The sequence below is a fragment of the Ambystoma mexicanum genome, chromosome 10 (genome assembly GCF_040938575.1).
Source record: "Ambystoma mexicanum isolate Mex_15411 chromosome 10, UKY_AmexF1_1, whole genome shotgun sequence".
Taxonomy (NCBI): Eukaryota; Metazoa; Chordata; class Amphibia; order Caudata; family Ambystomatidae; genus Ambystoma; species Ambystoma mexicanum.
This window is the reverse complement of record NC_090932.1, coordinates 1,371,429,481-1,371,501,569: the sequence shown is the minus strand read 5'-3', so window position 1 is coordinate 1,371,501,569 and position 72,089 is coordinate 1,371,429,481. Positions and strand designations below refer to the sequence as shown.

General features: G+C 48.5%; 1 non-coding gene across 1 annotated transcript; it reads left to right on the top strand.

Moving 5' to 3' along the window:
• Positions 1-54,333: 54,333 nt before the first annotated feature.
• Positions 54,334-54,505, top strand: LOC138496234 (U1 spliceosomal RNA). Its single transcript, XR_011277771.1, has one exon. It is a non-coding gene; the product is annotated as a U1 spliceosomal RNA (small nuclear RNA).
• Positions 54,506-72,089: the final 17,584 nt, after the last annotated feature.

Genomic DNA, 72,089 nt, shown 5'->3' with positions numbered 1-72,089 from the left:
GGGACTGGGGTCATGTCCATTGGAATAGCTTCTGTATTCATGCCATCTGTGCCCTGCAGCTCCCATCGGCCCCTCTTGGGATGAGCCTGGCTGCTCAGTCACTCTGCCAACTTGTGTGGTACATGCTTCTGCTGATGGTTGGTTTGTTTACTGGCAAGAGTACAGGGCTGGTGCAATCCCCCTCAGGATGCTGTTTTGGATGTTGCCTTGCGCTGGTGGCAAGCGATGGGGGACTACTGTTGTTTTGTGTCATGTGTTCTTGATTTTCATTTTGATGTATTGTACCTTCACATGCCTGTGCTGCATCAGTACGGCTATGGTGACATGCCGTACATGGATGCCCACTCACGGGGCGCTTTGAGCCCCTGCATGCATTTCTACGTTGGCATGCATGGGTGAATTGTAGATTTCACTGGTTGCATAGTGTGAGTACATTGCGCCTGCCAGGAGTTGTGCAATGTGGCCAGGGAGTGGAGTACAGGCACTCAGTGGGCCATTTACGGTTGGTTCACGATGCCGTATTTCTCGCCATGGCGGAATGGTACTTTACGACGTGCTTGATGGCGTTCAGTACATGTCCGCTAGGGTCAGAATTCGCGTACCGTTGCGCCATGGCGGTGATTCCGGTTTTGCAAGGCGCGCGTGCGCGTACTTGGTGCAGTTAGCGTTGCCGTTCACTGCGGTGTCGCTAATGGCATCGTACTTTACGGTGACGGGTCATAATCGCAACGAGCGGTGTTCGATGGCGGTATTGCATTTCCGCCATCATTTTTCCATTTCCGCAAGGGTCGTAATGAGGCCCTATGTATCAAGGGAAGTGCTGGGGCGACACTCCCCTACAGCACCTATGTCAGACTCTTCCGCTCTATAAGGGCAGGATTTGTAAATATGGCACGGAATGGACTAAAAGCACAGAGGGTAAATTGACTAAGCCAAGGCCACAATGTGGAAGTTTCTCCAAGGATGTGCAGCAATCACTACTGATACACTTACAGGGTACTTTTAAGGGGAAGAGGCTAGCAAACCGCATGTCAATATTCGAGTTGTGGAGGATGTTTCAGGAGGGCGAGGGGACGCAGCGAGGCGTCAGTGGATGCTGAGCCAGCAGGAGGCACAGGGGCCCACACCCACACCCTCCTCTCCCCCGCCCTCTCCTGCAAGCGAAAACTCAGAGGACACAGACGATGAGTAGGGGATATATGGACTATGGGAGCCAAAAGCAGCAGAGGGATATTCAAACCCAATTTTTAAACCACCACCATATAGCAAGGAGCAGGGAAAGAAAGGAATGGGCAAACGATCAGCGAAAAGGGAGCGAGCAGTGAGGTGCAGAAGGGCATGAAGAAGGGGCTAGAAGGCATAGCCACAAACTAGTGGGTTATGGACAGATTCTCCTAAAGCTAGAAGGGAAGACCACAGGAGAGGCAAAGGGAGCAACCAAAGAAAACGAAGGCCTTAAGGGAAGCAGCGAAGCAAAGCACTGGGTCGAAATAATGGAGGAAGTAGAAAGGCGAGGGAAAGAAAAGAGAGACTAGAAAGGAAGCGCAGAGAAAGGAAGAGGGAGGAAGAGAAAGAGCAGGAGCAGCGAGAAAGCAGGAGGAAGGAGCAAGAAGAGCTTGAGATACAAAGGGAAGCAGATGAGAAGGAAAAACGAATGTTAGTGGACAGAGAACGGAAGAAGTGGCAGATAGAGCGAATTATGAGATAGCGCAATAGGAAGGAGGAGGAGTGCGTGATCAGAGGTATAAGGGCACAATGGACAGCAGGCATACGTGACAATCAATGGGGAGGAGGTAGGGGAGCAGAGCCAGACAGTACAACCCTGCCGAGAAGGACCACGGCAGTACCAGACAAAATGAGCACGGGATCCTATGGAGATAAGGGTGGCATAGACTTGATCAACTCCAGAAGGAAGGCCGGGGAAGACACAACCACGAGGAGACTCAGCTCTGTGGACTATTTTTACAGCAATATGGAAACAGAGTCAGAAGATGACGCAGGGGGAAGTGGGAATAGAAAAGAGGGCAACTGAAATATAAGTCTCCGGGGGACTGCGCGGAAATTAGCGTGACATGGGAAGGGGGACGAAACACAGGATGACTGAGAATGATAGGGGTGATCAGATGCTTTGCATCAGAGCCGCATCACAAAACCCTGACCAGCTGATGGCCGAATGGGATCCAACACACTCAAGATGGCGGCTGCTTTAAACTAGCATCTGTATGTGGTTGAAAAGGTCCAGCTCATTTTTCTATATATACGTTCTTACGCGCGTGCAGCGTTTGCTCTCTGAACACAGAACCTCAATGTGAATCACTGAGGTAAGATACTTCAAACACAATCCCTTGGCTGCTCTCGTAACTGACATTGCAGCTGCCAATTACGCTTCATGTCAAGTTGGCCTACAACTATTGTGGAAATCGATATAATATTGTGACCCCAATCGCATTGTTTAAATGTATGTTGGCCTACGCCAAGCTGTCTAAAGAATACTATGTACATAGGTTCCGCGGCAAGGTCTTGACCTTAATGTATCGTGTAAGCCGCCATCTTGGATCTAGCCGCCATTTTAGGTACTCTTGCAGTGTGGAAGTCACCCTGAAACACAAAATGGAGGCCGAATGACATTTCGAGTAAGACTTCGGCGATGGTGACCTCCGCACACGTGAATGAATAAAATGTCCGCAGGCTACTTGTTAGGGTCATGAACTAAGACCCTGTCCTCTCTTTAACCTATGTGTAAATATGTAACCGTATCAGCGGAACTGATCTAATATATGGAAATTGTGTGTTCGACCTGGCTACGAACCCTAGCCATGGTTCCAGAAATGGTTAACTTGCAAGAGGGCTGGCCAATGCAGTACAAAATGTATAAAAACACAAGCATCCCGATGATCGGTCTCTCCCACTTTCAGTGCGAACCTAACGTTGAAGGTTCGCGTGTTAGTCAGAGGGCCGAATAGCTATTCGCGTGTCAATTGACTTTGGTAACTTTGTAACTTTGAAATAAAGCGCTTTGTATGTCCTTTGTAACCTGTGTTGGTGTGTTTCCTTTTGGGCTTCCCGGCCTCATATCAATTTCTCTGTTTCCACAGTTGGCGCCCGAATAGGGACCCTCAAGATTGATGCCGGATCATCGAAGGTTGACGCAGACTATCGAATCGGGATCGGACGGTGTGATTCTGCGGGCCCGACCGATCGAGACGCAATACCTCGGCAGCGCTGCACGATCCGATCCTTGGGCGATAGTCGTGCGGTCTGACACGGCATCTTGACGAGGGTCCAATTCCGAGGCGGGCAGATTTGCCGAAACCACCGAACGCAGGTAAAATTCGTTAGTTGAAGTCCTTTGTAAACCGTACGGTCCTCCTTAGGTTTAGTCAGGTGTAGTCGTGACCCGGCTCTTAATTTAACCCTGACAATTTGAATTTGGCGTATTGTATCTGCAGACACAATTATTGGACCAGGTAACACCAATTCTTTGAGAAATGCCTGGGAAATTGTCTAGCTGCTTTAGGGTTCTGTTCCGCAGCGATCGACAATCTTTGGAATTTAGCCGTCCGGCACCACAGGAGGGGTCGCCGGCGTGTACTATGTACTGTAAGTATGGCATTGGTAGTATTGTATTTAATGACATTTGGCACAGACAGACCAGAAATGCCTCTGAATTTCAGTGGCCAATCAATGGTAGCTTTGAGATCCCCCGTATTGAATACTTAGAGTCGATCTTGCTCAAGAAGAAGGCTAGGCCAGCAGCCTTTGATGTGTTACAAAATTGGAAAAAGGAAGCATTACAGCAGCTTAAAAGTAGGGATAAATATGCACGACGTCATAAAACGAATGCCGAGAAGGCATTGTTGTATGACAAGGAAAAACGATTAGAAGAAACCCAGAAAATGGATAGAGCTTTCTCGCTCGGGGTCCAGAAAATTTACCCCTCTAAAGATTTCCATGTTTCCGAGGAGTTTATTGAGAAAATATTAAACGAACGGAGGACTGATTCTTCAGCGCCACCTCCGTATGCTCCTGTTGTGGCCACTTTGCCCATTCCTGCTATTGCTCCTATTGCTATTCCTACTCCTCCTGCGCAGCCTACTGCTCCTAGCTCTTTGGTTGTCGCTCCTCTGTCTACATTACCTCTTTCCCCTGCACCCTTGCTAGGTTCACTTACACCTCCGATTCCGGGGAGTCCCGTGTTCACTAAATCAGATCCCGGTGCAGGGTCGAAAATTGTGACTCGTAGTACTGTTCCTGCGGGCAGGAAACAGGAACTATTTGCTTGGGCTAAACATTGCATGGAAAAAGGTGATCAAACTGATGTACTTTCGACATTATCTAATTTGCATATTTTTCCGAGAAAAACGTTTTTTTTGAAGGACTGGGGATTCATTTAGGTGTAATGTGGGGTAGATTGCAGACTTCGGATCTCCCACAAGGGGTGAGAGATCTGAACGCTTTGGCATTGTCGAGGGATACAGAGCAGAAGGTATATGGACATGTTGATAGGTTGTTTGAGTTTAGAAGGGACTTTGAAAGGTCACAAAACGAGGATGATGAAGACGATAGGATATATGTGCAGAAACGGTTCCTTTCGTGCCAAAGATCAGCACCTGAGGAAGTACGGATTTGTACCAGAGATGCGATTCGGTGGATCTCGGATTCATCGATATCGCCAGATGAGGTATATGACACATATAGTCAATACACGGTAGAGATGCAAAGGAAGGTAATCCAAGTGATGGTACAGCATTTACAGGAGGAATGTATAAGGAAGAAGGTTGGTTGCCCCACAGAGTTATTAGGTATTTGTAAAAGAGCTTTTTCGCCCGACACTTCTACAGCTGCTTTAGCGCTCGATTTGGCCTTATTACTTAGTAAGCGGTCGGAGGTCCCTATATCTCAGTTGCCTATGAGAGAGGTCCCTCCGACCCTTGTCCCAAAAGTAGAAATCCCCGCCAACGCGGCGGCTGGTACTACCGCGGTGGATATCCCTGCACATTACGTATCACCGTTCGTTCACGTCCCGTTTTCTCGACAGGAAGTGAACACGATTAGACAATCAGTTCCTGATATCAGGAAGAACCCGACAGGATTTTATAAAGAAATAGAATCCATTTTGCAATCTTCTGTGTTCACCTTAAGTGACATGGATTTATTGTTTCCAGTGCTTTTGCCTGTTGATGTATGGAAACAGGTACGAACAATAGATGATGTGCCGGGGTTAGGGGATACATGGGTAAAACTGGTTAGAATAGATGGGGAACGACCTGCTGGTGAGAAACCACCCCAGGTAATACTCACTTTACCCGATAGAATAGTCACCAAATTAAAAACTATAGTTCCAGAAAAAAGGATTATTTGGGACAAGCTTACGGCCTGCGTCCAAGGGAAAACTGAAGGTACTACTGAATTCTTTAATAGATTCGAACAGGTGTTCTCCGACTTCAGTGGACAGGATTTAGGTACAGAGTCGGGGAAGAGGTTGTTTGTGGACAAATTTGTGCGTGGATTGTTGCCCGACATCCAGTCACAAATTATGTCCTCAGAGAGCGCTTGGCAGGCAAAATCTCAGTCAGAGGTCTTGCATATGGCTCAGTATTACGAGAATCGGGTTAATAATGAAAAAGAGAAAATCGAAAAAAGAAGGGGTGACCTAAAGACTAAGGTATTGTTGCAGCAAATTGTCAGAATCCCCAGAGGAGGTACGACACAAACTAGAGGTCAGTACATTCCAAGAGGAAATACTCCTCCAAATTCTATAAATATTAATCAGTGTGCTTATTGCCGCCAGGAAGGTCACTGGCGAGCACAGTGCCCTGCCCTCCGTCAGAGGTCAGGAGGCACATTCGGAGGAATGGGTAGGCGACCACGGGGCCGCCCTGGAGCAGGGGGCCCTGATAGGGGTCAGCTTCTACAAGATCCCCAGCAACCTTTTTCACGGGAAAATCAGACTCCGAGTATGGACTCGAGAAATATATTTGATCACCCTTCCGCCGCTTATCTTTCTGAGGAACTTCCCTTTGATGAAGTCTTGCCTTATTAGGATTGCCCGAAGCAGTGTTTGGAACCTTTACCTATTCCCGTTATTCAGAAGGGCCCCTATGTTGAATTATTGGTGGGGAATAGGAAACATCAGTTCTTGATCGACACTGGAGCACAAAAGTGCTCCATCGACCATTCGAGGGTTCCAAACATCCCACTGTCAGGGCAAACAAACGTCTCTATAGGGTTCTCTGGTATACCAACTGTTTGTCCGGTTTCTGCGCCGGTATCCGTTTCTTTGGGTCCTTTTACAGACCAGTGCCCTTTTCTTCTTACTTCAAATTGTGGAGAAAATTTGTTGGGGTTGAATTTGTTGAAGAAACTGAATGCGGTGATTCATTGTTCCCCTGACGGAATAAGATTAACAGTTTCATCACAGCAACCCTTTAACTCCCAATACTTGACCCGAACTCTACCTCCTGAATTTGACCTTGTCCCAGAATCTTTGTGGGCAATGGACGACAATGATGTCGGGATATTGCGCATCGACCCTGTTAAGATAATATTGAAACATGGGGTTAAGCTACCGCGCATTCCCCAATATAAAATCTCTATTGAGGGTGAGCGCGCTCTGAAATGCATTGTCTCCGATTTTGTACATCGTGGAGTGATCAAAGAGATTACAGGTAGCTTATGTAATAGTCCGATCTTGCCGGTATATAAGAAAGGCGACAATGCAATTCCGTACCGGTTTATAATAGATCTTTGTGCTATTAACCAGGTGGTAGCCCCACAATTTCCAATCGTGCCTGATGTAACAACGATCTTAACAATGATCCCTGCTACAGCTACACACTTTAGTGTCGTAGATCTGAAAAACGCCTTCTTTAGTATTCCGATACATGAGGAGAGCAGGTATTTGTTTGCATTTACCTTGGGGGGACGCTCGTTTACATTCACAAGGGCACCTCAAGGGTATACTGAAAGTCCTAGTATTTATAGTAGAGCCTTAAAAGAGCAGCTCGACACCCTTGAATTGCCACCTACTTGCACGCTGCTTCAATATGTAGACGATCTGCTCCTGGCTGCAGACTCTGAGAAAGCTTGTAAAGAAGGCACTATATTGTTGCTTGTTCATTTAGCTGAAAATGGTCACAAAGCTTCACTTAAGAAATTTCAATATTGTTGCCAGGAGGTTGCCTATTTAGGCTACCTCCTGTCAAAGGAGGGGAGAAGATTGACACCTGAACGAATAAAACACATTTCTGGCATGTCTGTCCCAAAAACACAGAAGGAAGTCAGAGCCCTGATAGGGATGGCGTCCTACTGTAGATTGTGGATCCCGAACTTTGCCCTAGTGGTAAAACCGATGTTGGCTTTGACGAAGAAGGGCATTTCTCTGCCACTGCCATGGGAATCGGAACATCAACGATCATTTGAGCTTCTCAAAGCCGCGCTGTGTTCAGCACCGGTTCTGGGTACACCAAATTACGATAAGGCCTTTGTGTTGTTTGTGCATGAATGTAATGGATGTGCTTTGTCTGTGTTAGCGCAGGAACATGGAGGGAAGAATAGGCCGTGCGGCTATTATTCCTCCGCCCTCGATCCTGTTGCATGCGCTTTGCCGCGATGTCTGCGCGCTGTTGCTGCTGCCGCTGCGTCTGTAAAACAGAGTGAGGGGATGGTCCTAGGCCACGATTTAATTTTGATGGTGCCTCACTCTGTCGATATTCTATTGAATAAAACTCAAACACAACACCTTACTTCTGCCCGGTTGACCAGTTACGAATTAGTTCTATTTGCTCCTTATATCCAAATTAAAAGGTGTTGTGTTCTCAATCCGGCTGAACTTTTGCCTCTCTCGCAAACTACTGCTTGCGGCGATGACGGATCACATGACTGTTTGTATGCCACCGAACAAGAAACAAAGGGCAGAATAGATCTCTCAGATGCTCCTTTGGAGAATGCGGAAGGGGAGCTGTTTTGTGATGGCTCCTGTTTTAAACTTCCGAATGGCACATCTACAGCTGCTTATGCAGTTACTATTTTGAACAAGATCGTAGAAACTAAAAGGATTCCGCATAACTCCACGCAGGCCGCAGAGATTATAGCGTTGACCCGCACTTGTGAGCTCTCCCAAGGGCATAGAGTTAACATTTATACGGATAGTCAGTATGCCTTTGGGGTGGCTCACAACTTCGGAAAACTGTGGTCGGAAAGAGGGTTTCTGACCCCACACGGGACCAAGATTCAGCATGGCCCCTTAATAGTACAACTACTTTTAGCGCTCTCACTCCCTGAACAACTAGCGATCATGAAATGTGCAGCACATCGCAAGGTCATAGACGATGTGGGCAGAGGAAATGCCTTTGCAGATTCGATAGCTAGACAAACAGCCACAGACCTTAGCACAGACATGTATACCTCGAGGGAAGTGAGAGATGGTTGTATAATAGATGAAGGCATTGGGTCTGTGCGAGATATTCAGACTGATGCCTCTGTTGAAGAATCTAGGAAATGGGCTGAAGGCATGGGGAAATTGGATGACGAAGGGTGTTGGGTGGACGCATCGGACGGGAAATGGTTGCTTCCTGATTCTTATGTATTAGCAATGGTCACGATGGCACACGGTCCAACACATGTGTGTGCCCAGCAAATTGCGAAGATATTACAGCAGGTTTGGGTGAATGATAAAATTTTGGAAACTGCAAAAAGACATGTTCAGAATTGTATGATTTGCCTACAGCACAATGTGGGTAAAGGGACAGTGACTCCAAGGGGAAGTTTCGGGCCCCCCTCTGTCCCCTTTGAAACCATTCACCTTGATTTTATTGAAATGGAGCGATGTAATAACTTGAAATATGTTCTTGTCATCATTTGTGCTTTTAGCAAATGGGTCGAGGCTTTCCCCGTCAAAGATGCTACCGCCATGACCACCGCAAAGATCTTGGTAAAAGACTATTTTCCTCGATTTGGGCTCCCGAGGATAATTTGGTCGGACAATGGCCCCCACTTCATCGCAGCCGTAATGTTGCAGATATGTGTTGCCTTAGGGATAGAGAAATGTTTTCATTCAGCTAGGCACCCTCAAAGTGCGGGGTTGGTAGAAAGACACAACGGTATTTTGAAAAACAAACTTGCAAAAACATGTGCCGACACTAAATTAAAATGGCCAGATGCTTTACCTATTGTGTTGTTAGCTATGCGCACCACACCCCAGACTAGGACTGGGCTCTCTCCATTCGAGGTAGTAATGGGAAGGCCTGCTAATATTTGGGGTCTCCCTAAACCTAAAGCCCTGAGGGATGTGGAGAATGTATTGCTCATAGATTATTGTAATCAATTGACTAAAAATCTGTATTTCATTTACCACCAGGTGAATGCCGCCTTACCTGTACGGTTTACGGGCCCAGGACACGATATATTGCCCGGCAGCTGGGTCCTGGTGAAGGCCTACGAAAGGTCTTCCTGTCTCGCGCCTCGCTGGCGGGGACCCTACCAGGTTTTATTGGTCACCAGGACGGCAGTACGGGTGGCAGGAAAGAAGAACTGGGTACATGCAACGCATGTGAAGAAGATACCTCACCCGACGCCACACGTTACAGAAGAAACAGAACCCCTCGCTGATGCTACGATCTCTGATCTCGGAGTAGCAGGCAGCGCTGTGAGTGCGTCGGAGAAGTTCTCCGAGCCTGAGGAGCTCGGGGAGCCGTCCATTTTGTCTCCGCACTCCCTTGATCAACCACTTCCGGAAAATCTTGTTTCGAGCTCTGCGACTTCCGTCGCCACTGATACGACGCTCCCCTCAGGGAGCGATGATACTTTGCTTCTGGATTCAACAAACTTGGGTACCATCCGGTACAACCTTCGACCACGCAAATAAAATCGCCGCACGAGTATCGTGCATCTGGAAGAAAAAGGAGTGATTGAAATACTATCGTCTTCCCTTTTTTGGAACAAAGAAAAGGGGGGTTCTGTTGGCCAGGGTTGGGAAGGACTAAGAAGTCGGGCGGCCGAAGTGCCGCCAGCAACGAACATTGGGGCCATCGATCGGGATAACCATGATGCCTGCCGCCTTCACCGCTGCTCCTCGTATTGAACTATTAGATAAGGAGGTGACCAATTCGAACAATGGACAATGTGCCTGGGCCCTGAAAACGTACTGTTGTGTTCTTGTTTTTATTATTGTTAGTTTTGCAACTGCTGCCGTGGGACTTTGGTATTTTGAAGAAATTTATCCTTTGAAGCCTCTGTTACCGACCAAAATCGTACCAACTGTTTTGACTCCCTCTGTACACCTTCACACTCTGTCCCCTAGGGACTCTCGGCATAGACAGAAATACTATAATAACACTCTGATGATAGTGATGAATGCTACGCATGCTATTTTTAATAGGAGTAATTGTTGGATCTGCACTCACTTACCACAACATGGGAACAAGGGACTGGGATGGTATATACATCCCTTACCTCTAACAACTTCCTGCTATGCCTCTCTTAGAGCACTCTTTTTTGGCCGATGGAATGATAGCATCTCAGGGAACTTCGATGGGACTAATTTGAATGAATTTGAAAAACGTGAATTGACTCCCCTGGGATGCTCGCTTTTCGCAAATAGGAGTAGACCTAATATCGCTTCTATTAGGCCGTCTGATAAACTTTCTTTTCCTTTTCAAAATCTAGTTTCTTTCAAGATGGCTCCGATAGGCAATAAGGATGCCATGCCTCCTTCTTATTCTGTAAATCATAGTCCTGATTCTGTCCCTTTCTGTGTACAAAGAAACGGCACTAGGCCAATGGGAGATTTCAAGCCTTGTATAAATATTGTAAATTTGACTGGGGAAAATAGGCCTTTGTATGTAGGGGGACCCGTTTATTTTGTTTGTGGTAGTTTAGCTTTTCCCTGGTTGCCCAAGGATTGGCAGGGGACCTGCTATTTAGGGATATTGTTACCAGGTGTATTTATAGCCAGTACCTTAGAGGTATCTAAGGCTCGCCCGCGACGGGATAATGATGGAGATACCCCTGGACAAGTGTTCGGGGATATAGCCAAATCAGTAGTTCCCTTCTGGGGACAAATAGCAAATTCAGAAAACATTAGGGGATTAGCGAGGGTGTTGGAGAAAACAATCAACCGGACCACGGACATACTTTACAATATGACCTTAGAGCAAAAGGCGATAAGATTGGTAGCACTTCAAAATCGAATGGCATTAGATGTCATTTTAGCTGAACGAGGTGGAGTATGTAAATTAGTGGGGTCCGCTTGCTGTGTTTTCGTACCAGATTCTTCACCAACAATATTCAAAGCAATTCAGAATTTACACACTCTTAGTTCTGAAGTCCATATCCCTGTAGGAGACTGGAGCCTTAGTACTTGGTTTTGGGATTCTCTACGATCTTGGGGGTGGAAGGTGCTTTCTGTTATTTTAGGTATTTTAGGGACTCTGTTATTCCTTTGCTGCTGTTTTCAATGCCTCCCGAGTATATGCGGAATGATAGGGGGATGTTGTGCCCAAGTTATGAGCGCAATAGGGCGTAGAATATACACCCCGAAGACAGCATCTAAAGAATTCATGTTGCAAGAAGTTCTTATGAACAACTTTATGGCTATTGACATTTCAGACAATGATGCGGAACCTATGGATGCTAATGCCTTCAAGTATTTTCAAAAGTATTAGGAAATAATGTTTTAGCACTTGGCATAGGCCAAAAGGAGGGTCTGTGGAAATCGATATAATATTGTGACCCCAATCGCATTGTTTAAATGTATGTTGGCCTACGCCAAGCTGTCTAAAGAATACTATGTACATAGGTTCCGCGGCAAGGTCTTGACCTTAATGTATCGTGTAAGCCGCCATCTTGGATCTAGCCGCCATTTTAGGTACTCTTGCAGTGTGGAAGTCACCCTGAAACACAAAATGGAGGCCGAATGACATTTCGAGTAAGACTTCGGCGATGGTGACCTCCGCACACGTGAATGAATAAAATGTCCGCAGGCTACTTGTTAGGGTCATGAACTAAGACCCTGTCCTCTCTTTAACCTATGTGTAAATATGTAACCGTATCAGCGGAACTGATCTAATATATGGAAATTGTGTGTTCGACCTGGCTACGAACCCTAGCCATGGTTCCAGAAATGGTTAACTTGAAAGAGGGCTGGCCAATGCAGTACAAAATGTATAAAAACCCAAGCATCCCGATGATCGGTCTCTCCCACTTTCAGTGCGAACCTAACGTTGAAGGTTCGCGTGTTAGTCAGAGGGCCGAATAGCTATTCGCGTGTCAATTGACTTTGGTAACTTTGTAACTTTGAAATAAAGCGCTTTGTATGTCCTTTGTAACCTGTGTTGGTGTGTTTCCTTTTGGGCTTCCCGGCCTCATATCAATTTCTCTGTTTCCACACTATCACCTTTGATTATTGGAATTAATGAGATGTTTATGAAAATCTTGTGATGTCCAATAGTAATTATCCGCAACTGCGAAGCATCAGAGGTATGTTTAGGAGTTCACGCCTGCAATCAAGAGCTGCACCAATTGGTTGTTTTTCAATTATCAGTCAGTGTTACCACATGTATATTTGTGTTTATGCTTTATTGCAGTTGGTTGCTTATCCTACGGGACACCAGCTGGCAACTCTACCAGGCTGGACCTATTGCACTAACTGGTAATTTACATAGCTGCAACAAGGTATTTTTATTGATTCTTGGCTTCGGGCCGCCAGAGCGCTTTGGCGCCTAGCTGTACATATGTCAGGCAATAATCTTGTGGTATTAATTTCACTATAGAGTCTCACTAACGAAGTGCTCTCTAATTTTTTTTACCCCTTACCCTTAATCTTTCGTCTTCACCTTTAATTTCCATTTCCAATACCTGAATGGGTATGTATGACGTTCTAATTAATTTTTATAACATTTTTATTTATTGTTTTAATGAATTCCACAATGATCTATGCTTTTGACACATTGCAAATGTTTCCTTATATTTTATACTTTTCTGCAATGCACATGTTTTCTGTGGCTTGTCCCATTTGGCGTGAGCGTTTGGATGTTATTAACACATTTTTGGCACTTGACTGTTTTTTGCACCGATATCATGGTACCAACTCATGTTATAAACAGCCTCTGAGGAAGAGCAAGTCTTAGCTCGAAACACGTGTTAGGCTGTACTGATTAACTCAATGATAATACATTCAATTTGTGCATCAAAAGCACAAGTCTATGCTTCATAACTTGGGGATCAAGCTATCTGAATCCCTTTCCATGGAGGTGCAGGTTAACGCTGTTTATGGTGCAGGCTTTGTTAAGCTCAAACAACTAAAAAAAGTTCTCCCCTTTATTCTAGTCAAATGTCACGCTCAAATTGTGGCAGCTTGTGTAAATGGGACCCTGGACTACTGTAACGTCATCTATTTGGCGCAACCTTCTTTTCTCATCCAGCACCTGCAAGTGCTACAAAACGCTGCAGTGCGTCTGGTTACACACATATTTGTTGGAACAGGAATAACTGAGGCAAGACAATGGCCCTCATTACAACCCAGGCGTTAAGAGCTTAATGGCGCCGTAAAAGGTGGTCCCTTTGCGGGTGGCACTTTAACGCCTGCTTTTAGCAGGTGTTAAAAAACCAACCCGCAAAGGGACCTATGAGCTAATTACGGCACTGTAATTTACGGTGCCGTAATTAGCGCCTTCCCCAATCCCATTGAGCCCTATGGGGCAAAAATGGGAATGGGGAAGGGCCATGGCGGCATGGGGAATTACTGCCCCGCCAACCTCGGAATGGGGCGGTAATTCCCCATTTCGCCATGGTGGAGTCGGTGAGTTACCGTCATGGACCATGGTGCTATTAGCATGGTCCAACGCCTGGGTCGTAATGAGGGCCAATCTCTCCACTGGCTTCCAATTGAAGCTCAGGTACAATTTAAGGCACTGGGCCTCATTACGACCCAGGCGCTAAGTGTTTAACGGCGCCGTAAAAGGCTGCAGCGCCGTTAAACACGTTGGCCCTCATTACGACCCTGGCGGAGATCGCGGTGCAAAATGCACCATGGAGCACGGCGGAAAGCTGCCGATACCGCCATGGGGGTTGGCGGATTTACCGCCCCATTCTGACCTTGGCGGGGCGGTAAATCCCCATTCCCCATTTTACCCTTCCCCATTCCCATTTTTGCCCCATAGGGTATAATGGGAGTGGGGAAGGCGTTAATTACGCCACCGTAAAATACGGTGGCGTAATTAACAACAAGGTCCCGTAGCGCCATGGATTTCTCCGCCCGGAAAAACCAGGCGGAAAACGGCTCCATGGCGCTACGGGAACTCGTAGTAGGGCGGACGGGTCCGCCGCGAATACCGCTGGCGTAAACCCACTCCGCCAGGGTCGTAATGAGGCCCGTAGTGCCTAATTACGAGGTCCCTTTGCGGGACCCGACCTTAACGGCTGGTTTTACCAGCCGTTAAAGTAGGTTGCCGCAAAGGGACCTTGGTGCTAAGTACGGTGCCGCAATTTGCGGCACCGTACTTAGCGCCTTCCCCATTCCCATTGAGCCCTATGGGGCAAAAATGGGAATGGGGAAGGGCCCATGGTGAATGGGGAATTGCCGCCCCGCCAACCTTGGAATGGGGCGGTAATTCCGCCATTCACCATGGCGGACCCCGGCATGGACCATGGTGCTAATAGCACCATCGTTTAGCGCCGGGGTCGTAATGAGGCCCACTGTGTATTATGCACCGTACCTTAGGTGGGAAGGGATGTTTAGCCATCCAAGAAAAACTGAACAGATATCTCCTGGCGCGCTGTCTGAGATCCTCAAATGCAGCTTTGCTCTGGATACCTATATATAAGAAAGAACGATTGGGAGGCCATGCTTTCTCAGTTGCAAGGCCTAGGCTTTGGAATTAATTGCCAGAAAGGTTGAGGAAAATCGAGGATTTCATATCTTTGAAACAAAATTTGAAAATGTTCTTTTTCAAATAAATTCTGCCTCACACGGTTACCCCTGATTTCTTACATCTGCCTTGTTACCAGTTGTTTTAAGCACCATGATGCCTTGGGTGAAAGAGCACTATATAAATAGTTGATTGATTGATTGAAGATAAAGACCTCTTACACTATATTCAGGTGATCCAAGAGCTTTGGCATCTTGAAACATGAGAACTGTGGGACAAAACAGTAGCTTTATTTTACCACATATTGTGCCAGGGGCTGCCAGAACTGGTACAGAAGCAGCTTAAGAAATGAGTAGGCATGGAGCCAAAACCTTGGCCAGAAATACAGCTTACGATAGTACACCATTGTAGACTATTGCAAGAGAAGATGAGCAAGAAATACGAGGAAAGGAATCAAGAGGAAGTGAAGCTAGTGCAAAAGACACCTGTAAACATACTAGGGAGAGACATCATCAGCAGACTCAGCATGATGATTTCATTCACAGACAAGGTAATTGTGTGCTTGACACCAGGGATACATTTTCTCAATGTAAAGGAAATCATTAAAGCATATTTTGGACAGAAGGTACACAGGGGGAGCCAGTGGACGAGGAGCTGTTGCAATACAGGGCTGAGATTGTAATTTCATGGCTCCCAGGGATTCAAGGGAAGATGTGGCGCATCCCAAATTAGTATTTGTTCAGCCCAGAAATACCATTAGATGAGGCAGAAGGGACAATAGTGCCACTAGAGTTGCAGGCAGTAATTGTGAGAGACGAGTGGACAACAGTAAACGGGATGGACAAGACTGGACGATCATGGTGAGCAGTGATCACCATAGATGAGGGGTACAGGTTGGCCACAGTGACAGACAAAGAACTATTCACAGACAACATGTCAGACCATGAGATGATGTTCGAAATAAGTGTGACATATTGGATAAGATACATTACAGAGAGGTGCCACCGTCCTTCTTCGAGGAGGGTCTGGCCAAGGTGCCCAGCATCTTATGGACCACTAATCCCTATGATATGGGGCTTTTTAAGGAGGTGGGAGGGGTGAAGATAAAGCTGAAGCCAGGAGAAATTTTACCTAGAGTCAAACAATACTCACTCTCAAGGGAAGCAGATGAGGGCATTTATGAGACAATTGCAGTACTAGTGAAACAGGGCTTCCTAGTACCATCAGAGTCACCATGCAACATGGCTGTGTACCCCGTTAAGAAAGGAAAAGGGGGGGTCATGCCATTTTGTACAAGGCGTGCACCCTCTTAATCATCTTGTAGAAGCAGAATATTCTTTGGTTCCGAATCCAGTGACAGTTTTGTGCAGCATTTCAGTGGAAGCTGCCTGTTTCTCGGTCATAGACTTGAAGAATGACTTCTTCTCTATACTACTACACCCAGACTCACAAGACTTGACTTCTTTCCTGTATAGAAACAAGAAGTGGATACATACAAGACTTTCCCACGGGTACTGTGTGTCACCCTCCATATTCAATAGGGTCCTTCAGATGGACCTAGGCAATGTACAGATGGAGAGCATGGTCATACAATACATAGATGACATTTTGATTTGCAGCATGACAGAACAGTGTAGAAATGACTCAGTACACATGGTGACAGTGCTAGTTGACAAGGGATACAAGGTGGACAAAGCCACACTACAGTACTGTCAGAAAGAACTGCTATACATTGGACAGATGATCTCCCAAAATGGCCAACAGGTGACTCCAGAAAGGGCAGAGGCAATTCGCAGGACAGCAAAACCCACTACAGTGAGGGAGATACAGCAATTCTTGAGGTTGTGCAATTACTGTAGGGCATGGGTCTTTGAGTACAGCAGTTACACAACGCGCACACGGGAGCGGACAGGAGAGCCCCCCCCCTGCAGCTTGGAGGACCCTCTTCGACGCCCAACCCCATCGGATCCACGTTTCTGCAATCAGCACGAGTGGTGAGACAGCTGATCTGCACCGCTCGTTACCTAGCCCCGTTGGATCCATGATAGAATCCACGTTGCATCATTGGATCCATGTTGGATCAGCCTTCTTTGTCTGCCTGCCACATTGCTGCCGTGCCTTAGCCCATTCCATCATGGCCGGCGCAACGCGGCATGAAAACGAGGCTAGGAGTCCTTGTTGCTAGGCGACCAGGCTTACAACAGCCTATCGCTGCAACCGGAAGGCAGCAGCCGTCTGCGGCGAAGACCAAGGATAAGGCACTGTTCTGCGCCTGGAGCAGCAGAATAACGCGCACACAGGAGCGGGCAGGAGCCCCCCCCTGCAGCTTGGAGGACCCTCTTCGATGCCCAGCCCCATCGGATCCACGTTTCTGTAATCAGCACGAGCGGTGAGACAGCTGATCTGCACCGCTCGTCACCTAGCCCCGTTGGATCCATGATAGAATCCACGTTGCATCATTGGATCCATGTTGGATCAGCCTTCTTTGTCTGCCTGCCACGTTGTTGGCATGCCTTAGCCCATTCCATCATGGCCGGCGCAACGCGGCATGAAAACAAGGCTAGGAGTCCTCGTTGCTAGGCGGCCAGGCTTACAACAGCCTATCGCAGCAACCGTAAGGCGGCAGCCGTCTGCGGCGAAGGCCAAGGATAAGGCCCTGTTCTACGCCTGTTGTGCGCTGGTGAGCACGGCGTGGCTCACCCCGATACATCTAACTACAAAATTACTTTTTACGCAAATCCAATGGTCAGCCACGTTACCGAACTATCATTTACTGGCTTTCCCATACGACCTCCCCAAACTCGCATGCTACACTTTAATGCATACTTAATGAGTCCGCAACATGAAAGATCTGCGCTTCAAGTCTGCCAAGAAACCTGGAACTTTGCTAGCGCTCCTCCAGTCTGCCACATGCCACCATACATCCTGGTAAAATGCCCCTAACAAATCTGTATGTGCTATGCAATTTGCTATAATGTGCCCAAACCGAGTAGCTTGTTACTTACTGCCTAAATACCTTTGTGAGCTATCTCTGTATCAGCCCATTGGACCCATTGCGTCCTGCATAACCAGTGATACCCATTGTGTCCTGTATAACTGTGCTACCTATTGTGAACCTGCGTAGTCGGCCCCCTTGCTGAACTTGTGTTACCTACTGTGAACCTGCTAGCTGGCCCATTGCGCCCTGTATAACTGTGCTACCTATTGTGAACCTGCCTAGTTGGCCCCCTTGATGAACTTGTGTTACCTACTGTGAACCTGCTGATTGACCCATTGCGCCTTGCACAACTGCGCTACCTATTGTGAACCTGCATAGTCAGCCCTTTTGTTTAACTTGTGTTACCTACTGTGAACCTGCTAGTTGTCCCATTGCGCCCTGCATAACTGCGCCACCTATTGTGAACTTGCCTAGTCGGCCCCCTTGCTGAACTTGTGCTACCTACTGTGAACCTGCTAGTTGGCCCATTGTGCCTTGCACAACTGCGCTACCCATTGTGAACTTGCCTAGTCGGCCCTTTTGTGCCTTACATAATCTGCGTTACCTTCCGTGCTGCCAAATTGCTCCTACCTGTTGGTACACTGCAGTTTTGCCTACATTGTGTCTTGTATCTAGGTGAACCTTTGCTGCTAAATTGTTCCACCCTTTCACATATTGCTCCTTCAGTACACACTGTGTTCCTTGAACTTAGGCAAATCCGACCGCCAACTATTCCCACCTTACTGCCTAGTATGTTATTTTAGGTAGTCCACTCTAACACAACCATGTATCTGCCAGCCATCTAGACAGTTTTACTGAGGACTATCCTACACCTGCTCATCATGCTAGATGTTAACCTGCCTCACACTCTGCCCTCCTTGGTGTCTGCGACACTCCTGAACCGCAACACTCCTGGCCGATATATACATCCTGGCTACAGGTCCCCTTAGACAGCTACCTTTGCATCACTACCCTGTGCCATACTTAGCAGAAACCTCAGACTTCGTGCTAGACTAACCAAATTGCATGAACCTCTCCGTAGGTCTCTCCCTCCCACCAATCTCAAAACCAACTGTCAGCAGATCAGGAAACCTAGCCCTACTAGGCCACCATTGCCACCCCCACACCTAATTCTGCTGCCTGCCTAACTTTTATACAACAAGCCTAAACCACCTAATACATCTACTACTAAATCCCTCAAAGCTATAGATGCTACTAAGACCCCATCTATCGCAGGAGCACTCCTGAATGCGAGATCGTTCATCGCCCATGCCCTTGACATAGCCGACCTAATCATAGAAGGCAACCTTGATTTTCTTGCGATTACTGAGACATGGCTACATAATGCTGCAGGACCTTCACTTATGCTAGCCATCCCTGACGGTTACACGATAATCAGACAAGACCGTGAAGGTGCAAGAGGTGGTGGCATCACCATTATTTCCAAATCGAGCCTCTCCCTCAGACTAGTCCCCACCCAATTGTTTCAATCATGCGAAAACCTATCTGCCAAACTCCAGATAAATAATACCCAATCACTCACTATTCATCTATTATATAGACCCCCAGGTCCTCTAGGTACCTTTGAAGAGGATCTCCATAACCTACTCACTAACAACCTTAAACCATCCCAACTAATCCTTCTTGGAGACTTTAACCTAGGTTTCCGCAACACTACGGATTTGAATGTCTCAGCGATAGCCAACACGATTCACGCACTAGGCCTATCTCAAAAAGTTGACAAGCCCATGCATTTGAAGGGGAGAACGTTAGATTGGATAGCAGACTATAACTGATCAGCCACCATCTCTTCCATAATACCCCTACCCTGGACAGACCATTCACTGGTTTCCCTCAACCTAGCCATCCCCAGACCTAACCCTATGGCCCCGCTACTAGCGCCACCCTGTTTAACCGGAAATAAAAAATGCTTTGCCCTTCAACTGATAATAAAGCTAAATTAACCTCTCTCTCTGTGCTATACAAAAAAGAAGCTTGCCAGGCAAAACGTAACTCGTATGACGATCGTATAGCCAAATCCAATTCTAGTATGAAAGAGCTCTTTTCCATACTGAAAGAACTTGAGTCTCCAATTGCCATACAGGACATCTGTAACAAGGACAAATCCTGGTGCACAGATATCCAACAGGCAAACAAAATGATCACACTCCAAAATAAAGTTCAGCAAAAAAAAGAAACACTGAAAATTCAGGACGTGCCTCAAATGCCCCACACTAAAAACCCTTAGCACATAGCAATACCTTTCACTTCTCCAAAATGACTATTCTGGAAGTAGAAAAAAGTATCCGCTAACTCAAACCTTCCAATTGTAAAGATGACCTCTGCCCAGCACAACTAATAAAAGACATTGCCAGAGAATTATCTCCCTTTATCACTAAATTGATTAACACCTCCTTTGCCTTAGGCACTATCCCTGCCAACCTTAAACAGTCCTGTGTGCTCCCCCTCCTCAAAAAACAGACCTTAGACCCCCTTATCTCTACCAATTACCACCCCATTACCATGGTACTGTTTCTTCTTAAGATACTGGACAAAGCTGCATACAACCAAATTCAAAAGCATCTAGAACTACACAACCTCATAGGAGAGAGACAATCGGGCTTCCGTCCTCTACATGGAACAGAAACTGCCCTAATTGATTTGAAATCCCAAATTGACGAGCTGAGAGACATAGGAAGGACAGTACTCCTGCTTCTTCTGGACCTCTCAGGTGCCTTTGACTTAGTGGATCATAAAGTCCTCTGTAGTCATTTGGACTCTGCCGCCCACTTCTCCCCAGAGGCCATCAGATGGATTGAGTCATTCCTGAGCGAAAGAACCATGAGAGTCTTCTCTCCCTCAGCAGCTGCAGATCCTACCCCTATCTCGTGTGGTGTCCCCCAAGGCTATTGTGTCTCCCCAACTCTTTATAACATCTTCACCAAGCCCCTGTTTGATGATCTGGACCATCTAGGTATCACCTACACTAACTATGCAGAGGATATACAGATTCTCCTCACTCTTTCTGGGGATCACATGAAGGACACAGAATTGGTGAACAAGGTATATCTTATCATCCAGGCATGGATGGCCACTCATGGCCTCTGTCTGAACGATGATAAGACTGAGTTGATAATCTTGGGCACCCACGCCAAAATTAAAAACCTAGGCCAGGAATTCTCATCCTTCAATATAGATGGGAATATCATCCAAGTGTCCAAGGAAGCAAAGACCCGTGGATTCTATCTTGACTTAACCCTTTCACTGGATAAACAGGTAAAATACCTTGCCTCCTCTACGGCCTACACCTGCAAGTTGATAAGAGCCGGTAAACCCTTCCTTTCAAATAACAGTTGTTTAATCTTGGCCAGAGCCCTAATACTCTCCAGAATTGATTATTGTAATGCACTATATTCTGCAGCCAATAAAACCATAATTCAAAGATTACAAACACTGCAAAATAATGCCTTGAGAGCAGCACTGGGCATAAACAAAAGAACCAATATCTCCTCCGTCAGACGCCATCACAAATGGCTAACCACTGACAACAAAATACAATTTAAGACTCTATCTCTGACCCATAAAGCCCTCAATAACTCAGCCCCCAGATACTTGATAGACAAATTTCACAGAAGAACCTCTCTTAGACTGACCAGAGCTGTCAACTCTAACTGTTTGATAATACCTAACTTCAGACTCCCTACGATTGGCGGAAATAGCTTCCCTGTAAAGGCTGCCAAAACCTGGAAGTCACTGCCACAAGTCCTGAGAGGGGATCTGCCTTATCTTCGCTTCAGAAAAAACATCATTCAACTCCTTACCTCGACCGACCATTAGTTTACCTGTGTCACTACATCCTACTGTAATCATTTGCACACCTGACAAACTATACTGTATATTTCTGTAATTCTGATTGACTATACCTGAATAATGTATTATCTGTGTTCTAGAGACTGTTATTGTATATTGTAAATCATTCTATGCTGTAACTATGTAGGCCTTGCATTTTCTCATTGCTGCGCCCTGCTACCCATGGGTCTGGTGCGCATAATAAGTGAATAAAACAAACAAACAAACAAACAATACACCAGACCTCTACTGAGTGCACTGAAGGAAGCACAAAAAGGGTCCAAGATAATAGGATGGACAACATAAATGACTGAGGCACTCAATGAGCTGAAGGAAGCGATATGCACAGCTGCAGTGTAAGGGATCCCGGACTATAAAAAGGAATTATTTTTGTTCACACACTCCGATGGGGTAGTGATGACAGCAGTACTGACACAGAAGACTTGCTTGGGGCACATGTCTCTAGCATACTACAGTGGGAAGCTAGGCCCAGTAATGAGAATACACTATCCTTGCGAACAAGCTTTGGCTGCAGCCACATTGGCAGTGGAAAATTCAGCAAGTGTTACCATGAGGTGCAGCGCCACTCTTTACGTGGATCATGCCCTCTTCGCAATACTTGAATGACTAACAAGCACACTGACAACATAAAGAGCATCAGGGTACGAGGTGCTACTATCAAACCCATACATCAAGGTAGCGTGGTGCAGACTTCTCAATCCGGTGACTTTTCTCACTGACATGCTACAGGAAGGTGACTATATGCATGACTGCACTGAAAACTTACAGGAATATAGTGACACTTGCAAGGTACAGAAAGACGAACTTCAGCTGGGAGACTTGCTTTACATTGACCGTTCATCGACAATTGACCGACAGATGGGGTCAGACATATGAGGACGGCAGTGGTGAGGCTAAGAGAGGATGGAACCAGTGAGGTAGTGGTCAGTGTGCAATTGCCATCAGATTATTCAGCACAGGCAGCAGAACTAGTGGCCTTAATATTGGCATTGGAGCACAGCAGAAAAAAGGAGGTGACAATTTACTCAGATTCAGCCTACGTGACGTCCACAGTACACTCTGGACTGAAACAATGAATGAGGAGGTGTTTCAGGAGGGCTGACGGGTCACCAGTACAGCATGCACTCCTATTGGGCAGATTAGTGGATGTCATACATTATCCTGAGCAACTAGCAATAGTGAACTGCCAAGCACACACACAAGGGGAGGACCCTGTCTCAAGGGGAAATGAAGCAGCAGATGCGGAAGCAAATTGCACCGCTTATTTTGGAGAACTCCTGGAAATGGAGACCTTGTCACGTGCCCATGGCTATGCAAAAACAATGATACTAAAGGAGGGGTACAATGTATTGCCAGCAACATAAATAATGGAGATGCAGGGAGCTGCACCCAGTGAGGAAAAGAATTTGTGGACTAGGAGGGGATGTACAGTATCTCCAACAGACGCCCTATGGTGGCAAAATAACACAGGGAAAGTGGTTATACCACTTGCATTGTTGCACACAGCACTGACACGGTTACATTATCCAACACGTAAAGGGAAGGAGGTGCTTGCCGCTCATATTGGACAAACATGGTTCTATCCTAATTTGGTGGAACAAGTGGCCAAATGTATGAATAACTGCTTGACCTGCAAGCAGTTAACTGCAGGACAAGCATTGAGAGATGTGAGAGGAGCCATACCTCGCCTAGTTGGTCCGTTTTAACACCTCCATGTCAACATGATCGAAGTCTGCCAAGGATACCGCTACATGATAATGGTTGTATGCCCATTCTCTCAATGGATTGAAGCAGTGCCCTTGTTCTCATACTGATGCCCTTAGAGCAGTGACATTTCTTGTCCGGGAAGTGTTCCCACGATGGGGCCTGTGTGGGGTCCTGCAGTCTGACAATGGCCCTCACTTCGCCAATGAAATGTTCAAGCACATCACAACATTGCTGGGCATTCAACACATATTTTCCTGTGCTTATCACATGCAAGCAAACTGGGTGTGTGAACACCTCAATGGCCTTCTGAACGAGTGTATTGCAAAAACCAAAAAGAGTACCAACAAAAACGGTTTACTCTTAGCACTGTTTGCATTGCGCAACAAGCCTGGGTCCAACCGTCATTTAAGCCCACATGAGGTGGTGACAGGATGGCGCATGCAACTTCCCCTGGCTCCTCCCACTAGGGCACTTAAAGATGCAGAGAGTAGACAACTGTTTAGGTCAAGAAATGTACGATTATGTTACTTCCTTGATTACAAGTGCCTCTTTTATCTCCCACCAGATAAGACCCTGAAGCCAATGGAGAAAGCAACAATACCAGCACCACAGAGGACTTACACAAGCAACTGCCTGTTTTTCCTGGGGACCGCGTCCACCTTCAAAATTGTCCGCCGCTGGGTCGCACCCAGATTCACAGGCCCCTATACCATCGAAGTCGTGACTGAAAGCGGTGAGGCTCGAGGAAAAGTAATTTTAGTACCACGTCATGGACATCAAGCCCTACAAAGTTGTGGCCTGATCTGGCAACGAGATCGACAGGGCCAACGACCATCAGAAAAGGAGCAACAAGATAATTCGGAGCCAGCACTGCCGAGTGGAGGACACCCCATGGTTACTGGCTCACGGGCAGCAGAGTTAGGGCAAGGACTTCCTCTACACATGCAGAGTGAGGATACACTGTCTGTTATTTTATTCTCTACATACATTCTTCGAGAATGTGCAACTGTTTTATTTTATGACTGTTCATGTTGCCAATGATTTACAACCTGATACCTTTTCGGGCCAATTCGTCCACTTTATAAGAAGTTCCAAAGGATTTTCAGCACGCCCCCTGGTATATATTATTATGTTTTTATAGCATATTTGGCCCAAGCTTACCCACAACTCAAACGAGGAAACCCATCTGTCCTCGCAGTACTCAGAGACCCTTAGCACTGTCTGGTAACAGCTATTTGTGTTTGCAATAAGCAACTATATCATTCACAGAGCTTAAGATTAATCTAACACTAACAAATTAACGCACAATCTTTGCGCATTTCAGGTGGGCAACTGATATCTTCAAGCTGCACAAGGATGAAGCAGCACAGGTAAATGGGTGAACGAATGAAAAATATGCTTATTTTGTCTTGTCTCTTATTCCCAAGTGTGGTCTTTGTATTCATCTTTTGGAGAATATCGCTTGTGTCTAGTGAAACCGCTGTATCCTCTACTAACATTACCCCACCCCAGCAGGTGGAACAACCATGTCAGGTGGACAAGGGAGCACTGAAAGCACGGGACGAGAGGTTAGCGCAGTGCTGATACAGACATGAAGGGAGTGGACCTATATCTCACTGACACTTCTCGAGTGTCTAATAACATGTGGTATAAACACATGACCAAAGTAGGTAAGGAAACCACCGGGGAGAGCTGTTATGTCTGCTCACTAATCCCCTATGCCATGAGTGCCTCCAGAACATTCCTAGCAGCTGAAATACCAGCAGCAAGAACTTAATGCCTTATGTACCTTTCCATTGGTTACAACTCAAGGAAGATTCCAATGGAAAACAGTGACACTGAGATGGATGTCTCAAACAACATTCCCCTATGAAGACAGTTCCATAAAGACTCTTGACATGATCAACAATTATTGGCAGTTAGCGCAAGCTATACGATATATAACTGATAGGCCGCAGAAAGGTGACACAAAAACGATAACACTGAAAGAGCTGCCCTGCCCGAAGAGGGGGGTAAAAGAAATAGGAGGGGAGCCAGGATGCTGGGAAAAACCACAGATGCTTGTGCATGGACAGGTATCCACAGAAGAAGGATGGAAAGATGGAGTGGTAGGTAGCAACACACACACCCTAGTACAATCACCAGTGAATACAGTACATGGAGAAAAGGACAAGTGCCTGAAGAAATGGGATGCAAGTGCCAAATTGCTCACCTGGGTGGACAATGAAGCTGGACCAATGCCTACAATATCACTTAAGAAACTAGCACTGTGCTACAAGAATGAGAAAATAGTGAGCGTTGGAGATAACACAGAATACAGGTAAACAGGAAACCATCTAGCAATGAAGATCGGTTCTGTAGTAATGATGGACCATTATTGGTTGTGTGGGTCCAAGGCATGCGAGAAGCTGCCACCCAACTGGGGAGGAGTTTACTCGCTGGCACAGATCAATATGTCATCACTGGTAGTGCCCCAGAAGGGTATAGAGCTTGATGACTTCTCGAAGATAGATACTAACACGAGAAAGAAAAGGTCTGTGGGAGTAGGAGATAAGGGAAGTAAGAAATGGTCCATGGATGTGAGTAGAGTGAAAAGAGACAACTATTTCTGAAACATCCTTACATGATGTACCACTGGAACACAGGTTATTCAGCAGAACAGAAATGTTTTTCGCGTAAGTGGTTCCAGCAGTCCAGACATATGCAAACCAGGTGGGAGTTGATGCTGACAATAACCTCTACAGTGAATGGTTTCAATGCAATAAAAGAAGAGCTCCGAGCATTAAGGTTGATGGCTCTCCAGAACAGATGTGTTCTCGACTTTCTCACAGCAATGGAAGGAGTAGTTTGCGCAAAAATTGTGAGTTCCTGTTGCATATTCGAACCTGCCAATGATGGAGAGAATGGCATATTGACAGAAGCAGTGACACAATTGACCAAGATGCATGCCAAAATGGAGGAAGAAGCAAAAGGGACCGGAAAAGACCAAAGCTGTATAGCGTATCTCTGGTCATGGATGCCTTCATGGCTGGCAGACGGACTGAAAGTATTACTAGGGGCACTAATATTGGTACTAGTGGGATTGTGTGTGATAAATATCTGCATTACTCAATGCCAAAAAATGATTGAGAAATCGATAGGGATGAAGGTGATGATGGATGTGAATAGAGGAAGTGAAAAGGACAAGATAGTGGAAGACAGAGACAAGCTGAGAGCAAGAATAAGGGAATGTCCACTATTCCCACATGAGACGATGAAGTTAGATAATCCAAACGACAACAAGAATTATGGTGGAAGATGGTATTGTGCAAACCAGAAGGAGAATGCAAGTACATGACGTGGAATTTTGACGATCATGCAAACTACTACAGACACCTCAGAGGACTGACCAAAATATGCCTACCAAGGATAAAGGTGGTAAAATACAGTGGAGTGGTCGACAGGTCAACCAGAGTGGGGACTGAAGAGAGGGTGCCAGGGATGCCCCTCCTCACCCCCAGGAACATGACATGCCGAAGGGCCAGAAACGATTGAAGCTACTCATCCTTTTTCGGACAAGCCCCAAGTGCACCACTGGCTGACATGTACACAGAAAGGTGTCCCCTCAGTCAGACATCCAGACCTAATCCAGTGCATATCCTTTCAGGAACAGGGGACTCAGCAGAGATTTTGGATGGAAATACCCTATTGGATTGCCTCGATTAAGCACCAAGAAGCCACGTTGCTGACATCATTAATGACTCCACAACATCGCAGCATAGTCATGAAGCACACTCCATGCACTGCATTGCATTACACGGACACACATTTGCATACACGAAGAACATGCTTACACAGTTCTATAGCTAGAGGACGGATACATATACATACTGTGAAAGCTTTATTATTTTTCTCATTTGCCAAATGCAATAACACAGAAATGCAAGGCAACAAGAGATCATGAGAAAACTTGCAGATGCTTATGTCGAATAACCCTATGGGACTACGGGATTATATATAGAGCCTGGTAGGACTATGTATTACTAACCTATAGGTAACATAACACAGTAAGAGCATGTAGAAATCACATTACAAGCCTAAGGAAAATTACAGAAGGCCTCAAGCCACAGAACACGAGACAAGAGGAGCTGGCTCAGGCTGCACGAAGCGCAGAACAAGCACACAGCCAAGGTCAGAGATAAACAGTCACATTCCAAACTCCAGACGACAAGGGGACCAGATGCAGGAAAATTGAATACATCCTCATAAATGCAGACCGAAGAGCTTGATTTTGTGGTCCACAAGCACGTGATGCAGCCAAACTAGACCCTTTATCACATTCACTTCTAAAGCTAAGGAAACAGCATTTAAACACAACACAGTCAAATTAGGAAGTGTATTTTTCTTTTTCATATTCAACAATTCAAGGTTTTTTTCCTTTTCTGTTAAAAATTTAAATTATAATATACTTTTGAACACCTGGACTTTAGACATGGTCCGTTTGAAATAAATGAATGCCCATTGAATTTTTAACGAAAGTGTGAATTTTCATGCATATATTCTTATTTGATCTTTTCCTCCTTGCCATTTCGAATTATAGATAAGGTCTCTCCTGCAGTTTATAAAATTTTGAAAAATGAAGGTGAAACGGTAATAGAGCAGTTTGTCCATGTAAATCAAATCAAACCATGCCATCCCAGACATGAGATCAGGCAGCTTGAGCATGTAGAAACAGATAAAGTCCCTTGAACACAAAAAGAGAAAATAAATGGGTACAATCAGGAGGCAGTGACAAAGAAGTTAAAAAGTTGATTGTTATAATGGTACATAAACACTGTAATATATGTAAAAATATATAATATAAAATAAATAAATAAATAAATAAAAATATATAATGGAAGCTCATGGTTGGTGTGCAGAGAGAAAATGTATTAAATATTGAATGCTGTTTTATATGTGCTTGTTTTCTTTTAACTTGTGTTTAATTTCAGAAAAAAAAAAAAAAAAAAAACGAAATATTTTTACCAAGCATGTTTTATTTTTGGCAAAAGGGTGAAGTTAGTATTGTGCTATGTACTTAATTTGTTTATTTTCTATTTCATTTAGAAAATTAACATTATTTGGTCGGAGGTTCCGGGATCAGAGCCCACGGGAGACGATGGAGTCCTGGAGCCCACGTGGACGGATTCCGGGAAAGCCCCAAAGAGGGGTGAAGACCAAGGCTGCAAAGCGATCAGCATTGAAGATGATAACGATGATATGGTTAATGATGATGATATTTGGAGGGATCTTCAAGAATTCAGAAGCACAGGTTGTCATTGAACCTGGACCAGCATCTGGTATCGCGGTGGAAGAGGCACCAGGATTCATCATGAGTGATAGAAGGATGATTTTCCAAAATATATACATACCATTGAATCCTGAGATTTTGATTGAAAAACACTTGAACAATACCGGAATTAAGATTGAACAGACTAAAGAGTGGCTGGAAATAAGAAAAGAGGACACTAAGCAGTCAACAAGAGATATATTAATGCAATTGGAAAAAACATTTGTGAATTCAGCAGACATTAAGAAGAAGAGAGGAAAGAGAGGTGCGGTGATGCTCGCGATATCATTGGTAATGTCTATAGTTGGAACCATAATAGGTACCACAATATCAACAGCCAATTCTATTTCGGTAGGAACACTGAGTACTAAAGCGCAACAACTGAGTATTGACCTAGAAATCATACAAAAAACATTAGATGGAATTAGAGGGGGACTGGATGAACAAGTAAGATTCATAAATGAAACTGCAATCATTCTAAATGAACAAGCGGATGTAATGCAACGGGCGACTAAAATAATACTTAAGCATGACAGAACTTTAAATGAAATATTGAACATAATGAGTCCTGTTGATAGACTATTAACGAATTATATGAGAGAAGTTCAAACTGCAGTTTCACAATTGATTCAAGGACATATCCCCTTGTATTTTGTTTCGCAGGATATTATTCGTCAAATGATAGAAAGATTGACCAGGAGGGAAATTGATATAATACAGGTAAAAATTGCATTCGAAATGGGTAATGCAATGCCATTATATGTGGACTTGGAAAGACTAGAGATCGGATTTTTGCTATGCATCCTATATGTAGCCCCTGAACTTATTTATCAAACGAAGTGGGTACACAACGTGGGATTTTGGCAAGAGGACAAATTTATTAAGATTAAGACTCCAGAAGTGGTGGCATTTCAGTCATGGGAACCTGAAGTTTATTTAATACCAAACCTGGAAACATGTGTAAAATTTAAAGAACAAAATTATATGTGTCCAGGTAAACCGTTTGTTCCTGATGCCACAGATGCTATTTGTGGTTTGAAATCTGACCCAAGTATATCAGAGGGATGTGAAGTGATTATTAGCAATATGGGGAGTGAAGAAATGGCACAGGCTAAGATGGTCAGAGGTAAATGGTTGATCAGCACCTGTTTAAAGAACATGACGGTAGTACATTTAAACCATGGAACATACGTGGTTAAACAGGTGAAATATAATGTTTTTTATTTACAGGTTCCAAAGGATACAATTGTGTCAATTGGGGGGTTAACATTGTTTCATGTAACAAATGATGTTTGGGAAAGCCAAGTGGAAAATATCGATTTTTTTCAAAGGGATACTTTTCCAATAGATCCGGATGTGGAATATTTATTGAATCACAAAGAAAGACATGTTATAAAAATGAATTTGAGAAAAAACAATATTACAATTAGTAATCTGGGGATAATAGAAGTGGAAAGATTTAATTGGGTAACCTGGGGGGAACGCTCAATAGTGGGTTTGGCTGTCCTGGTGTTAATCATGGGTGGATGGTTGATTGTGCTATCAGTAAAAATGAAAATGTTACTGATTTTACTAGCTACGTCAGGAAGAGAAAGATATCCCAATACACATGCATTTTTAAAAAAAAAAAAAAGAACAAGTTGTTTTTAGGAATTGGCTTGGATTGTAACCAAGTTCTAAAAACAAAAGGAGGGTATGTAAGGATATTTTGCGTGTTACAGCACAGAGTACAGCACTACTGCACAGGTAGCAATTTTTTATGTAAGGATATTTGGTGTGTTACAGCACAGAGTACAGCACTACTGCACAGGTAGCAATTTTTTTTAATGCAGCGCCACCACATGGGTGCGGTGCATTGCTATATGTGTTACGAGATTAACATGACATATAAGTAAAGCCAGGCTATTCAGTCAAAAAACGATTTTAACATATAAGATGCAAATCTATTTTTACAGTTAAAAGCACACGTGCACATTCAAAAATGCACACTATTTTTCACCTGAAATGCCTATGGTGCAAGAGACACATTTGAAAATTAATAACTAACATTATTAATAACTAACCTGACTAATAAAACTGCATTTAACATAACCCACTAATAAAAATGTGTCTCCACTGCAGAAATAGGCCTACTCTGAAAGTGAACTTTTAAACGAACATTCATTTTTTTTTCTCTGCTGCTCTGTCCACATAACTACAGGAAGCCAAGGGCTCGAAGGTACAGGAAATCAGTTTGTTACAAATGGTTACTGTAAAAAGGAGCCATTGTGTAGAGAGGGAGGAGATGGCATGATTAATTTCTGAATGGAGCAGCGTCATAGCAAGTATCATGCTAGAGGCAGTGATGAGAGTTTAGCTGGGGGGAGTTTGAAGAAGAGAGGCAGAACAGTCGGGATTTGGAGAGCGGGGAGAAGGACCTGTTTTCCTGGTTGGAGCATTTCTGCTGAAAAAGCTGAGAGTTCCAGGCAATAACCCCGGTTTGAGAACGAAAGACGCTTGTTTTCACCGGGGTTAATCTTCAAGGGAGCCACATTCAGAAAGAGAACAGCTGAAGAAAACTCAGGCTGAACAGATAAGGTAATTACAGAAGTGTGGGGGCTGAGTGTGTACGAGAATATTCAGTCAGTGTAGGAAAGGAGATTCCTGTGCTTTAATCACATGTTAATGTTGCAAATTGAGTTCTCGTCTCCGCCACTCTCTTTTCAGTGTATCACAGACAATGCAGTTACTGTGCTATTTTATTTATTTCTGTAAAGAGTGAGATCGTGTTTAAATGCAACTTTTATAATACACAAAAATATTTGAAAGCAGACGGGTGGTGTGTTTTATATTTACCAAAGCAGTGCTGATGATGTGGGGAGATGTTTAGACAGTGCGATTGTCATTTTCAAGGTAGCTAAACATCAAATTTGGTTGCAGCCGTGTGCACAATGTAATTTAGTATGAGCAGTTATAACTAACTGTGTGTGTTGTAGTTTGTCGGAGGTCTATGAGTCGACAAAAAGGGAGGCCCGGGACATAGTTCACTACCGTATGTAAGATAGTGAAAATACCACATGATAGCTCGCTGCCGTAGATAAGATAGAGAGAAATTGCGCATGGTGGCACACTAAAAATGAAAATGTGGTGTTCCAGAAATGCAAGCCTGAGGTCTCTCTAGTGATTACACGAAAAATCTAAGCAAAAATAAGGGATTCTGGATATTGGGGCCACAAATAAAACAAGGGAATTATGCTCACCAAAATACCACCAACCACGCATACCAACCACGCATACCAAATATGCATGTCTGGGTGCTGAAATAATGCATGTCCACTGTATAATTGTTGTACATGGCCCAATCTGAATACAAGGAGTGATTGTTGCTAAGTTATTTTTCGGCGGTAAGAAAATACCGTCAGGCCCCAAATCTCCACAAAATACCCTACAGTATTCTGTGACGGCTAGTTCTAGGTCTTCACATCTGTCTCAACACAGGGTCTTCTGCATCTTTCACAATTTACCTATTCACTCTACTTTTACTAATGGGTGACTATAGTAGACTTAATACTGTAGACATATCTACAATACTTAATATGAATATGATGAGCATTGAAGTTTGTAACTTGGCCTATATATTTTGAAATGCTAGGTATCATCCTTGCTCAGAGATACAAATTATTAGTAAAATAACATTTCCATGTTTTATGAATACCTGTCATTGGTCTGTGTGTTTTTTCTCCCACTCAAATAACTTTGTTTTGATTGAATCATTATTTAAATCATTGGTTGATACAATATGGTTTTGAATCAGCAACCATTTATGTTTAAGCCACAAGCAAGTGATGAAGCCAAACTAGACATTGGGCATTCACCCGTGGAGGAAAGGAGAGCCGGTCCCAGCAACCCAGCGAAGAGTGAGACAAGTGTTGCAACGGCGAGCACACTCTCATAGGAAAAGGTGTTACACTACCAGATACAATTCAGACACTTAGGGGCCGATTCATGGAACCAACGTGCGCCGAAAATCTAGGCGCAAGCATGCGCAAGCATGCGCAAGCGATTCATGGAAGTCCCTGCGCGTGTTCACCGCGGGATGTGCGCCAAACCCGTGCATGGCGCACAAGTCACTGCAACATCGCGAAAGGCGTGCGCGACGGTGCGCGACGCGCACAGTGAAAGCGCACAACCTCAGCGCACACAGCAGAAAGTGGGCGGGACATGGGGCGTAACGCGCGGAATGGGGAACAACACGCGAAAATAAGGGCGTAACTGGGGATGCACTGCACGGAAGCAGAGGTAACGCCCACACGCACACGAACCACACGTATTCATGGAATGGAATAGGGCAAACCCACGCACAGCCAAAGCCGCGCACAAGCTGAAACACGTCCGCCACACGAAGGCAGGCGGTAGAGTCCCAGCGCATCAAAAAAGTGGTGCCGCGGGAAGTAAAATACGCGATTGAGCGGGGTACGTGTATTCCGGGTGTGTGCGGGAAGTGACACACGCGATTGAGCGGGGTACGTGTATTCCGGGGGTGCGCGGGAAGTTACACACGCGAATGAGCGGGGTACGTGTATTACGGGGGTGCGCGGGAAGTTCCACACGTGATTTGGCCGGGTACGTGGATTCCAGGGGTGCGCGGGAAGTTCCACACGCGATTTGGGCGGGTACGTGTATTTCGGGGGTGCGCGGGAAGTTCCACACGTGATTTGGCCGGGTACGTGGATTCCAGGGGTGCGCGGGAAGTTCCACACGCGATTTGGCCGGGTACGTGGATTCCAGGGGTGTGCGGGAAGTTCCACACGCGATTTGGCCGGGTACGTGGATTTCGGGGGTGCGCGGGAAGTTCCACACGCGATTTGGCCGGGTACGTGGATTCCAGGGGTGCGCGGGAAGTTCCACACGCGATTTGGCCGGGTACGTGGATTTCAGGGGTGCGCGGGAAGTGACACACGCGATTTGGCCGGGTACGTGGATTCCAGGGGTGCGCGGGAAGTTCCACACGCGATTTGGCCGGGTACGTGGATTTCAGGAGTGCGCGGGAAGTTCCACACGTGATTTGGCCGGGTACGTGGATTCCAGGGGTGCGCGGGAAGTTCCACACGCGATTTGGCCGGGTACGTGGATTTCAGGAGTGCGCGGGAAGTTCCACACGCGATTTGGCCGGGTACGTGGATTCCAGGGGTGCGCGGGAAGTTCCACACGCGATTTGGCTGGGTACGTGGATTTCAGGGGTGCGCGGGAAGTTCCACACGCGAGTTGGCCGGGTACGTGGATTCCAGGGGTGCGCGGGAAGTTCCACACGCGATTGAGCGGGGTACGTGTATTCCGGGGGTGCGCGGGGAGCAGCACACGTGAATTGCACGTGTGGGTCCTCCCAGGTGTACCCTCTACACCCTCCACGGCCCCTGCAGGTGGCTCACACCACAGGGGCCTACCCAGCACATGTCCTGCAGGCACCCCATCCACCATGGCCATGCCCACCAGCCAACCCACATATCAACTAGCACTACTGCCCACCAACGCATGTCCCCCTGAACCCCCAGCCACCAGGGGCAGCCTCCAGCAGGCCCCCACCCATGTCTCCCCCCACCCCCACCCCCCACCAGTGCAGGGGCAGCCTCAAACAGGCCCCCACACATGTCCCCCTGCACCCTCACCCCCCAGCATCCAGGGGCACCCTCCACCAGACCCCCACTCATGTCACCCATCACCCCACCCACCAGCAGTGCAGGGCACCCTCCACCAGGCCCCCACACATGTCTCCCACCACCCCCACCCCCCAGCAGTGCAGGGGCACCCTCCACCAGGCCCCCACACATGTCCCCCTGCACCCCCACCCCCCAGCATCCAGGGGAACCCTCCACCAGGCCCCCACCCATGTCTCCCACCACCCCCAACCCCCAGCCACCAGGGGCAGCCTCCAGCAGGCCCCCACCCATGTCCAACTCATGTTCCCCACCCAACATGTCATCACAGTCCAGATCCCTGGTCTCTATGGTCAGCCCCCAAATGCAAAACACCCACCCGAGTATTGCATCCACCCACTCATATTCTGCAATTACATCACAGAACACCAATTGCAAGTTCCAAAACAAACACATGTCCCTCACATACACCCAATGGGTGTCAGTGATTCTCTAAACACATAACATGAAATGCATGAAAACAATGAGACACCACACATTGAAGTGCAACAAATAAATAATGTATTAAAGGAAAGATGAATAGAAACAAAAATGAAGAAACAGAAATGTGAATGGAAAAAAATGAAAAGAAGCATGTCCGTCCAAAATAAAAAAAAAATTAAAGAATATAGAAATCCAAAGTAATGTAGTACAAAGTCAATGTCCACCAAACAAAATCCAATGTGAAAAAAAAATTATAAGCCATTGATCCATGGATAATGTCAAAAAAGAAAGTATGTACAAGTCCACAACTATGTACAATGCAAGAAGCCAGGGTCCATCATCCCAACAAAATAAAGGAAACCTAACTAACTACACTAACTAATAAAAAAAACTATATACAAAAATGTGGCCAATGTCCAAAAGGTCCAAATGAAATAAAAACAAAAATGAAACTTAACACTACCTACATAACTATGTACAAGGGCAGCGGGCTAGTTCCACGGCTCACTTCTGGATGTGCCGGGCCAGGGCATCATCGAACTCCTCCTCAATGTCCCGGAGGCGGTCCTCCTCCATGGCCCTGAGGGTCCGCAGGGCCGTCGACGTGTCCACCTCCAAAGCCCTGCGGATTGCCTCAAGGCACTCGACCCGCCTCAGGGCCCTCTGCATGGAGTTCTCCGCCCTGACCATTGAGAGCCGTGCCTCTTCCGCCCGCTGCCGCTCCGCATCTATGGCGTGGCCCAACCGCTGCCACACGGAAGACACTTTTTGTCCTGGGTCCCCCTGCCCTCCGGCCGATGCCTGCCCCTCCGATGTCGAAGGCCCCGAGCCTTCATGGCTCCCACCATGGTGCTGCTGCTGCTGTGCCTCTGCCCCTGCACTGCCTCCTGCTGCCTGCACATCCTCCGCCGGCTGGGGTGCAGTCGTTGACGTGGCCACCCCTGCTGGACGTCCGACTCCCGACTGCGGCAGGGATGCCTCCTCCACCAGCCTGGCCGCACCGTCAGAGGCAGCTCCACAGGGCACCCAGGTGACTGATGGGTGGGAAGATGGCACAGAGGACGACTGGCGCGTAGGGGGTCCAGCTGAGGAGGGGGTCGTGGCAAGCCCCATCAGACGGAGGAATCCGGCCTGGGTGACCTGTCCCAGCAGGCTGACGTGGTCAACGAGCCATTCGAGATGATGTGCAGTCTCTTCATGAAAAGACTGCAGGTCACCTCGCATGGCCCGTTGACGCAACGCCACTCCAGCCAGGACAGGCTCAACCCGGTCCTGGATAGCCACGTCCGCAGGCAGAGGAAGGCCAGTTGACGTCAGCTCATCCCCTGCCTGAAAACTGGTCTGGACATGGGCATCCCTGCTGGTGCAAGATGATGCAGGGACAGGATCAGGGACAGGATTGCACACAGGCACCTCCGCGGCGGCCTGTGCTGCCTCCTGTCCCTGGTCCTGCACTGCACCACTAGCACCAGTGGGATCCCCACCCCCAGACCCCGTCTCCGGTGCTTGCACGGCCTCCTCCTCCACCAAACCCCCCACCAACCTGGATGACTCTGTGCCATCTTCCCCCGTTGGGCCCTGTGGGGTCCCAGCTGCCCCTTCTGCTGCCGAGGAGTCCAACTGCAACCTCCGCCTCTTGGACCTCCCCCCGGCAGCTGCGGCCTGGGACGCGGCACCGGACTCCTCACTCCCCGACGAGATGACAACCTGGGAGGGGAGCCGGGCCTTGCGTCTCCGGCTGGCGGTGGGATCCCCGCCGCTGTGCTCCACAGCACCTTCTCCGCCCTCTTCATCAGTTGATGCTGCAGACAGGGAGAAAAAAAACACAGGCATCAGGGCACTGTACAATGGACACATACACACATGACAGTTGTACATGAGTGGCATTGGCAAACCTCAGACATGTCATCACAATCCCCAACACACATGTCATTACAACTTGCACACACGAGCCATACCACAGCCATGTTGCAACTGCCAACACCATCCATACACATACAACAGCATCAGCAGCCAAAGGTGAGCCAGACATCACATGCAACACAGGAAGTGCACCACACATGTACACACCAACCACCACACTTGCATGCATGTGTACACCTCTGCTAAGTGTCGCAGTGATCAGACGGGCATCCATGTCACATCTGCCAATCAGGCTTCCACATACCGCTGTCACATGCATCCATGTTGCATCACTGTTGCACCCTTGTCAAATACACACACATGCACATGTACACAGCGCTGATACAATCAGCTGAAAACAACATACATGCGTGACATCACGGACATGTCTACTCACATAGACATTCATACAAACTTGTGTGCCCACACAACTGCATTTGGCATGCAAGCCCACACACACAGGCACCATCCATGTCTCACACATTACAGCCCTCGCATGTGTCAGCCCCACGGCCCTGTACACCCGCACCCATACTCGACCCCATACAAACAGATGTGCAACCTGCACACTACTGAACAATCACCACACGCACTGCTCACAATCAGGATGCATGTACACTCACCGCTCGACTCCAGACGGGTCTGCCTCTCAAGGACCTGGACGTGGAGCGCTGGGGATATGTGTTCCAGGACCCTCATCTGTTCTTCCGACAAGTGGCCCCGGCGCCCCTTGGCATCCGCTGCCTTCAAGAGGCGCCGGGCCTTGGTCAGGGTCCTGGACCTGAAGTCCTCCCAGCGCTTCTTGACATGTTGGAAGTCGCGGACTGCCACCCCCTCCGCGTTGATGGCAGTCACGATGTCAGTCCAGATCCGAGTCCGTCCTTCCTTGTCGGCGCGGCAACTTCCGGAGAGGGCATCATACTGCCCCAGGACTTGCTCCACCAAGACACCAACTTCGGTGGCACTGAAGCTGGTGCCCCTCTGCCTCTCTGGCCGGGGGTTGTCAGTGGTCACAGATGGAGTTTGCCCCGACATGACAACCCCAGAGGCAGGAGTGGGTGGGCAACTGGGTCCTGGGGCTGGGCTGTGGAGCGATGGAATCCCAGTCGGGAGTCTTTGGTTCCAGCAGGGGTGGTCACACCAACAGCACCCCTGGCTGATGTGCAGGCAGCAAATGGCAGGTCACATGTAGCAGCAATCATGCACAACACATCCCACAAGTGAAACACACACGTCCTCAACAACTACGCATCAACACTCACTGGACTGGGCATCAAAGTCCAGCATCTCTCCCACACCTTCGACCAATTCTGGTGGTATGAACTCCGCAACAAGAGCCTCATGCGGAGTGAGTTCTTCCTCCTCTGGTGCAGGCCCACCGCCAGTCACCAGAGTCAAGTTGTAATTTGAGGCACGCTTGGCCTTAGTGCTGCGCTTGATGTCATTCCAGCGCTTTTTGCACTCCTGCGCCGTGCGCACCTCATGGCCGAATGAACTGACATGTTCCGCCACATGCTTCCAGTGGGTGTCACGTTGGGCAGCCGTAGTCTGACTATTGGCACCCACTAGCATGTCACGGCTGTGTCCCCGCACGTAGTCCACGAGGAAGTCCAGTTCCTGCTTACAGAAAGGCTTCTTCCTCGACGTGCAGGAGGTCGTGGCTGTGTGTGGGGTCCCAGCCTGTGCTGCAGATGCAACCTTCCTCCTCTTGGACTGTGGCGCAGACCCTGGCTGGCTAATGCCGCCCTGACCAGTATGGCCAGTGGGTTGGGTGGATTGAGCCGAGGGAGTGGCAGGTGGAGGGATGACCAAAGGCCTGACTTGTGTCAGTGGCAGCTGGGTGCCCACTAATGGACCCTGCGCAGCAACATCAGCTGTGGCAGGGTCATTGACCGCAACGGTCCTGGTTGGCAGACTCACAACCGGGGTGCTGTTGGGTGCATCTGCCCCTGCACTTGCCAACACCCGGCTGTTCGGGGCAGCAGATGACATGACTGCCCCAGGGACACGTGTCTTGGTCTGAGCAGCCCGGCCTGCCCCAATGGTTTCCCCCCTGGCCTGTTGGAGATCTACCAAGGGCTCTTCAAGTGCCAACGCAGCCTGCGCTGGCAGACCCTGAGCCTGGGTGGCGGTGTCCACAACTGCACCTGCAGCTACCGCTACCCTTGGGCCCGTGGCAGTCGATGAAACGGACTGCCGGGTCATACGGGTGCCAGTGCCAGATGCAGGAGCTGCATCCCCCTGAACCACAGGGGGTGGTGGCATGGCTGCACCAACACATGGCACAACATTGTGCTCAAGTGGCGCACCCCTGCCTCTTCCCCCTCTGTGGCTGCCCTGGACACCCTGGAGTCCCCCTACTCCCTGGTCACCACGGCCACGTCCCCGACCACGCCCGCCACGAGGAGGACGCCCAGCTGAGGCGCCCCTCACCTTTGGTAGCCTCCCTACCATGGCACAGATGTAATAGTGCTGGCACAGATGGAGTGGTGCCAATGGGAGGTGTACAGCACAATTGACCTGGGCAATTGGGGTGAAGGGGGTGGGAAGCAAGATGTTAACAGCCCCCCTGCACCTGCAAGGCTGTATGTGACCCCGGTGATGTGTTGACGGGTCACGCAACGCTCAGGCACCCCAAAACTGCAGTAAAACCGTGCACGCAACCCTGCAGCCTACGTGCGTGGATTAAACCTCCCGCAGTACGCGGTGGCACCCAGTAACACGTATAACGCGTACGCGTGGGACACGCAGGCTACGATGACATCGAAAATGGGTGCGATACACAGGGGCACCCGCAGTGGGAAAAGGAGCGTTTGCGACTCACCGTCTGACTAGCGCGATGCAGAAAAACACGCGTAGCCAATACCCCCGCCAAAAGAAGAGATACGTCCTTGAGAGCTGTGAAGTAGATGGCGCGCGAAACGACTGGAAGCAGCAACACACGTCGGTCTCCACGAAAGGCACGTACAGCGAACAGCTGGGCCCGCTCACCTTTAACCCGTGCTGAGGGAAACGCACGCGCGCGTCACGTCACATGCGGACGTGCACTTTTTCACGTTTGATTACGCGCATTACACGCGGACGTGCAGTTTTTCACGCGCGCACGCTTATGCATGGACCCTTTCCTCCTATTACACGCGGACGTGCAGTTTTTCACGCGCGCTTACGCGCATTACACGCAGCGTGCAGATTTTTCACGTGCCTATTCACTCCGTATGAAGCTGGCCACGTGAAAACACACGGAAGACCACGCTCCTGCCCAGAAGGCCAATTCACTGGCCCCCAGTGCCCCAAGCAGCCTCCCACATGCCATCTGCTGCTGCCTGCCTGCCTGCCTGCTGCCACCGTGCCCTGCCATTTGGTGCCTGCACATCAGCCATCTGCAGGGCTCCAGTTGCTGTGTCCACCCCTGCTGGTACAGAAGAGTCCCGACTCAAATGACATCGCTCCACAGCCCAGCCCCAGGACCCAGTTGGTCACCCACTCCTGCCCCTGGGGTTGCCATGTCGAGCACATCCACATCTGACACCAGTGGCAACCCCCGGCCAGAGGGCCAGAGGGGCAGAGGGGCACCAGCTTCACTGCCACCGAAGTTGGTGTCCTGGTGGAGCATGTCCTGGGGCAGTATGATGCCCTCTTCGGATCGTCCCGCGCCAACAGGGAAGGACGGGAGAGGACGCGGAGGGGGTGGCAACCCGCACCATCCAGAAGGTCAAGAAGCGCTGGGAGGACTTGAGGTCCAGGACCCTCATGAAGGCCCGGCGCCTTGTGGAGGGGGGCCGGGGCCGCATGAGTTCCATCCAGTTGAGGGTCCTGGAACGCGCACACCCAGCGCTCCACAGCCAGGTCCTTGAGAGGGAGACCCATCTGGAGTTGAGCGGTAAGTGGCCAAGCATTGCTGTGTGAGACAGGGCATGTTGCAGTGTGCTGGTTGTCTGATACTTGCCTGCATGTGTGACATAGGCCATGTACGCATGTATGTGTGCAGGGACATCATGGTAATGCATGTGCGACCTGTAATGTGTGAACCGCATGGTTGTTGCATGTGTTTGAATGTGACATGGGGAGCCCTGTGCAGATTGCACACATGACAGCATGGAAGTCTCTGTTCCTGGACATGGGTGGGGGCCTGGTGGAGGGTGCCCCTGGTGGCTGGGGGGTGGGGGTGCTGGGAGACATGGGTGGGGGCCTGGTGGAGGGTGCCCCTGGTGGCTGGGGGGTGGGGGTGCTGGGAGACATGGGTGGGGGCCTGGTGGAGGCTGCCCCTGGTGGCTGGGGGGTGGGGGGTGCTGGGAGACATGAGTCGGACATGGGTGGGGGCCTGGTGGAGGGTGCCCCTGGTGGCTGGGGGGTGGGGGTGCTGGGAGACATGGGTGGGGGCCTGGTGGAGGGTGCCCCTGGTGGCTGGGGGGTGGGGGTGCTGGGAGACATGGGTGGGGGCCTGGTGGAGGGTGCCCCTGGTGGCTGGGGGGTGGGGGTGCTGGGAGACATGAGTCGGACATGGGTGGGGGCCTGGTGGAGGCTGCCCCTGGTGGCTGGGGGGTGGGGGTGCTGGGAGACATGAGTCGGACATGGGTGGGGGCCTGGTGGAGGCTGCCCCTGGTGGCTGGGGGGTGGGGGTGCTGGGAGACATGGGTGGGGGCCTGGTGGAGGCTGCCCCTGGTGGCTGGGGGGTGGGGGTGCTGGGAGACATGGGTGGGGGCCTGGTGGAGGCTGCCCCTGGTGGCTGGGGGGTGGGGGTGCTGGGAGACATGGGTGGGGGCCTGGTGGAGGCTGCCCCTGCACTGCTGGGGGGTGGGGGTGCTGGGAGACATGGGTGGGGGCCTGGTGGAGGCTGCCCCTGGTGGCTGGTGGGTGGGGGTGCTGGGAGACATGGGTGGGGGCCTGGTGGAGGCTGCCCCTGCACTGCTGGGGGGTGGGGGTGCTGGGAGCCATGGGTGGGGGCCTGGTGGAGGCTGCCCCTGGTGGCTGGTGGGTGGGGGTGCTGGGAGACATGGGTGGGGGCCTGGTGGAGGGTGCCCCTGGTGGCTGGGGGGTGGGGGTGCTGGGAGACATGGGTGGGGGCCTGGTGGAGGCTGCCCCTGGTGGCTGGGGGGTGGGGGTGCTGGGAGACATGGGTGGGGGCCTGGTGGAGGCTGCCCCTGGTGGCTGGGGGGTGGGGGTGCTGGGAGACATGGGTGGGGGCCTGGTGGAGGCTGCCCCTGGTGGCTGGGGGGTGGGGGTGCTGGGAGACATGGGTGGGGGCCTGGTGGAGGCTGCCCCTGGTGGCTGGGGGGTGGGGGTGCTGGGAGACATGAGTCGGACATGGGTGGGGGCCTGGTGGAGGCTGCCCCTGGTGGCTGGGGGGTGGGGGTGCTGGGAGACATGGGTGGGGGCCTGGTGGAGGCTGCCCCTGGTGGCTGGTGGGTGGGGGTGCTGGGAGACATGGGTGGGGGCCTGGTGGAGGGTGCCCCTGGTGGCTGGGGGGTGGGGGTGCTGGGAGACATGGGTGGGGGCCTGCTGGCAGGTGCCCCACAGTGCTGGGGGGTGGGGGTGCAAGGGGACATGTGGCTTGGCTGGGGGGCATGGCCATGGTGGATGGGCTGCCTGTGGGACATGACATGGGGTGCAGGGTAGTCCCCTGTGGTGTGGGATGCCTGCAGAGGTCGTGGAGGGGGTAGAGGGGAGACCTGGGAGGACCCACACTGCCAATTCACGTCTTGAACTTCCCGCACACCCACCACCCGCGCACCCCTGAAATCCACGTACCCAGGCCAATCGCGTGTAGACTTTCTCGCGCACCCCTGAAATCCACGTACCCAGGCCAATCGCGTGTAGACTTTCTCGCGCACCCCTGAAATCCACGTACCCAGGCCAATCGCGTGTAGACTTTCTTGCGCACCCCTGAAATCCACGTACCCAGGCCAATCGCGTGTAGTCTTTCTCGCGCACCCCTGAAATCCACGTACCCAGGCCAATCGTGTGTAGACTTTCTCGCGCACCCCTGAAATCCACGTACCCAGGCCAATCGCGTGTAGTTTTTCTCGCGCACCCCTGAAATCCACGTACCCAGGCCTATCGCGTGTAGACTTTCTCGCGCACCCCTGAAATCCACGTACCCAGGCCAATCGCATGTAGACTTTCTCGCGCACCCCTGAAATCCACGTACCCAGGCCAATCGTGTGTAGACTTTCTCGCGCACCCCTGAAATCCACGTACCCAGGCCAATCGCGTGTAGTTTTTCTCGCGCACCCCTGAAATCCACGTACCCAGGCCTATCGCGTGTAGACTTTCTCGCGCACCCCTGAAATCCACGTACCCAGGCCAATCGCGTGTAGTCTTTCTCGCGCACCCCTGAAATCCACGTACCGAGGCCAATCGTGTGTAGACTTTCTCGCGCACCCCTGAAATCCACGTACCCAGGCCAATCGCGTGTAGTCTTTCTCGCGCACCCCTGAAATCCACGTACCCAGGCCAATCGCGTGTAGACTTTCTCGCGCACCCCTGAAATCCACGTACCCAGGCCAATCGCGTGTAGACTTTCTCGCGCACCCCTGAAATCCACTTACCCAGGCCAATCGGGTGTAGACTTTCTCGCGCACCCCTGAAATCCACGTATCCAGGCCAATCGCGTGTAGACTTTCTCGCGCACCCCTGAAATCCACGTACCCAGGCCAATCGCGTGTAGTCTTTCTCACGCACCCCTGAAATCCACGTACCCAGGCCAATCGTGTGTAGACTTTCTCGCGCACCCCTGAAATCCACGTACCCAGGCCAATCGCGTGTAGTTTTTCTTGCGCACCCCTGAAATCCACGTACCCAGGCCAATCGCGTGTAGTCTTTCTCGCGCACCCCTGAAATCCACGTACCCAGGCCAATCGCGTGTAGACTTTCTCGCGCACCCCTGAAATCCACGTACCCAGGCCAATCGCGTGTAGACTTTCTCGCGCACCCCTGAAATACACGTACCCAGCCCAGCCGCGTATGGAAACACCCGCACACCCCTGGAATACACGCTCCCAGCTCTGCGTTTGCTGCTGCCCTTTGCGCTGGGTTGGGGATTTTGATGGCTTTTCCCTGCGCGAGAGGCGTTCTTGGAGGCGTAACTGGCGCTGCTGCAGGGTCGCTGCGCAACTGTGCGCCACGGCTGGTTTTGGTGGCTGGAATCCATGAATACGCTGTGCGCGGAAATGGATTTTAGCGCACGCGGCTGGCGCAGGGATTCGCACGCGCACACTGTGCGCCAGCCGCGTGCGCCACTTGTGCGCTGAATTCTATGAATTACCCCCATAGTCATTTCACATCACCTTGAAGAGGTGCACAGAGGGCTGAGAACGGAACAAGAGCCAATGGTAAGCCCACTATTCTGCAATTATGTAATAGACACCATTCAAAAGGCCATGATAAATAAACACCCTCCAAGAAAAGATAAAAGCCCATCGTAATGCCCTCCCAAAAACTAACTCATACGCTACACCAAAACATTCCCATGACAAAAAAGACAATCAACCATTCTCTCTCAGAGACGTGACTGAAACAGATGTCCTAGCACTCATAAAAGGAATCAACCCCTCTTCCTGTAAGGGGGACACCTGCCCTGTATCCCTGGTTAAAGAGTGCACGGAACACGTGCAGTTATACTCAACAAGATCTACGCCATCATCCAGGCCTGGATGGCGGCAAATGGTCTCTGTCTCAATGGAGAAAAGACAGAAATACTTCTAGTAGGTCCCAAACAAGTCCTCAGCAAACTGGATAGTAAATATGCATCCTTTAACATTGACAACACGACCAACACCACCGCAACAGCTACCAAAACCTTAGGGGTCTACCTAGATGCCACACTCTCCATGTCACGACAAGTGAATGCGATAGCTTCCTCTGCAGCGCTAACTACCAAGACCATTAATGCTATCAAACCTTACCTCTCCCCAAAAAACTGCCTAGCCATTGCAAGGGCCACAGTGGGGGCAAAGTTAGACTACTGAAACGTCCTCTTCCTAGGCACTTCCTCCAAAAACCTGAGGAAACTTCAAACCACACAAACTAAGGCACTAAGGGTGCTAAGGATTTCAATCAGGCGGCACACACCTTGGTCTCGGCCTAGTATGCAGCGCATGACTGAAATGCTTATCTCTTTATATAAATATATATAGATTCAATATTGAGATGGTACACCACTCATATAACCCCCCCTTTTCAAATACCCCGGGTCATAATGGACCATGAACCAGGCTGGTTGGTAAAATGCAATATTTATTTATTTATTTATTTTAAAATTCAAAAGAAATCATACACTTTTTAATATGTGGCGGCAATCACCATTGGGGTGATAATTACAATGAGAATGTGAGCAATATACTGGGTTTAACCTGCTAGTGCAACATAGACACAGCACAGCGGAATAGGAACACTTTTTGATTTAGGAAAGATAGCACCCAAGTTAGAATTTCCCCCTGCAATGTTCCCTCAACCCACAAATAATCAACTCAGGAATAAGAAACATAAAGCGGAATTCAAATCTGACCTTCCCTCCCCAAATAAGTGAGAAAAACGGATTTTAAACCCCTTATGAAATGACACTCAGAAATGGACAAATGCATAATGAATGTGTGTTAAAAACCTTGAAGCAAATATAATTCCTCACTAAAGCAACAATGCAAAGACACTAATAATCACAAAGAATGGATTACCAAAAGCATACACTTCGAAAATGAGTGGACAGTTTAAAACAGATTGCAGCAAAATGACACGTTGGAAACTTTGCAATTTTTTTTATTCCCGCCTGAAATTACCCAAACAGTTTTTAATAAAAACGAGTGAAATACACTGATTTGTTGGGGGGGAGAAGTATATCACAGTAACAATATGGAAGTGAAATTAAGTCTCTAGCTGGTAAATTGGGTGAGTTATGCAAGATATAAAAAGGTGCGCTTTGAGTAAAATGGAGCTGTGAAATAGGAAAGAAAATCAGTTGTGAGAAGAACAGTTTTACTTTAAAATAGAGTATTCAGGCTAGCCCACCAAAGAGGGACACAGTAAGAGCCAGGGTTGATTCGCAACGTCAACCCCGTCACCCCAGTGCCCAACCCTGGCGGAAACCAGTCCAAATGGCTTAGGATTACACAAGACAAAATTACTAAAGAGATGACGCTAGCATAGAAATCAAGGGCAGAGTTGCAAGAATGATTCTGACAGTTTTAAAAAGTTAGCAGGGTAACGATAGGATGACTTAGAGAGTAGTATAAGTACAAATGCAAGACAAGATAGGCTGTGGTTTCTATGGGGTTGCAATTATACTCACAGTTACTTTAGTTTTGGGATTTTTGGACCGTTAACAGTTCTGGTCACTACACAGCAGCATGCCTGGCAAACAGCTGGCCAGTTCTGGTCACCAGATGGCACTTCTGCACTGGCAATTCTGGTCACTGGATACTAAAGGTCAGCTGCATGGCAGGATAGCAGCGAGCATGCAGTTAGTGGTATCAGGATGCTTCCCAAAAACACCACAGATTTCCCGTTTTTAATGGGAGATTAGTGGGTTTTCAGAATTGAGCAGCATTATTTTAAAGGTGAAAAGTTTGCTTTATATGGAGATCTTGGGCTTTCAGCAAAACAGTGCTGCTTTTTCACTCCATTTTTTTTGGAACACACTGGCACGCTCCCTTAGTGTGTCCCCTTGTTCCATCCTGCCCCGGTGTGCTTGGCAAGAAGGTGCAGCCATCTTTTTGTTACTGCAAAACTGCAGTTTTGAGGCCATAGCGCACACAGGAGCCAGCGCAGCCATTTTGCTGTTTTTGTGCGCATGCAGCTTGGTGATGTGGGGGAATACTGTTGAGTGTGTCAATATATCCCACATATCCCCCCGACTTCTTCTGCAATTCCAAGTCGAGGGAGAATCGGGCAAGTGGGATTCCTTAATGGGGCAAAGCAGGATCAATCTGGTATGAGTCCTTCTTCAATCAGAGAGCGGAACGTCCCGACCCTCTTGCTGTCTCTCGTTGCAGCGTGGAACGACACCCCCAGATTTCTCTTGGATCTTCCCTTATGGTGTTTAGTGACACTCCCAGATTTTCTTTGATTTCTCCTTTCCAGGTCCCCGAGGAGGTCCTCCTTGGTAGTGAAGGTGCAACCAGTACAAATCTATGAAAGAAAACACAAACCGGTTCCTACCATTTTCCACTAACTGCCCTCCAATCGGGTTGACAGCAGTGGGATACGCAGGCATTCAATGATGACAATTGATAATGAAGAAAAATACTCCCTGTTACATAATTATACCAAAACTCTATCTGTTCCCTTCTGGTTCTTCTTTTTCTTATTCTCATGTTTCAGATGTCTCCTCTATTTGATTCTCTCTCGGCTCCTCAATTAGTTGCAAAGTGTGCCTAGGGTGACAACTCTTTAGCTGATTAATATGGACCCATTTCTCTTCTGTCAATTCGCCTTCGGGGACACGGATTCTGTAGACAAGAGGTGACATTTTATCTACAATTTCAAAAGGACCGCGCCAACTGGGCAAACATTTGTGCTCTTTGGTCTGGTTCCTCTGGAAATTGTACAAGTAGACCCTGTCTCTGACTTGGTATTCCTTTTTGGTTGTTTTTAATTCATATTGAGTCTTCATCCCCTTTGCAGATCTTTCTAGATTCTGCTGAGTGTATGCAAAAGCATGTTGAAGGTGTTTTCTTAGATTCTCAACATACTCATGAGTTGTGTAGGCGTTTATCAGTGTCTACTACTGTGTTCTATAGAGCAAATGCTGAGGTAGAACCATCCTTCGCCAGTCATCAGCTCAAATGAAGACATCTTTGTTGCAGAAGAAGGTGTAGATCTGATGGCCATCGGGACAAGCGGTAATTGGATGTCCCAACTTGGCCCAGAATCTGCCACAAACATTTTTAGAATGCTCACAATGGTTTTATTGTACCTCTCAACTCTACCACTAGAGGACAGCGGTATACAATCGAAGTGTCCTTTTTAGCCCACATCTTTGTCATCACTTCGCTGGTGAAGTGACTACCTCGGTCTGACTCAATCCTTAGGGGTAGGCCAAAACGCGAGAAGATGTGATTGATCATCAGGGCAGCTGCTGTTCCTGCCTTGCAATTTGGAGCAGGGAGACATTCCACCCATTTGGTAAACAAGCATGTTACGGTTAACATGTACTTGTTCCCCCTAGAGGAGCAAATCACGGGCCCGAGGAAATCTACTTGTAAATCTGACCAAGGCAGTATCATCCCCCTCTTCTGGAGGGTAGCTCGGTGTGTGAGTGAAGTTCGCTGAACTTGTGCACACACAAGACACCCCTTCAAGTATTGGTCGAGGTCCTGCCCCATGTGTGTCCAGTATGCAACCTCTCACAAGATTTCTAAAGTAGTGTGAAAACCTGATGACCGGCTGCGGCCACATCATGGGCGTGACTTAGCATCAGGCTTCGGAATGAGGTAGGGACCACCCACTGGTCAAAGCCAGATATGGATCTCCTTACCAACAAACTGTCTTGGATTCTGAACATTTTTGGACATTTCATCAACACTATGAGGTCCTCTTTCCCAATGTAATCGGTATCCGTCAGGGGAAAGTTCTCACGGTCCTCAATGTGTTAATCCAATCTACCAATAATCGGATCCACTTTTTGTGGCATGATTAGATTAGCATCTGGGGTCTCCTTACTCCATTGGGCAGGTGAGAGTTCATTGTGAGAATTTGTCTGGGACCTAGTGATAGCAGTGACCTGGATTTCCCCCAACTGGGACTCAATCTCAAGGAGATCCCCCTGGATGGCTCCGGTTTTGGCCAGCTGATCAGCTAGGTCATTTCCAGTTTTGCCTGGCCCCTCTATTCTGGAATGACCCTTGATCTTCTTCCAATGGATGGTCATCCCACTCGAGGTGACCAGATCATCAACATTTTGGATAAGCTTGCCATGTTTAAGCGGTTTGTTGTTAGAACATAGCATGTCTCTGGTGTTCCAATTAACCAGGTGCTCCACGAACCCGTTCTGGACATAATCTCTATCAGTGATTATGACCAGTTTGTGGAGTTGGTGTTGGACGGCAGTGAGGATGGCTTGATGAACCGCCATCAACTCTGCCACCTGACTACTCCGGGGACCGATTTTGTACCCAGCGTAGGGTTGCGGGGCATTATTCACCCAGGCATTCCCAACGCCGGCCACCAGTTCCTTTTACCCATTGTTGTCAACATGGTAGGAGCACCCGTCCACATAAACTGAGGGAATTCCCTCACACTTGTCTTCTTTATAGACTTTGTGCAGGGAATTCAGGTACACCTCCATGTTGCCCTGGGTTTTAAGACTTTCGTTCCCAAGACAGTTTTCTCTGGCACAATTCTGCAAGTCAGCCAGACCTTGTGCGAGGGGACTATTCTTGTTTTGGCCATATCTGACCTCCACAGGAAAGCCTTGCATTGACATAATCCAGGAAGTAATTCTGGAATTACTCACATTTCTGGCCCGGATTCTGTCACTTTAGAGGTATTGCAAAGGCTAGTGTGGAGTCTCCACTATGATGTGTTCCCCTTGGATGAACAGGCTGTAATTTTTCAATGCCATACCGTTGCCAGGAGTGCCTTCTCACAATCATTGAATTTTTCTTCCACAGAGGATAAAGTCTTGCTTGTATTGGAGATGACTTTATTGACCTTGTCATGCTTTTGATATAATACTGCTGTCAAGCTGTATTTGCAAACCCTGTCTCCAAGAAGAACTCCTTGTTTTTGACAGGGTAAGCTAGACAAGGCGCTTGTAAGAGGCTTCTTTTGAGTTGCTTAACTGCCTCTGCCTGTTCTGAACCCCACTCCCACTTGACCTCCCCCCCCTTCAACAGATGGATCAGGGATCTTGTGATCTATGCATACTCCTCAATGAACTTCCTACTGTAATTAGTCAATCCAAGGAGGCTTCTTAGCTCACGCAGAGTTGTGGGGTCTTTCAGTTTTAAGATTGCCTCCACTTTCTTCTCCTGGGGACAGTGACCCTCAGGAGTTATCTCATGCCCCAAGAAGTTGACATGGGTTCTTCACCACTGTGCGTTTTGGAAGGATAGTTTTGCTCCGGCAAAACACTCAACTCTCCAAATTAGACTACTGCAATGCACTTTATGCAGCAGCTAATAAATATATCACTATCAAACTACAAACATTGCAAAACAATGTGCTCAGAACAGCTCTGAAACTCCCCACTAAAGAGCACATATCCAATACCAGAAGAAATCACAATTAGCTAAAAATTACTTATCGGATCCTCCTTAAAATGGTCACTTTAACCTTCAAATGCCTAAATAATGCAGCACCACCATACCTGAAGGAAAGAATAACCAGAAAATTGTCTACACGACCAACTAGAATAGCCAACTCCTACTGTCTCCAAATGCCCAGTTTCCGCTTACAAAAAACAGGTGGAAACAGCTTCCCGGTAAAAGCAGCTCAGCAATGGAATGCTTTACCAGTCAAGCTAAGAATAGATCCATCTTATAACAGCTTCAGGCGCAACACACGCATTTGGCTATGCCACAATGACCAGTAACCTATAGCCACATATGCTTGCTCTCTCTTCTCTCCTCCCAGTCATTAATTATGTAACTAACTGCAATTATTCATGCACTTGTATATACCTGTACTTATGCAAACTGTAATTATATATGCACTCTGTATATACCTTTATCTATGCAAAATGTAACTAAGCTATAAGTAATCTTGTCATGATGTGCACCCAGCTACCTAAGGGTTTAGGGCTCCCTACAAATAAATAAAAACACAAACAAACAAACTGTGGCAGAACATAACAGATTTCCGCTATGTGTTCCTCCACAGTTGAGCTTTTTATCAGGACATCATCCACATAGGCCAGGTTACCCCTTTCACCCAAGTCGGGCATGGCCTTATGTAAGAAGATATTGGGCCTCATTATGAGTCCGGCGGTAACCGCGATGGTAAAACCACCTGGTTACCGCCGGACTCGTATTACCAGTCACATAGGACTCAATGGGAATGGGGAAGTGGAAACACCCGCACCATCTCGTGATGGTGCTGGCGTTTCCACGTCCGCCTGCAGGCGGGAGGTGTTTAACCCGCCAGGTCAGACCTGGTGGGAAGATCACCTTCCGCCTGCAGGGGTCGGGATCGGGCGGTCCGGAATTAACAGTGGCGGAGGGTTTACCGCCACTGTTAATTCCGGACCGCCCGACCCGTAATGAGGCCCATTGACTTTGTTGCTGGAGTTGATGTATCTGAAGGGAGTCTGGGTCCACGTGTGTTGCTGCCCCCCGAAGGTAAAGGCCAGCTTGGTTTGGTCCTCCCTACTGACAGGCATGGTCCAGTACCTTTTGGTCAGGTTGATGGCAGTGTATACCTTTGACCCCTGGATCTGGGCCAGCCCCTGGTCAATGTAAGGGAGTGGCCATCGGGACATGTGGACCTGTTTATTTAGCTCCCTAAGGTCAGCACAGAGTCTCCACTGGCCGTTCGCATTTAAAATCCCCAGCACCGGATTATTAAGGTGCTACGGACTGGACGAATTATCCCACGGGACTCAAGGTTTTTCATGATTTCTGTCAGGGACTCTGTTAGGAAAGATTTCATATCTGAATGTAATTTTCCCTCCATGTGTCAACCCCCAAACTTTTTGCTGCTGTTATACACCCTCATCTAACCTTTGCCAGAGAAGCGCAGCCCTCAGCCGCACTCCTCTGGGCTTTCGCTCACTTCTTATGGGGAAACTGACATGCCCTTAAGACAGTCAGTACTGGGAGACTGCGTTTCCCTTAGTCCTTTCCTCATGTTGCAGCTTTTGTGCTACATGTAACAAGAGTGCAATGTAACTTACTTTACCGCACCCTTGGGTCTCTAGTCATTCTAAAGGCCCTCAAAACTCTCGCTGGACTTATTATGAACTGTGCAGGTGTGTCACGGACAGGATTGGTGGCAGCTATCGTTTATCTTATGTTTTGAACCCTTTTTTGCCATGTTATCCGTGCTTACCGCGTTTGGCGCGAATAGGTGGCCTGGCTCCAAAAATGGCCATGCTACGAGGTTCTTTGTCCTGTCCTTTGGCCATCTTGCCCCTTCACCTTCCCCAGGTCGAGCTGGCCCGGGTCAGTCCTTATTTGGTCATGCACTTTCCCGCGAAACTCAAAGCTTTCGCGGGCTTCTGCATGCCTTGTGTGTGTGCCTCCAGGATGTGGGCTGGGATGTCTGTTCCCAATACACATCATGGGTGCCAGAGAGTCTGGAGTGTCCTGAATGCCTGGGACCACCGTGGTCCGTGATTGGTCCACGTATGGAGTGAGTGTTTGTGAGCAGATCTCCCATTGGGTCCTCTCCGTTTGGGCGCAATGGGAACTTTGGATAAGAGGTGGACGAAAACACCACTACCAGGTCGATCTCCTGAGTTCACACAAACAAAGGATAAGGAGCCAAGTATCCTGCAACAAGAAGCCGAGTCGAGGAACCGCTGGTGACCCGCTGGAAGGTTTGGCACCCTGAGCCCGCTGTCGTCCTGCGAGACCCCTCTGCATCTGATCGTCCTAGAAGGTCTGCGAAGGCGATTCGACCCATTGGAATAGTGGGACCAACTATTCTCAGCGCCTTCATCAAACCCTGCAAGTGAGCCTCTTCGGAAGTGACCCAACAATTATGTACTATGCTTTTGTTTCCTATAGAGATTTTGAGCATACACCTGCTAGGCAGGAGATGTTTGGAATTGAGAGTTTCCAGGCCCAATTCCCACTTAACGATCAATTTGAATGTGGGAATGGCTGGATCTTTTGGAAGCTGCTTGAACGTCGCTTTGCTGATGAAGCTCTTACCATTGTTTACGCACACTCGGGCAAGAACAGATTCCTTCCCCTCATTTAACTGAATAGGGATGAATAACTGTTCTCTAATTTTCAGAATGTCAGCTAAACTTTGAGCTGGTTTCTCATCACTTTTGGTTATGGAATTGGGATTTTCAGATTGTGAATTGGTATACAATTTCAAAGTATTCCCTTCCAGTGTAGAATGCCTCTTAATACTGGAAGGAAGGTTGATTTTCAGGAATGTAGAAGGGTTTCCATCACCATTTTGTTGTCCTACAGCAATTACTGTCATGTCAGGTATTGGATTGTTCTGGAAATGAAACTCAATATGATCAGGTTTTTGTTCAACAACCATGCGGCATGTGCCATTTAAACTAACATGGTTGACGCTCTTTTTCAATTTTATTGGCCTGTTAGTCTGAGTCCATAGCAATGTTCCCTGTAAGGTGTGCGCCTGTGCGGCCGCGCACCTTTTGATTGTGAGCCGCGCATAGTGCTTATTTTGCCGCGCACTCTAATCATCATTTTGTTAATTTTATTATTTTTTTATTTATTTATTTTTTTTTTTTCCAGCCCGCGGCCGGGAAGTCAAGTCAGACCCCTGGGCACTCTGCAGTGTCTGCACACAATTCATCATCATAGCAAGGTAACTAACACTAGATGTTGTTACCTTGCATTGATGATTGCATCATGCATGCATCATAATTTATGATGCATGCAGATGCATGTGCAGCAAGCAGCATCATTGAAAATGGTGAGTGGCGTGTGGTGCTTGGCTCGCGCTCTGCTCGGGCCGGCGGTGGCCAAGTTCAACCGTTACTTTGATCTGTAGAGGGAGGCGGCTGAAGCAATTGCACACACTAAAGCAATTGTAACACCTGCCGCCGTGCTCCGAGTCCTGACCCTGGGGGGGCAGCCTGCCTGCAGGGCTGAGCTGGGGCCAGTGACATTGCACACTAGTTGCTTCAACTTTGAACGAAGTAACAACAAATTTGTTGTTGCACTTCTTTACAAAGTTGAAACAACTTCCACTTGTGCCTGGGGTACTGGGGGGCCGCCGCGGAAGAACAAGCCAATGAAAATTCGTGCCCGCCCAGACTCTGTGCTGCCAGGTCCATCACAACGTGACACACGTGACTGACTATGCTATTGGGCCTCTGAGCCACCCTGGCCCTGGATGGGCATGATTTATTGGGGTGCACCAGTGGACCTCAGTCACCGGGCACCACCAGACAACTTGGAGGCCGCCAGACCAGTGCCCACACACAGGACAGCCACACTGAGGAGGACCACCAGTTGAGGCGACGACGACCCAGGCCACAGTCAGCAGCCAACAGCCAGCCTGCCTCTGTGCTGCAAGGTAAGGAGGACTCTCGTCTCGTCGTATGATGGTTTTGGCAAAAACCACTATGGTGTGTTTCCCCATGGATGTCAGACGGCCGGCCCCCCCTTCCCCCAATGTGCGCCCCATGTTATCAGGTGCCCCGGTAGTTCTTGAAGCCACCCTGCCCTGCCCGGGCTCTGTTTTCGCGCCCAGGCCCTCCAACCTTAAGAAGGCCCAGCCAGCTCCTGGGGATTGGAGGGGCGGAGACTGGCTACCGGCTGCTGTGACGCCTGCCTCGTCCGAGCACCGATCGAGTACGATCGGGCCTTGCCTTCACAGCATTGCTGTGTCCTGCTGGGGGGCACCCCACCCGAGACGCTCTTGTTAAGCGGGGTAACCCGTCGGCTCAGGAGGGCCATGGACCCGCCCGCTGCCCAACCCCTGCCCTCCTGCTCGCAACTCATACTTACCTGGCAGGGGAGCATCTGTGATCACCAAGGCAGATCTCGAGTCCCAGGTTGAGGCAGGCTCATCCATTGCACACCGGATTTGCTGAGCCCTGGATGGCCCCAAATGCGGTATACTCGACTGCATTATTTCTGGTAGTGAGGGACTGCGTTTGCGCTATCCCCTGATTTATTGGTAAAAGAAAGAAAAAGTTTAGTGTGTGAGTCAGCTAGTTTACACACAGAGCTCCTGGTCTTGAAGCAGAGTTTCTTTTGCTGTAGTCAAGAGGGCCAGCCCCGAGCAGCTCAGGGGTCCAGCCCTGATGCATTGGTGAAAGAAAGAAAAAGTAACTCACGTGTGTGAGTAGGTTGGTCGCACACAGAGCCCCTGAATTTTGCTGCAGTCAAGAGGGCCAGCATTCACTGGAGGGGTAAAGTCAAGTGCACAGATGCCTAACCCCAGACTTGTGCAGATGTCCCAAATTAACCCCCTGAGGTGGCGCATAGGATTGGCCTGCTGGTGGCGGGCTGACTTGCAACTAGTGCAACCTACGGTCCATTACAGGGTTTATTTATTTATTGTGAGTGTGACATTTGTAAAGCGCACTAAGCCCAGATTAACTTAACTGGTCTGCTATTAAATCTCAGTTACCAGTTTAATGGTATTCAGTCCACTAATTGCTCATTTTTACTATAGCCGATATGATAACGCATTGGCCAGTGAGTTGAGCGCTCACAGCTGTGATGTGTGTGTGATCTGCAGGTCCGAATCCCAGTAAGGCCATCTCAGCCTTTCATCCTTCTGAGGTCGATAAATGATTACCAACACAGGTTGGGTGATATTGTATGCATATTTGTTCTATAAAAAAGAGCTTAAGCCTAAGTGCTATACAATAACTTATTATCATTTGGCCTTGGACGTCTGCTTGCATTCACAGTTATTTGACAATATGGATCTGGACCTGCTGTTATTGCATATAGCGATCTACAAGGAAGCAGGGGTGCACCTCAGTCAAAATGTTGGGGGGAGGAGGTCTAACCCTTTAAATGTGGGAGAGGTCAGGTGCCAACTTCACAGATTGTGGGGTCAGAGAGCAAACTTACTTGGGGACCGGGTCCTCTAACTTCTTCACACATTCTAATGAGAGAGACTATTCTAGTGCAGCTTCAATGTTACTAGCAGTTAACTCTCTCCTACAAATCTGAAACCACACAGTAAAGGAGTGCTGTGTGAGAATGAGCTGTCTCCTGCCCCTTAGTACCCTTCTAATCACTCTCAGTCCCTGCCCTGACATGCAAGTACTAACCCCATAAATTGCCTAAAAACGTATGCATACGAATGGGGTTGCTAAGTGAACAATGAAACCCTTTACATAAGTACTTGCAGAGCCTTTGTTAACTGTGCAGCTGCGGCGAGCACCGTTTTTCGTCTGTGCCCTGCCTTCTGAAGGGTCTGTAGTGTATGTCAGGCAGGTAATGTCATGAACATAACCCAACATTTCGGGGGGTGAGGGAGGGCTGAATCTCAACCTGCCCACTTCTACAATGCGCCACCTAGCTACAGCCCATGATGTCATCCCCAAAGTGGCAGCAGCGATAGAAATGATTTATATAAAAGAATAATTATTTTGAGTTGTCCTTGGAGAAACGCCAGAAGATATACTGACATTTTATACTGGCTGGGCATGGCAGGGCAGCATGTTTAACGACTGTGGATAAGGACACAATTTGAGATGAGCTTAAGCCTTGGGAGGAGAATAGAGCACCCAAATGTCCCTTGAAGTAGAGCTTGTTGTGCCGCAAATTCGCATTCCTCGCTTGCACACTGTGGAATCTGATCACTAAGCCTTGCTCACTGGTGGGGCTCCACGGCACGCTGCCACGCTGCCGCCGAACACCCACGGTCTGGCAGCGCATCACTCAGTTGCGCACATGACTGAAAAACAGCCCGCAAACAACTATTCTTTAGCGCACATGGCCCAAAAAAATTAGAGGGAACATTGGTCCAGAGGACCTTGTTCACACAGTCTATTAGGCGTGACAACCTATGCAGGATGTAATTCCCTAGTAGACAGGGTGTGCCCTCTGGGGTCATGACTATGACCGGGTGTTTCACTTTGTGTCGTCCAATTTTTGTTGCCAAATCCGCAGTCCCCTCGACAGGAATTTAATTCCCATCATAGTTCTGGAGTTGTCCAGGAAGAGAGGTGAGAGGGATCTGTTATCACTCCCTTCTTCCTGAATTTAGCTGATCAAAGGCCCTTTTTGACAGAAGCGTGGCTTGGGATCCAGTTTCCACTAGCGCCGAAAATGTACACTGGCCTTGCACTTGGACCGGGGCATAAAATCTAATTAGCTTCTCCTCAAGGGGGAAAAGATAATGTGAATTTTGGGCAATCTGGGTGCTCAATTTCCTTATTTTTGACTCCGACACATGGGTAGTTTGGGCATAATTCTGTCTGGAAGTTTGGGGATCTGAAAGCAAATTTTTGCATTTGGATATTTGGGGAGTTTCGGGCTCCCCTTTCCCATTCTGGGCTGCCCATCCCCTCTTTTGGAGGCAGTCAACATAATTTGTGAGGTTTGGGATCCGTCTGTTACTGTTGGGTTTCCTGGATGCTCATTCTGGGGTTCAAGGATGGGCGATTCTGATTCAGTTCCCACACCCAACCAGTCTTCATTTAGATCTCTTGAGACTCATTTTTCTTTAGGGGGAGGAGTCCTCCCGTCCCTGAAGTAGAAGATCTTTTTCCCAGAATCCTCTAAGGATTCTTCTCCTTCAAATTGGAGGACACTAACTTCCTCCACAAAATGGGCCTTTTTGAGTTTATTGCTCCTACCCACCCTCTGTTCCTTGGGTTGCAGGTTTTTGGGGGGCAGGAGATCTTGGTTTCAGTTCCTGGGTATCTAGGGGCTTTTCACGAGTAAGGAAGGAAGCTTCCTCTAAGGCTTTACACCTCTGTTCCCCCGTGCCTCCTCCGTGGAACCGGTGAACTGTCAGGGTTCTCGCCCAGTCATTGTTCTGGGGTACCTGACCCTTGGTTTGTGGGGTTCTGAGCCACCATGTTTATCTGAGGGTTCTGTTGAGCCCTCAACATGCGACCCAGATCCTGGGTAAGGTTTTGGACCTGGTGCTCCAGTTGCGACACCCGTTCTGGCTGGTAAGGGGGTCTCTGGTCAACTCTAGGTGGATCACGGGAAGGGTAACTATCCCTTCTCCCGTAGTACCCTGTATATGGTGAATTTTGATAACCCTTCACCCATGGCCTCCCCTCTCCCAGATTGAGTTGTCTGGCTTCCTGAAATCGGGGAATGAAAGGAGGGTTGTCCTGCAGGTTGGGGTTTTGTGAGTATCGGGGGAAGAAACTTAACCCAGCATTTGGGGAATCACTGCCCTCCTGAGAAAGTTAGGAGGGAAGTTTCCTGGGGCAATACTTACCTGATTGGAACCCCCCTTGGGCTGGGGGAGTCCATACATACCCCAGGATTGGTCGGTTTCTGGGACTGATACAATCTGGGGAGTTAGGGGTCCCATTTGTGGGATTACCTCCCTGACTGCCACCTGTTTGTGATTGGCCTGAAGGACTTCTGGGTCTTTGATTTTGCTGATTTTGTGCAGGTATATTTTTAGGCCCCCCCATCTCTAGGTCTAAAATTGGGGCAACCTTCACTTCCGCCACCTTAGCAGCAGCAGGGGTGTTGGCTGGTTTGGGGTTTTTGTTCAGATTTTTATTTTCTGCAGGTTTTTGGACGTCATAAATGCGGGTCACCTGCTCTTTGACCCAGTCCAGAGATCTTTTGTCATGGAAATCCCTCACCAGCTGGGTCATAATATACTTTGGGAGTGCAAGAAAGAAGGTGGTTACAAACTCCGTTATCCATGCGCATCCTCCTAGTGGTTTGTGCAAAGGCACGTTTGAGCTCCTGCACACATTCTCGTATGATTGTAGGCTGCTTTGCAAGCCTCTTGGGGGTTTCTGTGGGTGGAAAAGTGTTTCAAGATGGCCGCCCTGTATGTGGACCATCTTGAATGGTTCTGGTCCTCCAGTCCGGCAAAGAAGCTGGAGTACTCAGGGGAGAAGGTCCATTTTACATACTCTATGCAGTTCTGGTTGTCTTTCAGATGAAAGTGTCCATCATCTGCTCATAGAGTTCCAAGTGTTCCCAAACAGAATATTTTGCGTTTTTATGGTATGGGGTTATGAAACTCCTAATGGCCTTAATCTGCCTAATTTTGTTTTTGGTCATAACTTGCTTGAGTTTGTTTGCTTTATTTGGCTTAGTCACCCGAGTCCACTCACCCTCAGACTCAGAGGTGCTACTACTTGAGGTGGCCTCATGATCATCTAGGCCTTTCCCTGATTCTGTAAGCTTGAGAGGGGCCCGCAGAATAGAGGAGCCCAGTTTCTCCTCTCCTGTGGGGCACAGGAGAGTAGTCTTCTGACTCCTGCCTGCTACCAGGGCTGGCAGAGTAGTCACCACACTGCCCTAATTGGGTAGAGGTCTTCCATGATTCTCTTTTTGGGTCTAATTTCATTTGCTTTTTCACCAAATTGAACAAACTGGGCCCTTGGAAAGTAATATTTCTGTGGATCTAATTCCCTGACTCTCCCCTCATAGGAGTCTTCCTTGTCAGAGACATGAGCCTTAATGTTTGGAAATCTATAGAGGGATGCCCGTCCATCAATTTCTGGGGGGCGCTGATCTGTCATTTCCATCATGCTTGGTTTATTAAATTTTTTTGGCCTCATGGTGTCCAGCTCATGTGAACTGGCAGCCATGAAGTCAGCAGTGCACAAAGTGTTAAATGGGTTTTAGTCCCTTAGTACAGAGGTCCTTATGCTATGATCAGGGGTTGCCCTGTCCCTCTCTACCTGTTCAGGGCCCCTCCAGTTAGAATTAAATCTAGTAGCCTCTTTCTCCAACTTTGCTAGTTTCTCCTTCTCAGCCCCTACTTCTTGATGATAAGCAATGATCTTAGCCTTTTGCTCAGCGATCATTGCTTTACTGGCCTCTATGACCCGCTCTTGCACTGTCACTTGTTTGTGGAGCCCATCATTCTTTTCACAGAGGGCCTCATTGTCTCTCCGTGCTTCCTGTATGGTTTGGGAATAATGAGACAATTTCTGTTGCAGGAGACACACCTCCTGGGTTTTTGTATCATTGGTCCGGGTGTTCTCTTCCAGAGCAACTTCTACCCATCTGGCTTGCTCCAGTAGATTCCCATACTCTGTTTTGAGTTCATTTAGTTTCTGGAGGGCTAACTCACTTCCCTGTAACTCTATTTTTAATTTGTTTACTTCCTGGCCTAGGGTGTCTTTCTCCTGATTTAGGGTGTACCTCTGTTCAGCCAGTTCATCCCTTTGTTTCTTGATGATATTGGATTTCTGGTGCTCTTGATCAAATTCTGCTGCAGAGTGGAGGTCGCTCATAATTAATTTATTATTTTCCTCTTTCAATTTCTCTATCTGATCTTGTAGGGTAACTATCTGCTCTGCGCAGGCTCTATTATAATTTATTTGTTGATTTAACTTCTGTTGACTCTCTTAAAGAGAGTCAACCTTTTCCCTACACTCCTCTTTCAATGCTTCTAATTGGGGTTCTTGATCTGCATTATTTTGCTGTTGGAGAGCCAAATCTTCTTTTAATTTTATGACATAATTTCCAGATTCTACCTCTAACTCTTGGCTCTTCTGTAATTTTTGTTCTGCTAAATCTAGATCAGTCTGGATTTTATTTAATAGTTCAACTTGATTCTGCGCAAGAGTTGTGTTTTCCTCATGCCTTTCCTGCATCACTCCCATGTGGAGATACATGTAGGCCCTGATTCTGGAAATTTTGATTTGCTCCTCTTTAATTTTTGGGGTCATATATAAGTCACTCAGAGCTTGGGGTAATAGGCCACCGTTCTGACACGTGTCCATGTTCATGGCAGTGACATGTTGTGTTATTTCTTGTAGCCAGGCTTTTTCATCCTGTTCTGGCCACTCACCTCTGACAAATAGCTTGTGCAGAAGGTGCTCCCTAGCCATATTGATTTCTACTACAGTCATTTTGGACATGTTCTTTATTCCTTCATTTATTTATGTAAAGGTAACCTGCATTCTATTGCTTTTCTGTCTATTTTGGGGTTGACTTTAGTTTTACCTTTGGACATAGGCCTGGTACTTAGAGTATTTGTTTTGGGGAGGCGCTTGTGTAGATACCACACAAAGTATCACTACCTTGCAGGTTAGTCTGCTGTGTTAGACTGTGACGAGTGGCAACCAAACTCAATCCTGGACAAGCCCCCAAATTTGTTAAGGATTTCAATCAGGCGACACACACCTTGGTCTCGGCCTAGTATGCAGCGCACAACCAACATGCTTATCTCTTTATATATATAGATTCAATATTGAGATGGTACACCACTCATATCATACCTGTGGGATGTATCAACCCACTCATCCAAGCCCTGCAACATCACTGTGCATTGCTGGCAGCAGAAACATCAGAATGGCCATTGGCAAGCATGCTGCTCACTCAAAATCATCCAGAAATGCGCAGTAAAAATCTGAAAGATAGGCTGCCATCCACTTTGCCTATCTTAGTGAGCACAGGGATCACTGGCCAAAACCACCAGTGAGCTATCCACCAAGCAGCCTGAAACCACTTGGAAACAGCAATGCTGATTACAAAAGAAACAGAGCTAGTTTTAAAAATCCGTTTTATTTATTTGGTGTCAAATTTGCAAAAATCATGGCTCACAAACCACCTAAAAAGATCCAACCTCCTTGTTGGGTGGTCAACATCATTCTCCCGCAATAATCTACATAAATATAAGGTCCACAGAAGTGTATCTATATCTGAACAAAGTATACTTTTGAGGATTGTTTGCTGGAAGAAAGCTGCCAAAATGGGTGCAATACCGGTACTCACCACGACCAAAAGCCGGCATTTTAAAACCATTTTCTTTGTAAAGTTGAACATGGAACCCCAAACTATGCCAAAGAAATACTTGCTATCAGAAGTCTAAGGGATGGAGACAATTTAAAACTATATTCTGAAATGGCTTGGAGGAAGAAATTATTTAATGTATGTGTTAAAAATGTTGGTTATATTGTAAGAAAAGACAATGGCCCTCATTACGACCCTGTCGGAATTTGGAAAACGATGGCGGAAATGCAATACCGCCATCGAATAGCGCTCGGTGCGACTATGACCCGTCACCGCAAAGTACGATGCCATTAGCGACACCGTAGTGAACGCCAACGCTAACTGCACCAAGCACGCGCGCGCGCGCCATGCCAAACCGTAAACACCACCATGGCGCAACGGTACGCCAATTCCGACCCTAGCGGACATGTACCTAACGCCATCAAGCATGGCGGAATGCACCATTCCGCCATGGTGAGAAGTACGGCATCACGAATCAACCGTAAACGGCCCCACTGAGTGCCCGTACACCGCTCCCTGCCCACAAAGTACAACTCCCCGTAGGTGCAATGAAGCCACATTGCAACCAGTGAAATGTACAAGTCACCCATGCATGCCAACGTACAATAGAAACACAACAGGGGCCAATGGGAGCTGCAGGGCACAGATGGCACGAATACAGAAGCCATCCCAATGGACATGACCACAGTCCCCCACCAAGAAACGCACGCAAACACAGGCACCTGTGACCAGCAATATTCCGAAAATCACATCATTCCACCAGTCCACCTGGCTGACCGGCATCTGTTACACAAAACCCAATCCCCTGCCCCTGAGCATGACAACATTCAAACTGTCATATTGGCAGCCCCCATCCCTGACCTCACGGGCTTCGTAGGCAAACGCGCCCAGTACAGTACCACACAACTAAACTCCGAAGCTGGAACCCAGTGCAGATCTCCTCACAATACATCGCCCCCCAAATAGGCATATGCCACATCACTTGCAAAGAAGAACGCTACACGGGCCAAATCAGAATAGAAATTTAATGCACATCAAAATCACCAAGCCCATACAGCCATCAGGCCATGAACTCCAAAACACATTTCACCATTGTGGGCTGCATCCGCAAGAAATGACCAGCCACTACTTGTGTGACGCCCTGTTCCCTCATGGTACACAGAGCCACATTCACGTACGAAAAGGCAACATGGAAGCGCACAGAACCGCAGGGCCGTCCCAATGGGGAGGCACTAGTCCAGCTGAAAGGCCGAAATGTTGCTCCGAGCCACCAGTACTGCGTAAGGGCATGTGGCCCATTGGCGATCGTCCCATAAGATCGTAATGCTGCTCCACTGATTAACACGAAGCAGCAGGTGTCGGGAGTAAAAGCCATCTGCAGGAGTGGCATACAGATGGCAGTGGCAAAAGGGGAGGAGATACCTGTCAACCAAAAGAAAAGAAAAAGAACAGAATGGCCATCAGTACTACATTCCAACAACTCACTGCAATGATCACACTAAATCCACAGCCACATGCATGCCAGCCCACTCCAAAGGTCCATCACCACCCAAAAACCACTTGCGACTCATAACTATCTATATCGAGGTGTAAACACCATCACAAACGAGTGTACCTGTGCATGCGCCTGTGAAAACAGAATCCATCTGATGGGATTGGTAACGTGCATGGACACAAGTGTCTGAGGGCGCGTCGAGACAGGGAGGGCTCAACAAGGCCAGATAGACGATGGTCCCACTATGGCAGCCCTGCATCACATAGCGTAGGGGAGGCGGATAGATCCCAAGAAGCCCTGTACATGGCAAACTCTGTATCAAATCACCTGCCCATGCATCCATTCATCATTCCCTCATCCCGGGATTAAAACGCCTGAATATTTACTCACATAACATTAGAAATATCCATTGAGTCTGTGCGTTATGCAGCCTGCAAAATCCACAGTGCCCCAGCCCGTAATTCCAGTGTAGTGAAGTAACATGTATTTGGGAACGTCCGGCCTCATCGCCCACGTCGCTATTGCGCATCCCAAACCATTCATATCAATCATTGCATTCTCGCCATGGCCCCTGTCCCAAGGACATTGAACAATAGAACGTTATATTTGCAGTCAGACCTGTGGGCATCTCCTCGCCGCTAGCTGGAAACCGAAAGCGCCGCCCTTCGAATTCCTCATTTGCAACATCACGTCGAAGAGGCATCTGTGGCCGTTTGAATGCATTAATTAATCCATCGAGTGCGGCTGTGTGTGAAAATGGCAACTGCCTTCACCCACGAATGGGACGCCCCGCCCGTCGTTGCAACTCGGTACAGTGATGAATGAGGGCCCACCGTTACTCGAGTACTACGTTCCACTGACCCTTCACAACTCTGTTCGCGACTGCACAGATAGTATGTGAAACAATGGGACCACAGCAGAATGAACATATCAACCAATGTCACACGGCCATCGGGTACAAATACATGATTGCAATAGCAAGATGCCATTCCACGAATTGCCGCGTTGTGCGCGGGACGCGCTCGGCCAAAGGGGAGAGCAGTTTGCACAGGTGGAATGAATCACCACAGGTGGAGGCCATTCAGCCTGAAAACACATAAATTGCACAGCCAGTCTCCTCCCACAACCACACCGAAATGCTACCGGCAGGACTCGCGATGTTGGCCCTGGGGGACCTGATAGCACTGCAAGTACTCCAACACCAAGAAGAAGACGAACACCAACTACAACCGGCCGCACGGAGGAGACGCAGGAGGAGGAGGAGGCCCAGGCAGGGCCAGCAAGGGCCGCCAGCACAGCCACTACCACCACGCAGGCAGCCCGCAATCCCACGCCTCCGAGCACATCCGTTCAACCTCACTGATGAGCAGATCCACACCCTCTACCGTTTGGACCGGGACACCATAGCCGCCATTGTGGACATGACACAGGCTGACCTTGTCAGCATGATAGATAGCCCAACCGCCATCCCACCCCTACTGAAGGTGGTGTCTGTACTCCACTTCCTGGCCACAGGCACCTACCAGCACACAGTCGGACAGTTGCATGGCATTTCTCAGCCACTGTTCTCACGGACACTATTGCAAGTGCTCGATGCCCTCCTGCAGCACGCAGACGACTACATCTCCCTACCACGCTCGGAGCAGGAAATTACCAACACAAAAGTGGGATTCCATGCACTTGCCGGCATACCGGGTTGCATTGGTGCCATTGACTGCACCCATGTGGAATTGGTCGTCCCACATGCCATGGAGGCCCAGTACCGCAACCGAAAACAATTTCATTCTCTGAATGTACAAATGGTGTGTGACTCCAACAGGATCATTACACATTGTTGTGCCCGATTCCCTGGATCAACCCATGATTCTATGGTCTTGAGGAACTCTACAATACCACGCTACATGGAGCGACACGCAGGGAACAGATCCTGGCTACTCGGTGAGTCTCATTTCATGCATGATAAGGTGGGGTATGTGATTCGGCAATGACCTGGCAGGAAGGGGGGGGGTGTGCGTACGTAGCAATGGCATTCCACATCATATGTTTCTCGTCCACATACAGGTGATGCTGGATATCCACTGAAGAGATGGCTCCTCACACCAGTCCGGAACCCACGGGACCAGCATGAGGAGGACTACAACCATGCCCACTCACATACCCGTGTAGTCATTGAACAGGCATTCGTCCTACTGAAGGGTCGTTTCCGCTGCCTCAGCAGGTCTGGCGGGGCACTCCTGTACCGCCATGAGAAGGTTGCAAAGATGGTGATGGCATGTGTCATGCTCCACAACATGTGCGTACGTAGAAATGTGCCCATGCCCCCTGACGCAGAACTGCAAGCACCTGATGATGGTCATGATGAGGGTGGGGATGTGGCAGCACCTCAAGGAGTCTGCGAGGCACCGGAGGGCCGTGACATTCGTCAGCATCTCATTGATGTATGCTTCTAGCACTCACGCCTGGTGGCTGATACATGGACACAGGACTCGTGGCACTGTGTGTGTCTGGGACATGCACAATATGGACTGTACGCCTATGATGGCCTAGTACACAAAGATCATTGTCCACACATCTCATTGGTTGATCGTGCACTTTTTATGGCATATGTGATATCATGTTGTACACCCTATCGACCCGCCACCCAAGTGAGCCCAACACACCCCCTCCACCCTCCCACCTCCCCCCCGAACACCAGTGTCCAAAGATGCTCATTGTCAGTGGGCAGTCGCTATTGCAAGCCCCCTCTGCGGGTATCAGGGGCACCCCTGCCTGTGGAGCGCAGGTTCCTCCCAGATCTACGTTGGGGGCTGCCCTGGATGGAACTTGCAACGGATGATGTCTCTGCCTGCTCACGTCCATGCATGTCCCTAAGGGTTTGCGAGAGCTCAGTGAGCACACGGCGCACTGCGGCAAGTTCGGCACATACGTCCTTGGACGTCGCATGCAGTTCCCCCCTCAGGCTCTCGGTGCTTCTCTCCATTTGTGCCCTTAGTGTCTCTGTACCTCTCTCCATTTCTGCCCTAAGTGTCTCAGTTGATGTTTCTATGTCTGCCTTAGTGCCCCCACATTCATCGGCATGGTCCTTGAGGAGCGTGGCCAGTTGCTGCTGTTGCACGATTAACTGGTCGAGGGACTGTTGCCTCTGCTGGGCCATGGCCATTTGCGGAGGTGTCACAGAGGGGCTGTTGTCCTCATGTTGCCCTGCCACAGGGCTTGTGGGGGATGGCCAGTCGTCGTCTTGTGGGTGCCCCTGCGTGGTATCCTCATGTTGTACGGGATGGGACAGACAGGGGGATTGGGACAGGTCATGGATGGATCTGACTTCGACATCCCCGTCTTCTGTGTCGGAGCATGCTGCCATCAATGGGGTGTCACCTATGGTGCTGCTGCCACCAGAAGCAGTGCCTTCTGTGGCATCCGTTGGGGGGACCTGTGGTGGTGGTGTTGTGGGCATGCTGGCTGCTGGGGTGCCTGTTGATGTTCCCTCCTGTGTGCTGCCACCTGATTTGTGCTGCTGCCGTGTCTTGATGCGTGCAGCTGAGGTGGAGGGTCTTTGGCCGTCGGTCTTGGCCCTCTTTGCAGGTGTGCTGGTAGGGGTGTCCTGAAGCTCGTCGTTTGGATCGGACCCTGTGGTGGAGTAGAGGAGGGCGAGGGTTATTGATGGGTCTGTGGGAATTGGAATGGCATTGTATCACATGCATTGGGGTGGTACCTGAGGGTGATTTGGGTCGGGGCCTTGGAGGTGCTCTCATTTGTGTGTGGAGTGAGGGTGCAGTTGTTTGGCAGCCTGCAGTTAGGGTGTGCCTGCTGCACGTGTAGTGCGTGTTTTAGGGGTTTTTAATTATTTATGTATTTATTGTGGGTTTTAACGTGCGCTATCAGGCCGATGTGTGTGGACGTTCTCCTGGACATGTGTTTCTGTTGCACTATGTGGACGCATGGTACTTCACATGGATGGACTTTGTGGATTTGGCATTGTTTTATTTGGGCCACCTACCTGAATCTTCGGATGTCTGCACTCCTTTCTCCATCCCTCCGACTCCCTCTATGCTCTCCATTCCGATGGTGGAGGCACAGATTTCTTCCCAGGGGGTCAACTTGATGGGTGATTCAGGACCTCCCCCGGTGGCTGTGGCAATGTTGCGGTTGGCAGAGAGTATGCTGCGGACGCGTATCCGCAGGTCGTCCCATCGCTTACGGCATTGCTGTGGGGTGCGGGGTGCGGTCCCCACCGCACTTACCCGCTGTGCCACCAGAGCCCATATGGCCTTCTTGTTTGCAAGTGCCGTCCTGGTCATTTGCGTGCAGAAGACGACGGCAGCATTCTCCTGGAGGGTCTCTGTTAGCACGGTGAGTTCCTCACGGGAGAAGTGGACCTGCCGCTTGCGGTCGCACGCTTTCTTCGCTACTTTTCCCATTTTTCTTGGTTTCGCTAGGGTGGATGACGGGTTGGGGTGTGTCTCAGGGTAGTGATGTTAGTGGTTGTGTGGTTTTAGTGGTTTTATAGGTGTACGGCGGGATGTTTCCCGTTCCGGCCCCGTGTTTTAACTTCCGTTTCCGTATATTTCCGGTCACCGTACTTTCCGGTAGGCGCACACTGCGGTGTCCGCTGTGATGGAAGGCGGTATTGCACCTAGGGCGCCGTACGGCGGCGGTGTGGGCCGTTTTGGGTTCATTTCCGCCATTGCGGACTTTGCACTTCCGCCATGCCGTGGTGCTCGTGCCCGATGGGTCGGAATGGGCCGCACTTTGCTCCTTCGTGCAATGGCGGAAACGCTATTTACGCTGTGGCGGTCCGGTCAGTCACTTTCCGCCAGGGTCGTAATGAGGGCCAATTTGTAGACATTGGTTGCAGAGTTAAAAAGTTTCCCACACTGGGATCAAACAGATTCCACACCTTCCCCTTGGACAAAAGAAGCTTCCCCAGCCCTTGGCCAAGAGATTGACAGACTGGTGTGAACAGGAACTAGCCAAGGCACCCTGGCATGTTGCTCTCAGTCAAGACAATGGAGGCTTTGGGATGAATAGGAATATGCTGATTTGGGTGTAACTGACAACAACTGCTCTGGGAGAGACAGAACATGTGACCCTCTGAGTCAGCCAGCTCTGGGGGCGGAGACAAACCATTGTGGATTCAGATAGCCCAGCAAATATATGTTTTATAAAATTGCTTATAACAAAGTGTACCAAACTGATAAAATGTAAAACTTTGAGAAGGTTAAAATGAAAAATTCACTCACAATTTAAGACTAAGCTGGACGCCGTGTGAAGTTCTGAGACCAAAGCCCGGAATTTATTAATATCGCAGCTGCAGTGTTTTTGCTATGAACTTAAGAAATTACAGAGATGTGCTCAGATGGAGTATGTATTCCTGTGTAAAATTTGGTGCAGAACCAATATTGGGAAACCCACCAAAAGCGCGAATAAGTGGTCATTTCTGAACCCAAGCTTGTAGGAACATGGGACTTGAACAGAGACATGCCTTAATTAATCTGTGATGTGTATATGTGTTATGAACAACTTGTGTATCTGGGAAATATATTTTTTGGGAAAAATTGAGTTTCTATGAAAAAGCAAAGGGGAGGGATTTCAGTTAAGCCATAAAACACAGCATCACTCTGACATATATGACACATTGCTCCTGTCTCAAATCAGAATCCTTAGAGGGTTCGGCATGTAGAATGAGCCTTCCCACCCACTTTGGAAACACATAAATAGAGACTGCTTAGAACAGATAAGGGACACACTCTTTTCCACTACTCAACTATTCTTGGTGCAGCACCCTGCCGGAAGGATCCAGACTCCAGACTCCAGATAGATCCAGGGACCAGACTCTAGAACCAAACTCTAGAACTTTGAAGCAGACAGGCCTACTCCAAAAGCTGAACCCTTTTCAGAAGGCCTCAGAATCTTTTGCAACCTGATTCTAACCCCTAAACCTCCCAGGGGCATCTCAAAATCCAACAGCCGGGCTGAGCTGTTTTGCTTCTCGCTAAGAACCCTGTGCTAGAACCAAGATCCAGACCCAGAAAGCAGTGCTGTATCCAGAGCCCGTCAGATCCAGTCTAAGAGGCCGTCCAGACCGCTGTGCAGTGCTGAGAGCAGAACCCAGAGTGCCTGAGACCTGTCTGGTGGGAAGTGAAGCCACACCCTTAACCAGATCCTGATGGGGCCCCTTCCATACCCAAGCCTAGGAGTGAGTATCTAGTCTAGAACTGTCCATAACCAATCTCTTAGTTTAAAGTAATCCTCTTCCATCCATTTCAAACTGTCCAGAACTGCATTATAGAATCTTGTGTCCATCCTGTTGATTTTAAATCTGTAAAGCGCAATCTGTCATTTGGAAATCTTGACTTTATTTCTGAAAATCTACCTTCACAAAAACCTCCGTAACTTTTGAACCGCACGTCCTAGAACACTTCATTTTAAAGCTAAGATCCGAAGCTTTCTAACAAAGCCAAAACAACATTTCAATTCCTTATAGTTTTTCTGTAATCACGATTCACACACGTGGAAAAATTGCAGCGAATTGCCATTTTGTCAGAAGAAAACCTAGAAGCCTATGGAGACACTGGAAGATGCACAATCCACAATATTCTCAGTGGAATCCAAGATGGCGCCTGCTTGACATTGCAGGTCTAGTCTTCGTGCTTCCGAGAAGCACGCTGTTTACCATTCATTCGTACTTAAGCCCCAAGAACTGACAGGTACTGCGTTGCTACTCTACTGCTACGTTTAGCATTGCTCCGCTAGCTATGCTCCCTCTCAAACCTTTCCAAAGGTTTTCCTTATTCGTTTGTTGCTTTTCGCTGTTTACCCTGCTAGCGGCATCTCTTCCTCCCGAGACCTGCCCCTTCTGCCGCTTTCGACTCCCTTCTACTTTCGGCTTCGTGCCACTTGCTCCGCCCTTGGCTCCCTTCTACTTTTTGGCGTTCTGCCGCTTTCAACTCATTTCTAACTATGGGCTATTTTTCATTCTATACTTTTTCTCCTCGCACTCTGCGTGGAGATCGTCTCCCCTACCTTCCTGCTCGCTGCATTTCTTCGCCGATCTTGGCTCTCTGTGCTACCTCACGCTTGCCTTCTTTTCTCGTCTCCACTCTCCTTCCTACCTGACGTTTGTCCACTTACCTTTCCGTTTCTCTGTCCATTCCTGTATTTTCCTCTTCCATTGGACTCCTCAATTCTGGATAACCCTGCTGCCAATCTTCGTTTCTCCACGTGAAGATCGATAACCTTTTCCATTGGACTCCTATATTACTGGATACCCTTGCTGCTAATATTTGCTACTTCACGTGGAAGATTGATATTCTTCTTCATTGGACTTCCATCTCGCCATCTGAATCTGGGTTTTCTTCCCCACGAGGGTTTCCTAGGGGGTAGCCCCCTGGTTGCACAGAGAAAAGTTTTATGGTCTCTGGACTTCCGGGGGGACGCCTCTTACCTCTCCAAGACTACCACTGAACCCGAAGACCCGTGAGTACCAACAAGGCGAAAGCAAGATTGTGGTGTTTGTAAGAGATACCGATTTTATAGTAGATCAACCTCCTTCTAACCACAATACCACTATAATGGTAACCATTGATTCTTTGACAAAGATGGCTCACTTCATTCCCATGGTGAAACTTCCTACAGTCGCCCAAATGGCATCCTGTTTTCTACAGACTATTTTTCGCTTGCATGGGTTACCCAAGAGCTTTATCTCTGACAGGGGACCGCAATACATTTCAGCATTTTGGAAGAATTTATGTCAATCTCTAAACATACAACGGAACCTGACCTCAGGTTACCATCCACAAAGTAATGGGCAGACTGAAAGGCTAAACCAATCTTTGGAGCAATACCTCAGATGCTTTATCTCTGCTACACAAGACAACTGGAATGAGCTGCTTCCCTATGCAGAAATCGCTTACAACAATTCTCAACATTCAGCGATCAAGATGTCTCCGTTTTATTGTACTTATGGTTTTCACCCTGTACTAATACCTACCACTTCACCCTGGATAATAAATTCACCTGCTGTTGAAGAATTGGTAGCCAACATTCAATCTGGACATAATCTTGCCCGAACCGTATTGAAGGATACCCAAGAAAAAACCAAAAGACAAGCTGACAAGAAGAGAACCCAGGAACCAATTTACCAGCCGGGGGATCTTGTTTGGTTATCTTCTAAATATCTCCCAAGGATACTTATACCTTCCAAATTATCCCCCAAATTCTTTTGCCCTTTTCAGGTAACCAAGGCCATTGGCAAGGTAGCTTACCAGATTCAATTACCTCCATCCTGGTCCCGGATACTTAATGTGTTTCATGTCTCTCAACTAAAAGCTCATGTGTCTGACAGGTTCCACAGATTAAGAACAATCACTCCTCCTCCACTCGACACACCCGAAGGACCAGAGTATGAGGTGTCAGCTATAGCGGATTCCAGGTATCATCGGGGAACTTTACAATATCTGATCGTTTGGAAGGGCTATGGACCTTCCGATAGAACTTGGGAACCAGCCTCCTCTGTTCATGCCCCTACCTTAGTACACCGGTTCCATAGGTCTCATCCTTGGAAACCTGGTCCTTCCATCCCACGGGGGGGGGGCATACTGTCAGAAGAAATCCTAGAAGCCTATGGAGACACTGGAAGATGCATAATCCGCGATATTCTCAGTGGAATCCAAGATGGCGCCTGCTTGACAGTGTTACCACTTACTAAAATTGCAGGTCTAGTCTTCGTGCTTCCGAGAAGCACGCTGTTTAACATTAATTTGTACTTAAGCACCAAGAACTGACAGGTACTGCGTTGCTACCCTACTGCTACGTTTAGCATTGCTCTGCTAGCTACGCTCCCTCTCAAACCTTTCCAAAGGTTTTCCTTACTCGTTTGTTGCTTTTCGCTGTTTACCTTGCTCGCGGCGTGTCTGCCTCCGGAGACCTGCCCCTTCTGCTGCTTTCGGCTCCCTGCCGCTTGCTCCACCCTCGGCTCCCTTCTACTTTTCGGCATTCTGCCGCTTTCGACTCATTTCTAACTATCGGCTATTTTTTATTCTACACTTTTTCTCCTTGCACTCTGTGCGGGGATCGTCTCCCCTACCTTCCTTCTCGCTGCATTTCTTCGCCGATCTTGGCTCTCTGTGCTACCTCACGCTTGCCTTCTTTTCTCATCTCCACTCTCCTTCCTACCTGACGTTTTTCCATTTACCTTTCCGTTTCTCTGTCCATTCCTGTATTTTCCTCTTCCCTTGGACTCCTCAATTCCGGATAACCCTGCTACCAATCTTCGTTTCTCCACATGAAGATCGATAACCTTTTCCATTGGACTCCTATTCTACTGGATACCCTTGCTGCTA